This window comes from Mytilus edulis, chromosome 9 (genome assembly GCF_963676685.1).
Source record: "Mytilus edulis chromosome 9, xbMytEdul2.2, whole genome shotgun sequence".
Classification (NCBI taxonomy): domain Eukaryota; kingdom Metazoa; phylum Mollusca; class Bivalvia; order Mytilida; family Mytilidae; genus Mytilus; species Mytilus edulis.
In genome coordinates, this window is record NC_092352.1 from 56,340,201 (window position 1) to 56,397,974 (window position 57,774).

A 57,774-nucleotide genomic window follows, 5' to 3' on the forward strand; every position below is an offset into this window, starting at 1 on the left:
AAAAGAATAGATAAATGTATATGTTTTAGATCAAGGAATATTTGTTTTGTAATTTTAAGATGAAACTATTAATAATTGTTCATGGAACAGCCTTCTATTGAAGTGTTTGCAGTTGCCCAAAAATCTGCCATCTGCAAATAGCGATCATTTTGTTATAATCTATGTTAAAATAGCACATCGCTAATTGTGAATATCAGGGAGGAGAATGATTTTCCATAATAAAAGAAGGGGTATTTAAAGTAAGAAAAGAATATATGCGAGGTAATTGAGGTTAAAATATATTTTTTACGAAGTCAAACTTTTTTACTTTTTGTAATCATGTTTAAATGCAAACATTACTTTTCGACTAAATCGTAGGCAACATTGAAATAAGTAACCTTGTTTAGAAACACTTGGTTGTCTAAAGCGGGATGTAAACGAACTAAATAAAATGCGGCTGCTTCTTTTTTAGTTTAAAATCGTGTTATAGTAAGTCATATTAAATGTGTTTAGAAGTTTAATCGCTTTAATTATTTGAATGCTTTGAGTATTTTCTACATCAGCTTTAAAAATACAAATGCATGTCATTGTGTATGTAACACACTATAAGCTGTTGTTAAATAACAAAATGAAAAAGTAAAATACCCTTCCTGCTCTCATAAGATCATTCACTGTTTTAGGAGTGTTCGTTTTCATGGTATGGTGTGTTTTTTGGACTGTCGTTCGTCTCTTGGACTTTAATTTTATTTTGTTCATGGTTTTAATTAACTTTATTTGATTCATGGTTTCAGATGTTGATTGTCCCTTTGGTATTATTTTACTTTAAAGACATTAACTTGCATTAATGAAAATCGGCCATAAAATCACCTCAAAGTAAAGTGAAGAAGATTAACGCAATAAGACAAATATCCGCGAAAATAACTTAATTTGCTCACGGTGATATATATATAGAACTAAATCGTTATCGTGATACATTTAGCCACACTAATCTATAATTTTTAAACCTTTTACTACTTGAATAGTGACGAAATATATCAAAGGGACATCAAACTCATAAAAACGAACTGACAAAGCCGGGCAAAAAACGAACAAGACAAGCAGCAGTATACAAAACACAACATATAAAACTACAGATTGAGTAACACAAACCCCCAAAATTTTTGAGTGAACTCAGGGGCTTCCAAAGGGTAGGCAGATCATGTTCCACATGTGACACCCGTCTTAGTTTAAACATATTTATTTATAGTGGATTGGGAAACAAGCTTTTCAACTTAAATTAATCGCTTTCCACTTTGCAGGTGCGAGTGCTGCATTGTAGCGGCATTAGCCTGCTCTTTTTCGAAATCTACAAAGGTGTGTTTAACGTGCAAGAGATATGGCTCTCTCTTAACACGGGTCAGCCATTTATCGTCCTCTTCCAACGGACTTTCATCGTTTCCTCAAGACCATACTCACAAATGGTGTCAAGGAAGAGCCGAAAATTCAGTCCCTGAAATTTTCATCACGGAACGGCAATCGAACCAGGAACCTTTGTGTTAGTAGTCCGATGCATTAACCACTACACCACGGCTCTCTTTTACCCGTCTTGTGGCTCATGTATTTCCTAACTCGGTGCCAAGCCTTATTCGGTTGGTGACATTCACGGCAGAAATGACGGCAATTTGGTTACGTCGATGGAACTTATCAGTCGTCATCTGGCGAAACTGATATCTCATAATTGTCAACCAACTCGTAGTGGCGCCATGAAATTTTCAAAGAGATGATTTCAACTTTGACTTTGAACTCTGGTTTAAAACATGTTTAAACCACCATTTTTCTTTAAATGTCTTGTACCAAGTCAGGCATATGGCAGTTGGTATCGAATAATCTGTTTCTCTGTATGTTGGCGTTTGTTTTTGTAGCAGTTCTGTGTTTCTGTTATATCGTTGTGTTCCTCTTATAGTTGATGCGTTTTCCTAGTTTTTGCTTTGTGACCCGGATTTATTTCAGTTACTAGTAAATCGATTGATGACTATTGAATAGCGATATACTATAGTTGTCTTTATTTCAGAGGAGTTGAGGCTCAATGAAATTGTTCTCCTCCTTTAGTAGTATAGATATGCAGGCGTTGCTATAATGTTGTTACATAGAAATGAAAAGTTTGTAGTAGTAAGGTAGTAAGGGGTGTTTTTATGGGTTGTTTTATGCTCATCTCTTTTGTCGTAAAACTTGTTCTCAACCAACCCTCATCATCGATTTCAAGATACGTGATAGAGTAAACTATATCTGTTGAGTCTTTTATTTTCAATTTCAAATGAAAATACGAGTCCAACATTGTCACAAATTTTGCACTATTCAGTGAGATGACATCATCTATATAATGGAAAGTGAAGTTTCAAGATAATGATCGCATCTTTTCAGTCGTCATCAGAAACTCTTGCATGAAGTCATTCTCGTTTAAAAAATGAACTAGTCATTCAAGCTATTCAGGAAGTCTAGTTGTAACTAGAATCGTTGCGTATTAATGGTTATTTTTTCTTCAAAATTATTCTTATTTGATGAATTAATGCATGTAAACAATGAACAACGCAATTTAAGCAATCAAGTAGTCAAGTTTTATAATGTGTTTACTAGTTTTTGAAATTCTTTGAAATTTCAATTTTCATCAATTTATTTTCTATTTAGTTTGGTCTAAATTTTCAATTCACATTAAATAAATAAAAGGTCTTTTCACTACATCAATATTTATAATGAAGCTACAAATCAAACAATTAGAAAAGTCGAAATATGTTTATTTCAGTCTGGTAGTTACAATCTCTTAGTTTCACCCCCTTTATTTCAAGCAATAAGATGATTCGCGCACATATTGTTTTACTCTAAATTTTTCAGATTCTTAAGAATTTGTTTATTAAATCTTATATTGACCACATACAATGTTTAAATAGGAAGAAATGCTTAAAAGCTGTTTTTTCGCAGATGGCGGTATTTTGGGCAACTGTATGAGTTGTTATGATTTGCTGTTTGATTAGAAGTAAGCATAATTTTAGGAAATTTTATGATGTCAAAAACTTCTTTGATAGTAATTACAGGGTTTTACTCAGTTTTAATTGATTAGCATTTGCACCAGAAAGAAAAATTTGGGTTTTTACACATTTTGTTAACTTTTAATCGAATTTCAGGAAATATGTGTTCTCTGTCAAAAACACGCTTTAAATATTAAAAAATACATTTGAATAATGACTGTTAATCTCTCTGCTAAAAGTTTAAATTGTTTGCATGTGTGAATTTAGTATATAAAAGTCATATTATGTAATCAGGCTGAAATTTTAGAAAATATGCACTTATTCGTCCTTGGCCTTTGATCTTGATTTGACGGAAATTGCACCGTACGATTTTTTTACGACCGGGCAAAACAAATAGTACAGATGTGTAGCTTTCAAATGATATATAATTTAGCCGTGTGTTAGGTAGGTGCATTAAAAATTGAATTTTATGGTTAAAGTCACTCGCCTATTAATGGGGGAAAAGGAAAAGACGAAAAACTGCACACTGAAAACTTTACATAGAAAACTGAAGATTCGGAAACATGAACTCTACCAAAATAATATACGATTACAACATTTCAATAAATACCATTTGACGTGAATAAATGAGTATCTCTCGTACATGTATGAATGCGAATAATGTTCGTTGAACAAAAATCTGCCATCCGGTTCATGGTGGTGTAAATATTATAACTTCATGCGTGTTTTATAATTCAGAAAAGATCGTTGTGTTTTGATTTCAGTATTTCTTGGCAACAACGATAATTTTTCAAAAGTGTAGATGACTATTGACATACTCTCAACTTTCACTTGTTTATTGATGTGGACAACGATACTCTGATTTTGGACAAAAAAACTAACAAAAACAGATTACTTATTGTTATTCGTAGCTAACTAATTTACCTGGCTCGTCCTGAAAATACACAAAATATTTGTTACTGGGCGTTAATTAACCAAAATTCAATCAATTTACCTTGTTTAAGAAACTTGCAAATCGTATTACAGCAGAATGTATTGAGTGTGTGGGTAAAGGTAGAATTTTTGGTTAGCTTGCTTGTTAGCTGAACCGTGAAGTCATTAGTATGTTATAGTTATTGACCAAGCTAGTCAGTATATTGGATTGCATATGCACGGCTTGGGTGACCCTGATTAACCCGAACGACGTAGGAGTGCGGGTTAAACGGTCACACGAGCCCGTGCAGATTAAATCCAATATACCGATTTGATTGGCCGATGACTGTTTTAACACATGACGCCATCAATTTACTTGGACGTTTTAGAAATAGGCAAACAATATTCCGCATGCAGTCCACGGCTCCTAGGAAAATTTCTTGTAGAGTAAAGAAAGGGGGTAATGGGCATTTATGTAGTAAGAGATTGGCAAGTTTCAAATCTAATATGGTTTTTTTTTCATTTAGGCTTCTTCCTAAGTTGTTACATTATTTGCGATTAAATTGTACCTTTTTTCATTTCGATTCTGTTAAATTTATTCATATTTTTTTTTTTTGCAATCAGTGACGATTAACACTTCGACATATTGCACTTTCAAATCGGCGTTATTTAGTAAAGATCAATTGCTTTTCTTTCCTTAATGATATGCTTAGAAAAAGATGAACGGAGGAAGATGTTAGTACATAAATTTAGTTGTTAAATAAACAGAAACAACTATTCTCTTTTAACCAACAAACGCCCCCCCCCTACCCGGGCCGATCCTAAATTTAAATTCGATACCTAATTTGTCCCTTTATAGGAATAAATATGCCAAAAACTCGCAATGAATTTCATTGAGTCTTAAACTTATTCAAATCAGATTTCATTTATTTGAATATTCTTAAATACATGATTTCTGTTTTGGCAGAAACTACAATTAATCGTTAGTATCTGTTCTGATTTTAAAACACTGATTTAAGATTTACATTGTGTACACAAAATAAAATAAAATATTTTATGTGCAAGTTTAGATAAGTAAAAAGGAAAGAAGAAACCTTTTTTTTCATCAGGACCTCGTTTGCCAAGACGTCTAGGTAGTTCCTCTACTATAACCACTAGACAGTCAACACTGAGGAATAACTCCGCCCGTGCTGGGGTTTTCAACTCCAATATGATTTGATCAGGACTGCCAGATTTCCTATCAAAGGTGTGTGGTTTTCTCCGGGCACTCCGGCTCACTCTACCAATAAAAACTGGGCGCCACGAAATAGCCGAAATGTGGCGCTTAAAAATGACGTTTATAATAAAACACCAACAATCAATCCATCATCCTTTTTTCCTTATTTTGAAACTACGATGTTTGTACTAAGGGACGACATCAAAAGTTGAATGAAGGATAAAAAACTTAATTCATATAGTTTTTTTCACTGACCCCCCTACCCCCTCTCAACTTAATTTGGGAAAAATTGATTGACCAATTAGGATGTATGTAACATCAAAAGTTGCAGCAGTGTGACCCCCCCCCCCCCCCCCCCCGAAAAAAACTACTATTTGAATTAAGTTTTTTTATCATTCATTGATTTTTGATGTCGTCCCTAAGTATTTTATTTTTTTAAGGGGGGAGGGGTTGAAAAGGTTGTTCATCCTTGAATTGGACAACGGTTTTAGTCTCGCTACAATCGTTAATACTTTTTGATTTTATAGAAAACATGTAACACCCCTTTCAGAATCCAGGAAACCAGAAAACGCCCCTAAAGGTAAAAATAGATTTGAACTGTGCAGTATATTTGAGGTACATATGTAGTTAATGCACACCTTAGCTGTGCATTATTCAGATTATTGCACAGTAAGAACAAAGAGATTTTACCCATGTCATGTGTTAAGATAGATATACTACCCTCCATTCGGAGTAGTTTAGTCCTACAGACAGATAGATTGGTTTAATACTAGTATCTGTCGGATTAAAGAAGGGTAGTTTACCTAACCTAAAACTGATGACTTTACGGTTCAGCTAGCAATCACGCTAACCAAATATATTACCTGTACCTACACACTGTATGCATATTGCTGTCATGAACGTTGATTTTCTTTCTGACTCTAAAATCTTTTTTTTTTTTTTCATTTGAAAAATTTGTAATCGTTTATGAAGGTATTATAGCATTCCCAGTATAATTAGAAAATTCCAAATCTACATGATAGCTTATGCATTACACAATGATTAACAGACTCGTGTGTTTTTCTCCCATTTACCACAATAAATATGTGTATAGAAAGTAAATTAACATATTTCTAAAAAAGCAGCGCGATTCGTAAGATACTAAATTGAAGTATAGTAGAAAGAAAGACAACTGCAATTTGTCACTAGTGAAGCTAGCCATCGTTAATATTCATGAGCAATTTGTCTTGTGTATGAGTTTTATCATTGAGTAAATAGATCTCATGCATTTTATGTAGATTTTGATATTAGAGAACAATCATTTAACTTCAAGGGGGATATATTTATAATATTTTTTTCGCTGACATTTTTATTTAGTTTTTCAACGCTACCAAAGCAAATTATTTTTTTCATTTTTTGTCTCTTTAAGGTGTAGGGATAATCTATGTTCGAATATTTTGTTTTGTCATCTGTTTAACTGGAGTATATTTTTCATCAACTTGGGGATAAGAATATCTTTTAGGAAAAAACAATAACCTCCACATTGAATGGTCGTTCCCAAACGACAAATAATATGTCAATTATTTCCATAGGCACTTGTCTCAGAAAACACATTTCCTATATAAGGTATAATATAGGATTTTTTTATGAGACAAGTGCCTGTGGTTATATCTTAATTTTCTCTCGAAATGGGGGCTTTATTGCAATAACCTTGTCCAGAAATATGTTCAGAACTCTTTTCTTAATATAGCAACGGTTTCATATTTTAGTAAAGACTTGACAGTGATGACGTTTAACTTTTTTTGCACTTTCCGGAGCAACTGTCAAATACTTATTTCTTGTTTGTTGACTCTTTGAATTACGTATGTCTAAACAGCACCTCAACAGATGCATTCTTGTTTAATATATAACGTGTTTCGCGTAGAAGGGCCTCTTACTTTCTACACGATCCACTATCGTGTTTGACTTTTTATCATCTTACGTTCTACCTTCTGTATTATAACTGAATGGTGTAGAGGGGAAATGCTAGAATTGAATAGAAAGATTCCATGTTCATAAAGCCATAAATTTGCATTAAGACTAGGCAAATTGTCAGCAACAAGTCAGAATAGTTTCGACAGATTTCACTGTTTTAAAGATTGACAAAGAAATTAATGCTGATTTAAGAAGCCCACAAAAGATCCCGTTAATCAAACATTGGGTAATAACAACAGCCCCAACATAAAAATCGACCTGTTGTTTCAATATTTTGGAACAATGCGTCTCCTGTAATCTTGAACAAACGTTGCGCCTGTCTTTTCTTCACAGTACCTATATAGCCATATATAATAACATGACATTTTTGGAAGCAAAATTCCTGATTTTTTTTTCATGGCAGTCTTAATTTTTCGAACGGACTTCCGTTCACCTTGCTTTGCGGGTTTGCATTGCATTAGTTAATTGTTTACGAATTTCAAATCCTATGTTTTCTTCAATTTTCAACCAAATTCATTCAGCTTTCACAACTTCTGCCAAGCAACCTCAATACTTTGTCAATATTTTCTTTTCTCGAATACACTTCAGCTTGTTGGGTGTTTTTTTTTTTACAAATTATGTTATTTCGTATACTTTTTATTCGATTCAACAATCATCTGTTTCCGATTATTTCATTATTGTTTTGTCAAAATGAATCAAGTTTTCAAAATGCTTTTAAAAAATCGTGCCCAAGGGCTCTTATTTTTTTTGTTCTGAGTTTTTAAGATTTATTTCCTGGATTTCAGCATGCAGTCATCACTCTAAGTTGCTACTCATTTTGAATGCGCATAAAATATTTGCCACTGGATTTTTAAAAAACCTTAGCCAATAATGTTTCCTGTCTGTTTAAAAATCATTGGTTTTCTTTAGTCATACATTTTTTAAATGTTCTGTTCCTTTGGTTAATTTGGTGTATATAGAACTTTTTGTACAGCACCGTCAAACCAGTTGTATATAAAGTCAACTTTGGGACAAGAAACCTCGACCTTACAAGAATACGATTTAAGGTTTAAAATATACAAAGGCAATACTTCAACGAGATAAGAAAATGGTGACCAACAAGACAGGGTTTTGCTGAATAGATGTGACCTTTATAGGAGGTTTGACTCTTAATGCTAATTTTGTTATCAGCATTTCAAGATTCGAGAAGAATGACATATCTACATAATAACAGTAAACACACTTCTCTGTTGTTGACCGGCAGTGAAATCCTTGCAAAAGTCAGTTTTGCTGTGCAGGATGTATAAGTACACAGCCACGTCCAGTCAGAATGTGTGAGTTAAATCCGATGTCCGGTTTTGAGAGAGTGCTACTCTCTGAACAAGCTAAGCACCCATGCAACAACTCTCTTTTATGGTCCGTAGGTGGCCTGTTGCAAGGTAATATGTCTGTCCCTCTCCAATTTACCCTCATTTCCCAGTGGCAGTCCAAATTTTCCCGACTTCACGAACGAAATCTATTACAGGACCTACCTAATGTGTTTATTTTTTAATTTGTTCTCGTCTTGAAAATTCATGAAATATTTCTCACTGATCGTCAGGCAAACATCACTTAATTCATCAACAGCTTGGTTCCCATCTTAATGGCATATTGCCAACCTCTTTAATTCATATCGGAAATCATAACCAAAACATTATCGAAAGGCGATTCTAGTTATCGCTCTTTGTCCATGTCCGAATCATGCATGGTGTCGTTTCGTATGAACAAAGGTATTTCAAAAATGTACATGAATAAATTTGTTGATTTTCCGCTCTCAAGTAGCAAATACAAGAATTGTACATGCTGTTTTTTGCAAAGTTAAACATACAGAAAATTTTCAAATATCTTTAATGATGATAACTCAGTACAACATTTAGAGAACCCATAAGATAGCCAAGAAATTTAGGATAACCTATCGAATTTCTGCTGATTATTTCAGCAAAAATGTAAATTGATAATAATAAAGATATTCAGTCATGTGTCTATGTACAATTACTTCCGTCCACACACCCATTGGCGGATCCAGGGAAGAGGGTCCGGGGGTTGGAACCCCCCTTTTTTTGCCGATCAATGCATTTGAATGGGGACTTATAGTTGAAATCCCCCCTTTGTCCTGGGTTAGGAAACCCCCCCCCCCTTTTTTTAAATAGCTGGATCCGCCCCTTACACCAGTCTCTCCCCCAAAGCATCATTCCATAGTGTATCGCATATATCTAATATAAATGTTCCTGCATATACCAATATTAGGAAATCTCAAAAATATTATCAACTTGCACGTTGTCCGAATTCATAATAAAACTTCCTACGAATAAAAGCAAATGTTCGAGTTAGGTCAATACATACATTAATATATACCGCCCACATTTTTTTAATGACATTTTTATTTGAAAAATTACACTTTTTATGATCATTTGACATTATCGTTCTCCCATTTTTATATCAATTCTCAATACATCAATATTTATGTATACGCATAGTTGATAGATCGATTGTTGTTATAAATAATTGGGAATGAGAGGTGTAAGTCAATAAAACAGAAAACCACAGAAAAAAATACATGAGAAGGTTTATATACATGTATATTGTCTTCAATGATAAAGGGTCTGGATGGGAGTTTCTCTATTCTTCCTATTTTAGCATTTCTTTATTCTTTACTATTTTGTCTATTTTTGTCTATTCGTTATTTTATGGCCTATTTATTTTGATAGATACATGTTTTTTGTAGGTCCATTATTCTCTATTTTGTAAACCCCATCATGACCCCCAACTACAGGTGTCAATACAATATGTTACGGTTGTTACCCTAAAGTCCAGTGAAGGGTCTCGAATGAAGTTTCTCTATTCTTTATATATTTTAGCACCTCTGTGTTCATATGATTTATTTTTTGTCTATTTGTGTCTATTATCTTTTTTTGTGTATCCCTTATTTTTTGTCCATTTTTTGTACATATATAAACCCATCTAGATCCTCATATACAAGTTTCAATATACAATATGTCAAGGCGTTGTTTCCTTAAAGTCCAGTGACAAATATCTAAAACATGTCCTGGAAGAGAATACATTTTAAACCAATTGTATCAATGGGTACTTAGTCTATATTGTTTGACGACCAGGAATGATGATTGGAATTTAGGACTGCCGGTAGAATGGGGGGCGGGGGGGGGGGGGTCTTCGACAGGAGTAGAAATTTCACATAACAATAGGTCACCATCTTACCGACGAGTCATTGCAAAAAGTAAAATAACAAAAATATTGAACTCAAGGGCGTGAGTCTGTGTTTTCTTTTAAGATGGTGTTTCAGATTGAGAATCAATTTGAAATTGCATGAGTTTGGTATTTGATATATACGGCGCAACTGTTGTCGCTATACCCATTGTCGAATAAACTTGGTCCAATTTATTTGCGCGGGTCTCCCGCGGGTTAAGAAGGAAACAAAATATACCACTGTTATTGATTTACTAATTTGGTCAATGCAATGGGATAATTATTGTCAATGTAATGTCAAATTTTATTTAATTTAGTGGTGTTGTAAAGGTTGAGAGATGAAACGTGATAGGTTTAAACAATTATAAATGAAAATATGTTTAATACCTGTCATATAATAGGATGTAAATGAAAACAGTTGAAATTGTTTGCCCTGAAAAAATGAAAGTATGTGTCATATAACTAATAATTTTCAAATTTAATTTGTAAAATTTAATTTGAAGCTTTCCATTTGTGTGTTTTGAAACGATTGTTATTCAGTAAAGTGTTCATGTTTCCTTGTTTTTTACATTCCATCTAAGAAACAAATAAATTTGAAGGCGTTTGTTTATTTGTAAAGCGATGCAGCGGTAGCGATGCATGTTATTGTGTAATCAGATATGTAGATTACGGTCCGTTGCTTGAAAAGGGGGATATTTTCCGTAAACAACAAAGGTCATGAATGCAAAATTGAAAAACCTTCATACTGTTTCATAAACAAAACTACAAAAGAAGCAGATTTAAACTTTTAATCTTTAAATTTGTTTCAGTTAATTTCACTTTAACTTTTCATACGAGCGCTAGCCAGCGATTACAACTCGGCCTTCAGAGGTAGTTGAGATCAATGAAAGATTCTAGACATCTAAACAATGGTGTTAAGGGAAAGATTTAACTTTTGTGCAAGTATAATTTTATTACATTTTACTTAATTTACTATTTGCTCCTTTACCATTCGCCAATTCATTTAATTTGTAAAAGTAGTTGGATTTTAAATATATGAATGGTTGAGAGTGAACATTTCCCAATAAATAGATAGGCATTTTAATGTTAGAAACGGTTATTGTCTTTTTATTGATATTTCATTGTAAACCGTACTTGCCAAATTGTATAGATCAGTGACAATATTTGATCGGGATCTTTACATGTAAATATAATTTTTATTTGGTCATCTAGATATATAATAATATAAGGAAATTGACCATATCACTTATTTATCAGACAAATCATACTTGTACATAATGTATCTCAGTTTATCAATATGGGTAACAAGAGGGTATTTTTAATAAAAGAAGTTTCAAAATAATGCCAAATTGTATAGATCAGTTATATATTTGTTCGGGATTTTTACATGTAAATATAATTTTTATTCGGTCATCTATAATATAAGGAAATTGACCATTACTTTAATATCAGACAAATCATACATGTATCTCAGTTTATCAATATGGGTAACAAGAGGGTATTTTTAATAAAAGAAGTTTCAAAATAATGTCAATTGTATAGATCAGTTCTGTATTTGTTCGGGATTTTTACATGTAAATATAATTTTTATTCGGTCATCTATAATATAAGGAAATTGACCATTACTTTAATATCAGACAAATCATATCTTAGTGTTTCAAATTGGGGTACTAAGAGGGTCTTCATGATTAAAGAAGTTTTAAAATGATACCAAATTGTATAGATCAGTTATATACGAGTTCGGGATCTTTACGTTATATTTGGTCATCTATAATATAAGGAAATTGTCCAGTACTTAAATCTGTATTGAGACAAATCATATCCTAGTATTGAAGATTATCACGGTGGGGTAACAATAGGGTCTTCAAGATAAAAGATTTTTTACAGAAATGCTTTAAAATTAAAAATATATTTAAAATATAATTGAATTTGGTAAAGTGGCATGTGCTTGAATGATCAAAGCGTATACAAAATAATGATGAAAAAAAATCAATATCCGTCGTTGTAAATAATTTTCATAATTTTATCATTTTTTTCTACTGCAACCATATTTGAGCTACTTATTTTTAATCAAATTGGTTACTTTTCAAATCAACGAGATTTAATAGCTAAATAATCTTTAAACGTTTGATTGAATTTCTAGTTTTATGAAAATAAATAGGTGTTGTATATAGGTCGGTACGATTACAATAGCATACAATTGAAAACAGACTCCCCATTAAGTAAAGTAAAATTGTGGATTAAGGAATAACAATTAGTATATTATTTTCTATATAGTTACGGAATATATTCAGAGGAATTTTGTATGTGCGTAGAACAAAACAGTTCCGGTCTGTCATTTTCATATCTTTACACAATATCTGTTTGATAATACAACGGCGTCTTAAGGACCAACTGTGATTTTCTATTATTTTTATTCATAAAATTGGAACGAGACATTGTGTTTTTATCTGTGTTTTTAAAAAGGACGATTTGCAAACGATAATTGTTTTTGTTTACAAAATATATTCAGTGAAAGTGAATATAGCACGGAAGAATTGTTTAAAGGAAATTTAAAGAATGTCTTTGCACAATGTTTAAAAAACGACAAAATTTGAATTGTCCGTGCATATACGAAAACGTCTTTGTTCTTGCCTCAAACCAAAATGTGGAATTAATAGTTTGTTAAGTACGAGGAACAGTCGTATGTTTTAAGTAATCATAAGTATTTACAATGAGGTAAATGTATTAGACGCTTGTATAAAAAGTAAAACGGATTTAAAAACAATTCATTGACCCAAACGACAATATCAAATTTAACAATAGGTATTACGTTTATTAAATGACAGATACAAAGGTCCGCGCAATACACATGAAAGAATGTAGTTCAAAATCTCTCCTTAAAAAAAAGTAATGGATATTGAAAGAGGAAATTTCAACTGACACATCATGGTAAGACAACGTTTTTTTTATTTCTATTAAAATTTTTCAAATTTAATTTTAATTTCAATTTTAGAGGAAAATGGAAAATTGAATGATTCAATAATCTTCAAAAGGAATTTTAATGCCCTAAAGAGGTTAAATATTTTAGAAGATTAAGTACACACTTCATGCTAAGCTTTTAAAACCTTGAGATAAGTATAATACTTCTTTAAATATACAAAAACTTACGAGTTACATTTATTTTATATACATTGAATTGTGTAATCTCCAAAGAAGCCAAAATTAAAGTTTGCACCATGAAACTCTTTTTTGTCAAATGTTTGAGTTTTCTTTTTCGAAATTCTTTCTTATGCCCTTCCTTTTATTAAAATAGATCCATTTTGAGTTACGCCATTTCCATACGGTTTTCGGTATAATTGTTTCCCATAGTGTCAAGTTGGAAGATTTTTAAGATACTTTGGAGCTGTCTTATACGGTATGAGTTTTGCTCATTGTCGAATGCTGCATGTTAACCTATAGTTGATTAAAAGTCCATTCAATTTGGACTCTGGTAGAGAGTTGTCTTTATTGACAATCAGATCACAATTAATTTTATAATGAATAATATTATTATGATTGACTGAAGTAATTCTGAAAACGACATGTACGATTCCTTTTTTTTTCAAATCCTACACATACATGTACCTTGTAATGCACTTACGGCATTTCTTTCTTTCTGATTGCAGATCTTACTGTCAAATGTGGATTACCTGATATCAAAGAGCAATGTTCGAGAGAATGGAACCATATGACTGGAAACGAAGTCGTATTCCACGTGATCTCGAATACATGGGAGATGTTAGTGACACAGATTATGAGATTTACTCGCCGGTATCACTGTTTTTCGAAGAACGAGAGATTAGACGAACTGTCATATATCAGGGAAGAAAGCGGAAAGTTTTTGTAGATGATAACTGTGCAAGTGAACTTTCCACTGATCATCTAAGTCCGGGTGTTCTGAAAATATTTGGAGAAACAATTGTACCTGGAGTTGAATACAAAAGTGTTCTAGCTTCATTCAGATCTACTGCCCAAGAGCTTGTGAAACAAGCATTGGATAGATATGATGTACCTCAAGAAAAACATGTAGATTATTTCTTATGTGATGTTGTCGGACAAGTCAATTCTCAATCTGATGAAACCGATCATAGACACTGTTCAAAATGGCAGACAAAATGCTGCCGAATGTTATCGGATCACGATCGGCCATTGCTGTTGCAGAACTTTTGGCGGCCAGCAGACGGACTGAGCAGACGATATGAACTGCGACGTAAAACTGACTTCTCAAATTGTATTGAAGGCGATGACACATCAGGATTAAATGAAAATGCTAGGAAAATTTCAATATCAAAGCTCAGACCGGGTGCGATACCATACGAACCACACCATCATAGAAGAGACAAATTTTCGGATGATTTAAATCTAAATGCGAATATTAGGTCTCAAAGCTGGGTGGCTAAAAAATATGAGTGCAATAAAGTCATTAACAGTTTAGATTTAGATATCAACCTCGCATCAAATGGCTTAAAATCTCCACAGTTGCAGCAGAGACAAAAGTTACTCGAGCTACCGCCATCATCTGTAAATCAAAGACCGTTCCTTCTCACGATACGTGGTTTCGATGTTAAGAAAGATCCCCTATGTCATACTATTTGTTCCAAAAATGTTCTCATATGCAATAACAAAACGTCCACATCAGATTCTCAAAGAATAGTTTTGCATGCTCCAGATATAAAACCCCGACATTGCTACCTCCATTTAAAACGGATATCCAATCCATCTGAACGCCAATCTTATAACTATACTGTTGAAGTTCAAGGAACTCCGACATCAACTGTTTTAATTAATGGCTACCCTGTTACTAATCGGACTACATTGCATGCAGGGGACATTTTGTCTCTTGGACAATATTACATCTTTCTTTTTAAAGACTTCTCTCTTGGACACGATATACCTCTTCAGTTACCATGGTTAGGAACCGAGGATGTGTTTGACGAGTCTTCCAGACAATATAGTAGCTCTTTTTCTAATTCACAAAGGGATTTCACTTCCGGTCTGCCTAAAAATGTTGTTCCGACATTACCTCTTTCACAAGAGGATAATGTGTCAATTTCAACAATGGAATCGACCGGTGAAAGATTTAGATTTGCATATTCTAGAGAAAAAGAAGAGGACCTTATGAAAGCAATCTGTGCAATAGTTAAACAAGACTCTTTGGGATTTCCGTTGGCTCCTGCATACCTTTACAGTATGTGTATTGAATACTCTTGTAAACGATTTGATCTGCATCACATTCGGAACCTTCTTCTTCGGATATTAGGAATTGTTCGAGAAAGTGTTGGGGTGAGTATTATTTACGAACCTAATATCCCCCTTTTTTCACTATGTTTTAAATACAATTGTTCCACCTTTCACAATGTTTCATATACAATGTGTAGGACAAATATGCATTTGCATAGCAAAATAAAGATCATATTGACAATTTTGTCACCTTTTGACACGTGTGACATATATTTTGACAGGAGAATGTAAAGGTAGTTTACATTAATATACATATAATAGCATTTACATATCGTGCAAAACATCAGATAACTTACCCTGTTATTTAACTAAATGAAACAAATTTTTCACCATCCGTCGAAATATCATCTTTTGACATTTATGATAAAATAATCCTCTTTTTATATTGATTGAATTAGGTTTGATACACGTCCAGTGGCAAATATTTGATACCATTCGGTACGATATGTTATATTTGCAGTCTATCCTACATTTTGTACGCATTTGGGATGCAAGGTTTGAAATTGGATTAATACTTGAAAAAGAGAATGTGATTGATTGAAACAGATTTCAGTCACTGCACGAGTCGGCGATGTGGGTTTTTTTTTCTATTTAAAAACGATTGTGTAACTGTATTGGGTAAATAATTATGTTAAAAAAATCTCAATATCTAATATTTTCGTATGTCCAAATGGGATACACCATTTCTGTATTATCTGATTGTTTAAGCTATTTTCTATATTCTTCATTTTTGGTTATTATTCTCTATACATTTACTTTATATCTTAGCACCCAATTAGTATCTATTCTTTAAATTCTAGCTCACAATTGTTCCATATTCGTATGTTTAAGCACCAATTAGTCTCTATTCTTTTGTGCTTATTATTTCTATTTTACTACATTTTGACCAATATTCCCTATTCTCAAAACCGTCCAGAATCTCAGACTCATTATTGATTTCCTAACCATTTATAGTGTACACAGTTGTCCTAATCTTAGAACATTATAGACAATTGATGCGAGATACATCTTTTATATTTGTTATGCCCCCACCGCAGTATCTGATGAGCCCCTATGGGCCCATTCTCTTTTCTTTCAAATAAATACTTTAGTCCCCCATTTCCTATATAAGAAAATGCATGTACTAAGACAGTTGTTATCCATTCGTTTGATGTGTTTTAGCTTTTTTATTTTGCCTTTTGAATAGGAACTTTCCATTTTGAATTAGCTCCGAGTTCGATATTTTCGATATAGATTTTACTTTTTAGATACAGTTGAATTCATACTGCTTGAAATAAATCACTTTTCAATTTCAAACCTTGGGCCTTAGATTCTCAATAGATATTTGTTTGTACAATTATCGTGTGTATCACAACTTTAAGTCTGGTTAAGATATTTAATAGTTATGAATGAATGAGTTGACAATATTTAATTTGAACATTTTTACACTTTTAAATCATCAAATTGTGACCTTGTTTGAATTATATTTCATTCATCCCGAGAAAATGATACATGTACATTTTTATCAATACTGTGAAAATTGTTCAATGATAAATATGTTGGTATACAATATAATACTATTAAGGAAGTTCGCACATTAAATAGTCAGGGCGAAATATAGGTAACGTGACCACCAACAAAGATATCAAATCGAGGCATATTATTTTCATGTACTTGAGCCTATTTTGACCTAATTTGACGCATTGTTTTAATTTAATAAAAACACTCTAAAACTTGGCGGGGGTTCCGTGGACAGCCGATATCCGTTTAAGACTGTCAATACGAAAACAAGGTTACAAGTATCACTTGAAATATTTTTTGTTAAACGACATTTGTGTGAAAAAGAAAATACAACACCGAAATATAATTCTCTGGTAGTAGTCAAGTGTCCACAAAAAGTGTTCTATAAACCTATATAAAAGCAAAGGTTTTTGGTGAAAACCAGGCCACGTTGACCTCGTTTAACACATTGTTTTAAAGCAAGACTTTAAGTAATATCAAATAAAATCTGACAGTGACGAGAGATTTAAAATAGATATTAAAATATGAAGAATGTCAAGCACTTTGCGAAAGTACTTCTGACAAAAGTTAAAAGATAAACAAATTTGTTAAACGATTTACTACCTATTTAAATTGAAAAACTAAAACATCGTTTTCATTCCTGATAACTGTGTTTATACGCCGATTAAATTTCATCTGATTAAAAATTTTAAAGTAGTATTACTGTTGTCCATATAAATATCATGCACCGAGTTTATACAGAGTTATTATCATTTATATCTAACTTGGTAAGGGTCATTTGAAAAATTGTATGAATTTTCTACATACTTTTATATCCAAAATAAGTCATGATATATAATTGCGCATGAGTTTCCTTTGAAGGCTTCTGACCCCAAGCATTTATATTAATTTTTGTAAGCGGAGTTTGAAGGAGCAATCATTTTCGGTCAATTGAATAAAGTCATTATCATAAATAATTATTCTTAACACTAAAACAGATTGTGGCATTGTCCGTCTTTAGCCAGATCTATATGGCAAAACAAACTAAAGGTTTGATCCATTTTTCAATCCGCCTATCTGTTCTATCTGTAGAAAAATAACTGGTTTGATTCCCGGAAGGGTCAAACCAGACTTCAACATTGGTTTTTGGTGCCTTTTTGCTTAGCAGACAACATTTCGTTTGCTTTTATAGCAAAGTACGATCTGTTAGAGTATACTTGGTGTTTACGGGTATGATTTGGCGGATACTGACGGTGTTCCGGGGGTTGAAATTCATATCGCATGACCTTGTAGTGAATAAGGTTTGATTAGAGATTAGACGTTTATTACGTATTCACCATCACCATTATTTTTTCTTTAATATTCCATAAGATACCATCAGCAAAGTTAGAACAAAGAAGTTAGCGACAAAACAAAATCAATTTTCTTACAATTTTTTATTTCAACATATTTGGCGAGGTAAAGTAAATCAAAACGTTAAGGGCATACGATACAGTTTTGATCTCGTATTTACGTTTTGATAAAAAATTTCATATAGACTATTTTTTACCTGATTAATTCAAATATGTTAAAATATACTTCCATGAAGTCGAAATTTTGTAAATTTGCTCAAAATTCGGATTTGTGGCCGTATTTTTCCTTTCGAAAGAAAGACATAACTTTTTTGTTTTAAAAGATAAACACAAATTGTTTTTGTTAGATGATTTGTAATATCTGTATTCTATAAGTATCCTTAAAATTTATACATTTTTTTATTCAGAAATAACTCATATTTATCAAATGTTCATGAATGTAGAAAAAACATCATTTTTTGCTGTATATCTATCAAATTTAAAAAAAAATTTGGTACCAAAAGGTTCCAAAAAAAACGGTGAATCCGGAATCAAAGGCCTTTGAACTCCAAGTTTTAACCAGAGGGAAGAATTGTTTTTTTGTAAATTATTTTACTAAAAATCAGTATAAAAATAAAAATGTGAGGTATAATTGCCAATGAGACAACTCTCCACAACGGACTAAATGACACAGAGATAAACAATTACATTTTTTTAGTTAACCCCGTACAGCCTTCAACAATTAAAAGAGCCCATACCGTATAGTCAGCTATATAAAAGGCCCCGCTTTTGTTTCATTTTATGTATTCCTAACCCAAAAATAATAAACAGATAGACATTAGAACATATAAACATTTCCCACACTGATAAGATCCAATCATACTTACATTTAAAATTTATAAGTAAAATTGCTTGGGAAGAAAATAAATAATGAAAGGTTTAAACATTAATTTGCATTGTCATAAGATAGTGACTTTATGTCTCTAGTGAACATGCTTTAAATTGAAAGTTAAATCACTACCTATATCATTGAGAAGGAATATATAATACTTAATTTGTTTACACTTTAATTTAAGTAATTCTATAATGGAGTACTTACTTTACTTTATTTACATATCAATTTATTTACAGGAGATATCAAAATCGTTGTCAGAACAGAAGTTTAATTGGTATGTATACCCAAAATAACAAATGCTATAAATACACTTGGAATTGAATTTTGAAAATGTGCAATTACCTTCTTTATCTCACACTAACAGTCACAAAATGTAATGAACGAATGAAGCTTATTCCTTAGCCACTGATCAAACTTGAACCACTTAAAGTTCATGCATCTATAACATTTACATATAGATATAGATGAACCCTTAAAGGATGTCTACTTGGTATTTTCAATGAAGGCATTGGTCAACAGAGATGTTAAGTTTCCATCATTATATAAAAATGAAAATAAATTTTCCCTTAATATCGTTCCAACACCCGAACAGAAAATTATGTTAAACATGTTGAAAACGCATGCATGAATCTTGCGTGGTTTGGGAAAACACCAAATAGTAAATTATTAATGACGACGATAAATAAATCAAAAAGTGGAAATGCAGGGGTTTTCAAAAAATGGAGATTCAAGCTGGTAAGAATCAAGGATTGAATAGGTCTGTCGACATTAAATGCAATTCATCCTGTAAATAGTACAGATTCCTCTGAAAATTTAATTTCTTTTAAAAATTTAACATTACATACAATGTATTGTAGCAAAGAAGGAAAAAGGTCCGATTCTGTTTTGTTTTGTTGGGTCTGAAATTTAAACTGCGTCGTACATTAACCCACCCGTTTCTTATATTTGTCGTTCCTTAGTTCACAGATTTGTACGCTATAGTTTCGTATGACATTATTTTTGACATTAGTAAAATCGTTATTTGAAATACAATAGTTTTGAATGACATTATTTTTGACCCCATAACCATTTTACGTACATTATTTTTGTCTTTTAACATATGAATAAATACGCTGTGAAAATTGAAAAAATCTTATTTGAAATAAAATATATTAGAATGACATATGCAAGCACTTATTTACGTACATTTTGGGGGTATTTTTACATATCAGTGATAATTGCGTCTTGAAGATTTAAAAAAAAAAAAAAAATGTTGGTACATTTGCATCTGCAAAAAAAATAGTTCGTTTTAATATAAAAACACCTTTAAAACACAATAATTTACATGTTCCAAACCCATAAAATAGGAAGCTATAATCAAATAAAAGTTAAAGTCATAGCAACCTCCATTTATTTTATAATAATAAAATTGAGAATGGAAATGGGGAATGTGCCAAAGAGACAACAATCCAACCAAAGATCGGAAAACAGCCGAATGCGACCAATGGGTCTTCATTAGTTTTACAGCAAGAACATTCTATATTAGATAATTACATGTACATGTATATCACTTCCGGATCTTTTCTATGTTAATGTTTAAAAAAAAACATCTAGTACTTGTTCTTTATTGTAGTGGACTAGTCAGAAACAAAAGGAATTCATCTGTGACAGAGGACTTTTTAAAATATGCGGTTAGATGGATGTCAAATTGTGTTCAATTGATTCTGTTTCTCAGGAAGCATAACTTTAAACTTCCATTTGTTGGACGGAAATTGTCCGACGATGACCCACAATCAGCATTCAGAAATCTAGCAACAGGTCTTGAAGAGATTGTTGTGTTCTGCTTCCAACAGGCGATCTATGCAATAACCAAGGTAAGCATTGTGACAATATAATATTTTGAGCAAAGGGGCGAATATCAAGCAGCCCCATCAGTTGTCGTCACATTGAAATATTTTTCATTAGACATACACCATTTTTAAGAGGGATCAAAAATGATTATTTTTTATGAAAAGTAAACTAAGAGACACATTGTAATGCACAACCTATATGAGTTTCTTGTAGATGTGGTTATTTTGTGATCGGTAAACGTTATAATAGACGGACGTGTCAAACCGTATTTGTAGCAAATCTAAGGCCAACTTAAAAAAATATGACAGTTAAAATAAGAGTCCATAACTCTTGAATCACAGATCAAACAAAAATCATATTGTCAAAATTGTAAGAGAGCTTACTGATACCAATTCCTAAAACAGCGACAACAGTAAAATTGAAGTCCCACCGAATAGAAATATTGTTGTTCATGACGTTTGATCGTTACAAAATATGTCCTACGGATGTTTTTTGTTTGTGAACCAAGTTTTTATAACGCAAATCTCTGATAACCTTTCCCTTTCACCTATGCTTACTCGTGGATCTTAATTGGAACAGTATTTCTTAATCTAAATCTCTGCTTAATGTTTTATCAGAACAAGTGTTTGTATTTAGTATATTCTCTTTTTTTTTTCTTGAAAGATCAATTTTTCGATTTATGATTTATGAGTTACTCCTTTGGTATTTTTCGCCTCTCTCTTACTTTAGACACCTATTTTCATTTTCATCGGCGGAAATGATGCTACATTGTTGTTACAGGCAGTGCATTGTTTTTTGTATTGGCATAGAAATGACGATCAGTTCTTTATGTTTTTTTTAATTCAGACAAAATCCCATAAAGGAAGACATCCATTTCACCACTTGTTTGCCGGAACCTTCATGTGCATCATTAACTACATACACCCAAACTCTATCGCCAACAGCCAAATGTACCATTCCAAACGCTGTACCAGAGTCATATTTATTCGTTGCAACGCCTTTTGAATAACCTAGCGCGAATTGAACACTATCCGAATTCTTTGTTATCGCGAATTCAATTCTGGCATCGGGATACACTAAAAGTTTTGCAAAAAATGCATACAGTCCTGCTCGAGGACAAGTAAATATTCCTGTTGGCCCGTGATATGCGTTGTGTGTGTTAATAAGTACTGATTTGAAATGGATCACTTGATTATTTCCAAGGTTTGAAATAGGATCCATCATCTCGGCAGAAAATGCTACTGCACCATCATCTAAAATATTACATACATCTATATATTACAAAACGTCAAATAAAAATAAGAATAATTACAAAATGTATAATTACTCGGGTTTCATATTCCTGTACCAAGTCAGGAATATGACAGTTGTTATCCATTCGTTTGATGGGTTTGGACTTTTGATTTTGACATTTGATTAGGGACTTTCCGTTTTGAATTTTCCTCGGAGTTCAGTATTTTTGTGATTTTACTTTTTTCGGAGACTTTCCGATCTCGCACTCTTTCCTGTGCATGTACATTTGTAGCTTGTTATCACACGAACATAACATGCGTTTTTCGTATATAGCATCTTATCTTTCGCTCTCACTGCATATGGAATTTACTGACCCCATATATATCGTATGAGGTCACTAGCACACTATGTAACTAATAATACTAAGTTGTTGGTAAAATGTATTGAATAAAGATACTGAAGCATACAGTATTTCTTGTCAATTGTTTGTGAAGCAAGGGTTGTATGAAAAAAACTATTTATTGATTTGCACATATTTTGTCAGTTTAAAGAATATTTCCATAATTAAGAATAGTTTTTTTTAATTTAGTCATGTAAGTAACTGTTTAAAATTTTGATCCCATCATCAGAAAATAGAAAGTGTAATTGAACGTAAAAATAAATGTGTGATTTTCATTAAATGATATGCACGAGGGTCTGGATGGGGTTCAAAGAATAGAAAATAAGTGACCAAAAAATAAAGAATATATGAAAAATAGGTCAACAAAAGAATAAGAATAAAGATCAAAATTTATAAAGAAAGAGGAAAATGACTTAAGGGGGTTCGCGGGTCTAAATCATTTATATAGGATTTCTCTATATTTTTCTATAAATGAACTTTATCTTATAGTTAATAGAAAAATAAAATAAAAAAGTGGGGTCACCGTTCATTTGCGCCCACAATCTGCCTTCGAAAGAAGCATATATTTTTGTAAAGGTGTTTTTTTTCTGTTGAAGTAATAGGAGAAATAAAGTTAATATCGAAATAAAAAAAAGAAATGTATTACAGAAATCGCTAAAATTTTACAATAATTTAGTTTAAGTACAGCTTATATGGAAATTATATTAAAAAAGATAGGTCACCGATGAGTTGAAAAAGATATTTCAATTTTAGAGCCAAAAATGGCATTTTTCCACCAAAGGGAGATAATTTGGAACTTTTTCAATGATGTATACATTTTAAAAGTCATCTGGGGCCAACACGAATTGATTGTTTTGAATGAATTTTGTACCATAAGATAAAGTAACAACTACAAAAGGAAATAAATAAAATTTGTAATGAAAAACAAATGTTTGATTTTTTTCTGAAATTTTTATACCCTCGAGCCTCCTTAAATGCAGAATTGATGGAAACTTTATTCCAAACATCGCATATAGTATTACCATAAAAATTTGAGACTTTACCATAACGTTATGTGCACTTGTAATTCATTATAAAATTATATATAAGATGTGCAACCACCTTCCGGATCTGTTTGCATGTCGGCGCCATGAGCCCAACGTTTCTTTTATTCTGGTGTAATGCTGGTGTTAGAATGCAGGATTAAAAGCGGAATATTTACTATTGTTTATGTCATTTGGACCCATGTAGAGAGTTGCAATCATACCACATCTTCTTATTTTTATAAGAAATGTGACGAAAAAAAATAGCATTTAGTTTCAAAAATATTTATCCAAGCGTTATCTGCCATTTACTGTACTTAAAACATTTACTCACGTGACTAAAAGAACTCGTGGCTATAAGTTATAAATAGATTTGATCTTGGTGTTCTTAAATCAGACAACGAACTTTCTGTACTGTAGTTACATGTACCTAGATATTTCAGTATTGTTTTATTTTTGCTGAAGGTGTGTTTTGTGTATGGCCATTGTGTTAGGTTTTGTTTGGGTTTTTTTTATCGGTAGCCGTCTCATTCAATTTTGGTTGCAGCACATGAACTCTTGGCGGTGTCATTAAAACAGGTTTAATTTATTTTGTTAAGTCCAAATGTATATTCGTCCTTCTATGTCTGACTGATTCGAGATATTAAATTCAAAGAGTGAGTTACACTTTCTGCATGTTAAAATACAAAAGCAATTCCAGATCCGCCTGTCAATTGCATACTACAGAACACAAGGAATCGGAGTTAGTAAACTGGCCTTCCAACATCAAAAAACTTATAAGATCGAAACGCCTGTCTGAAAAGACTCAAAATATTTGAACAATCCTAAGAATATTGTAAACTGTACGGAAACCGTTCTTGGCATACTTTGGTTGGTTTGTGACAGTTAAAGTGATAGTCCATAATCTGGACTCATAGATCAGACAGAAAACATATTAGCAAAATTGTAAGGGAGCTTACTGTTACCAATTCCTAATACAGCAACATTATTAAAAAGGAGTAGGTTCAGTAAGACCCCTTTTTGGCCCAAAAATATAGCAGTTTTACAAAATTGTTTAAATGTAAGCTTTCAGTTATTTTTTGGAAGGTATAATGCCTCTGCTACATAAATATGGGCTGTTTTGGGCATTACAATGCACTTTTATCGGGTACTTGCATCATTAAGTCATGCTAAATTACTGAAATCTTCACAATTTCAGCATTTTAGTTAAATTTTAGACGGTTTCCGTCTTAAATGAAAGTGGCCGCATTCCTGTTCATTCTTGATATTGAAATGTTAGTTGTGTTTAATAATAATACATAACATATATAAAGGTCGAGGATGAACACGGTTGAGGCCACTTTCATTTTTGTCAAGAACCATATGAAAAGTGACAGTGTTTGGCATATTTGATAGATTTTTCATAATAAAGCTTGAAGTGGAGCGTTTTTAATGAGTGAATCAGTTAAAATCTTTCACAAAAAATTGAATCAATTGAAATAGACATTTAAGTGTTTAAAAAGTGTCCAAAATCTTTCGTCAGATAAACTTGAAATTTGAGGCCAAAACCGGCCCTTAACAGACCTAATCCTTTCCGCCGAACAGAAATACTGTTGTTCATGACTTGTTTAATCGTTACAAAAATTACGTAAATCTACTACGGATGTTTTCTGTTTGTGATTCAAGTTTTTTATGTCACAATTCACTGGTAGCCTTTCCCGATCACTGGCCTAAGCTAACTCAGGGTTCCTGATTGGCACAGTGTTTCTCCATCTACTTCTCTGTTTGATGTTTTATTAGAAGAAATGTTCGGGTTTAGTACTAGCACTAGTTTGGCTTTATAAATATTTTGCTATGAGCGTCACTGATGAGTTTTATGTAGACGGAACGCGCGTCTGGCGTACTAAATTATAATCCTGGTACTTTTGATAACTATTAGTATATTCTCTTTTCTTTTTTCTTCAGTGATCAATCTTTCGATTTATGATTTATTTGGTATTTTTCGCCTCTATATTATTTCAGACACCTAATACTTTTATTTTCATAGGCGAAAATTATGCTACTTTGTTGTTACAGGCAGTGCACTGTTTTTTTAATGGCATAACTATGACATAAATATGGCAAAACCAAAAGTCTATCAGTCCTATTTTTATTAATTCAGACTAAATCCCATAAAGGAAGACATCAATTTGAACACTTGGTTGCCGTCACCTTCGTGTGCACCCTTAATTACATATACCCAAACTTTATCACCAACAGCCAAATTGATTATTCCAAACTCTGAACCAGAGTCATATTTATTCGGAGCAACGCCTTTTGAATAACCTTCTGCGAATTGAACACTATCGGAATTCTTTGCTAAGGCGAAATCAATTCTGACATCGGGATACACTAAAAGTTTTGCAAAAAATGCATACAGTCCTGCCTGCGGACAAGTAAATATTCCTGTTGGCCCATGAAATGAATTTTGGGTGTTAATAACTACTGATTTGAATTGAATCACTTGATTATCTCCAAGGCCAGAAATAGAATCCATCACCTGGGCAGAAAATGCTACTACATCACCTAAAATAATACATATAGCAATATATGACGAAATGTTTAGTTTTTTAAAGTTACTGGACTTTTTTTTAAGATAAATACAATAAATATGAAAACAACACGCTTATCAAAACTGTGAGTCAAAATTTATGCATTGTCACAAACGATTTATGACTAAATTATTTGATATCGCGGATGAATTGAAAATCGGCAATCCGATCAAAAAAGGGCAAATAAGTATCTGGGTATGTAATAATGCAATTTAATCCAAAACGTATACTTGTAACGGCACAATTACATCATTTGGTTCAACGCATGCATAACACTTTTTTACAGAAGAAAAAAATAGTCAATTCGCGACACATGAGTTTCTCCAACAGAAAGAAGATAAATTGAATAAATAATTTTGACAATGTTTACACGGGGTTTCGTATAATGTGAAATTATTATTCAAAAGGGCATTTTATCTTTAATCGACATGCATACTGTTTGGAGATACTTGAATAGTAGATCCACCATAATTTGAAAAACATGTGTTATGTGCACATTTTTGCCGAAATTAGGTTACCGTATCTCAGTGTTGAACTTAATAAGTTCAACCCAACTGAACAGGGTTGTCTGCCTATAAACTTCAGATATTTCTTTCCGTTTTTTACCTGATGCTGAACCAGGGTCTATAGACCGGATCTTCCTCCCAGAATAGATTCCATGACCGAGGGATTTCATCCTTTTCTCAAATGGTCCTTGTTCGGCAACACTGCTTTTATTCATAATATTCTCACTATTTGAAGCGTCCACAAATTCATCCTTTGAATTCCGGTTTCTTTGAAATTGTTCTACGGAGTTAACTCTTCTTTCTAGTTCTTCATTCTTTGAAATAAGATAATTGACGGTTTCCTTATGAGTCTGTTCCATTTTTTTTATTTTATCTTTAAGGGTGTTCATTTCTGAAACCAAGATACGCACACTTTGTTCGAGAGTTAATTCTGCATCTGTTAAAACACTTTCAACAAATGGGTTTGAATTAATCCCACCAACAGCAACAATGAGCAAAAATAATTGCAAACGCAACATCCCTGTCCTAATTTGAGTTCCTCGATGCCTTTAAGAAAGATTGCGGAAGGTAATCTTTAAAAAAAAAAGTGACCCAAAGATAACCTCGATATCCTAAAAGAAAGACATATTTTGTAGACATTACGTAATTTGGCATATTTTAGTAAAGTTAAGATCTGTTAAAACTAGATATTATCTACAAGGTCAGATTATTTAATGTTGTCGTTGTTTTAAAAGTGTGCTTAGCGTCTTGAAGCATTCATTTAATTTAACATAAGACTACCTTGTAGAGTACACATACATGTATCAACGTTACATATACATACATCTCAAATAGATTAAACGAACTCAATCCTGTCTATAAATTATAAATGATTTAATCTCGGTGATCTTTCATCAGACAACGAACTTTTCGTTCTGTCGTTGGTTATTTAGTATTGTTCATATGCCAGAACTAATCTTGAAGTCTGGTTGCCATATTACTCTCGCATGTATTGCATTTTTTATATGTAAATAGTGGTTCTTTGGTAAAGATTAGTTAGGCAAAAATATCACTTTCATTGAAATAGGAAACTTTCAATTACAAATCTTTGAGCTTTGACATCAAATTTTATGATTTTAAAGTACTATATATATCTAGTACATTCTACACAAATAAACACTATTGAATGTATGTTGAGATCTATTTTAATGTTGGCCTTGTTATTTCTGTGTAAAGTAAGAAAGTTTAAGTTATCAACTGTTTTTTTATTTTTTGTTTTTAGTTTTAAACATATTTATTTACAGTGGATTGGAAAACAAGTTAGTCCTTTCCATTTTGCGGGTGCGGCTGCTGCCTTGGCCTGTAGCAGTATCACCCTGCTCTTTTTCGAAATCTACAAACAAGGGTGTCTTTTACGTGCAACAAATATTTTGCTCTCTCTTAACACGGATCAGCCATTTATCGTCCCCTTCCAACGAACTATCATTGTTTCTCAAGACCATACTCGCAAATGGTGTCAAGGGAGAGCCGAAAATTTTCTCCCCGGAACTTGGATCGAACCAGGAACATTTGTGTTAGTAATCCGATGCGCTAACCACTATACCATTATTATTCTAATTATGGTTTACTAAATATGGTTTGTTTTGGTCGATGCCTTTCTCAATTGTTTTTGGTTGCTTTGCATCTCTCGTTGTAGTTAGTGCATACCTAGCTTCAGTATATTTTTGAAATCATTTTAAACAAGTGACCGATCATCAAAATTGATGAAACATATCTGAAATATTTAAAATCACTTTTAAATCACCAACAATGAGATATTTCATTGTTAAAAGCAAAATCATCTTAAGTTACACTTGATCTAATCATTACTCATTTAAATTGTTATGAAAAATTCCTTGGAGCATAATTTTTAAATTAAAAATAAATTTTTGAAACCATTAAAAAATCGTTATTTTTCTATAATTTGACGTGAATGATTTTCCACTTATAGTGTATGTTCAATTCAAAACCAATCCAACCTATATTTAATGATAATAAATTGAAATTATACTAAATTGTTATAGTAAATCGTTTCATCGAACTCAACTTCATACACTGACGTTATTGATTCTTTGTTATTGTATTGAATTATGCTTTAGTAGTGGATACGGACAATATATTTTATCGTAAGATCTTTACAGAATCATTTCAAATAGTGCAAAACATTATTTTAAATTACGCTCCCTTTGAATTCAATCACATTTAATTTTAAGTATATCTACACTTACTATGTTGAAAAATAATTGATTTCGTATTGTGTCCATCAGAATAAAAATAATTATAAAAGTAATTATATAAGTAATTGTATAATTTACTTGGGGGTTCCTTAATATCTAATTGAAATCTATTTAATTAGAAACCTAGCTGAAATACTCAGTTGAATATAAATACATGTATACCACTTCTTCAATCAGGGACAGTCTGTACTCAGTACAGTTAGTATAAACTGTACCTGCTTCAATAAAGCATTTTTTCTTTGATTGTGATATCCCAGATGAAGGTTTTTGAAATTCTCAGTACATGTACTTAGAAAGTGAAGTGTATTAAATGCATTAACTGATTTATTTTTTGGTTAAAGTCCTCGTCCTGAAATTATGTTATATCAGCCACTGGACTATAAAAACAAGCAATTTGTTCTAGTTCGACGCATGTGCATAACAAAAAATGATACTAAACTCTTCAATGTGCGTAGGCCTACTTCAAAACTAAAAAAGACACACAGAGCATTCGTTTTTAAAATATCAAAAATATAATTTCCCATAGATTTTTTTATGATTGCTATACTTGCTTTGTTCTAAACGTGCATTTTTTATATGTTTTATTTGTAATCATGCAGTATCAATGGAAAGCTTAATAAAGCTACACATTCTGAGTACTAATATTTGTCTATATATATAAACCTTTTGAATTTTGATCTTTTGATGCACAATCTAAAATCTAATACAGTAACTTCAGTTGTGTAGTTATGTCATACAAAAAAGTAAAAATTACGAAAATTCCGAGGGAAATTCAAAACGGAAAGTTCCTTATCAAATGGCAAAATCAAAAGCTCAAACACATCAAACGAATGTATACATGTCACAACTGTCATATTCCTCAATTGGACAGGTATTTTCTTATGTAGAAAATGGTGGATCAAACCTGGCTTTATAGCTAGCTAAACCTCTCACTCGTATGCCATTGTTACATTGTTACGTTTTTCATTTCCTATTTCCTTCATATTGTATTTCAACACTTCAACTTCATTTCAGGCTCTCTATGGATTACTTGGAAGTGTTCTGGATAAAAATCCGTTTACAGAGAGTGATACCATGAGCAAGAGTAATGGAATGTCGAAAATAACAAGTGTATTCGATGCTGTGCTTCGCCTGACAAACTCTCAACAACTGCATCATGACGTACTGAAACAAATATTCATGTATCTCTTCTTTTTCTGTAGTACCTCAATATTCAACAAATTGTTTGCAGAGGGTAAGAATCAGTATAATGTATTATCTTTGAAAGGAGGAGTAGAAAGGGGTGTTTTCCCGAATTTCCCGAATTCCAGGAAAGTAAACACTGAATCCCGAATTCCCTTCAAAAACTAAAGCCCAAATTCTTCCGACACTCTTTCAAAGGTTTCAACGTGATTACACTTATACTTTTTTTTTAAATGTTTTAGTTAAATTCATACTACCATGCACTTTTATACTATTACAGATTAAAATAAAGACGATAAAAAATTCATCTCATATCCAATCACAAGCAATCCACAAACCTATATACCATGACCATTTCCGGTCAAAATGGGCACCAACAGAGATTCCGGTAAAAATTCAACGTGATCAGAAAAAATGTTAGACGTCGTAAAAATAGAGAGATTATGATAAGACGTCAATAGTTCAAGTCTCAAAATATCTCTATTAAATGTCACAGACCGATTTCTAAAAAGCGTTAAGGTCTATTGAATGATGAACATCAATCTAAAGGAATTTGATTGCGTGACTCCCTGAAATTGTGGATAAAATACACACCTACTCTCTTTAAGGTTGTATAATACTGCATTAACAAGATAAAGTCATAAAGACAAACCCTTATATTATAGATCATTCCTGTTTTGATTTCAAACAATATTTCATGAGTAGTGTCAATAAAATGTTTAAGTTAACAATTTATTTCAAATTTAATAATGATTTACTGTATTTTGAACAACAATATTTAATGTTATAGCATGACGAATCAAAAAACACTCTCAAAATTACACGGTCTGTGCAAGCCAAGATTTCCTATGCATGAAACATGTGAAAGTAACAGCACTTTTGAGTTATCGAGAAACTGTATGTGTGTTTTATGTGTAAATGACCAAGGATTTACATATATTTATAGGACACATCAATAGCGCTTTTTGACTAACTTATACTATAAAATCAATACGAGCAAGTAAAACTTACAACTGAGAATGTTGTCATACACTGAAGATGAGCTGAAACAGTTTGATTGAGTAAGTTGAGGTTGGAGCTGACATTTCAGCAACTGTCAGTAGTCCCTTGTTAATTTATGTATCATTGATGACTCATTTTGATTAGTTTCTTTCGTTGTGCTATTTTGACATCGGACTCTGACATCATTTCAACTGAGATTTACTGTGCGTATTGCTGTTTGTTTGTTTATTCTACGTTAGGGGTAAAGGGGAGGATTGAGATTTTACGAAACATGTTTAACCCCACCGCATGTTTGCACCTGTCACAAGTGAGGAGCATCTGACCTTTGCTAGTCTAGTATGTTTTTAAATTTTAGTTTAATAATTGTTTTGGAATATGTTGTGACGTTTATTTTCACTCAACTATTACAAATTACATTTAGGGGCCTCTGGGTGCGGGAATTTCTTACTGTGTTGAAGACCCGTTGGTGGCGTTCGACAGTGTTCTGCTCTTTGGTCGGATTGTTTTCTCTTTGACGCATTCCCATTACATTTCTCAATTATTATAAAAATACAGCGGTAAAATAATATTGCATACAAGGGTTTTTTTAATTTGGAGTATTCCTAATTTTTGTATTTTTGATATATTTCTTTTAATTTTTACATACAACGCAAGAAGTAAAAAAAATATCGATTAAATTCTGCAATCGATGTCTGTTTTGAAGGATATACCCATGAAGCCACTTCACGACTAAGAGAAGGTGTTTATTTAGATGCCCCATACTATTTGTCGATCCGCTTTGTGCACGATTAAGACATTTTGCTTCAAAAATACCAGTGAATGTTAAAAAACTTAAAGCATTAATGACTTTTCGGTTATAAAAAAATATACGGATTGTTGTCTTTTGACTTTATTCTAACTCATTGCTGAAGATGAGGCTGAGTTAATTATGTGTTTATTGCAGATTCAGGACCTCTTTACTACAACTGGACTGCAGGTGTAAGAATAAGAACTAACCTTGGTCAGATTGAAGATTGGGCTCAACGAAATGGCTTTGAAGAAGAATTCGCTCAAGTCTCGGAAAAACTTCTCACTGCTGCAGAATTTCTTTCTACCTCCAAATCTTTATTACTAAAAGTAAGTAATATATGATCATGAAGCAGTCGTATAACACAACACTCATTGTGATTTTTTATATACTAAAACCTGTTCATTGAAACTCTTTTATTTTAATGATAGATTTTTCGATCGGACGTCACATGTCACTAGGGTTTATTGGCACTACTGCATGCTGCAATAATTTCAAACAGTCCATTTAATGCATCATATTGACATGAAAAAAACAAAAAGATAATCGTGTAGGAATTGGACGTTCTTGTCAACATTTAACGACAAAGAGTTAACTAACTTTGTTGCATTCTGGAAAAAAAATAGAATAATTGATGCTCATCAATTGGTGTAACGTTGTGTTTGGGGTTTTTTTGGCGTACAAACAATGAATTAACACAAACAGTCAGATTCTGACACGGCGAATTTACTTCGCAGGATATCCTGTTTCGCATCAGATGAGCCATACTTTAAGATATGAAGTTAAACTGCTACAACAAATTTATGGAAAATATACTGTACACAACAAAACCAACAAAGTTTTTTCAGTATAAGATATAAATTACCACTTCGATGGCGGAGTAATTGGAACTTTATCAAAACAGACGCATATGTTTTGATTGAATTGTTCATATTAGTGATTCGCTTAACATCAAATTGAACATAGTTCATGCTATAGATTTACATTATTATGTCAATCCGTAAGATCTGAGATAGGGCTGACTAAAATCATTAAGAGGCTGACGATTTTGACCACTACAGAAAAGTAGTTGCTCATTTAAAGAAAAGTGTTCACAAAAAACATCAAAAAGGCAAAATGAGAGCGTGTCAGTCTACCACCATATAAAACGTTGGTTGAATTTACTGTGTCGTAGTTCTCCTCTTGTATTTGATGTGATTCCCTCAGTTTTAGTTTGTAACCCGGATTTGTTTTTTTTCTCAATCGATTTATGAATTTCGAACAGCGGTATACTACTGTTGCCTTTATTGATGACATACGTTCTCATACTAGGATATTAAAAGATTTGCCGAATTGATACTTTTCAGTTTGACTGGATGAAACTAAAGACAAATTTTCAACCATTAAACGAGGCACAACTTTATCATCTGGTTTGTGGGTATGATAATGGAGACAAATCGCCGCCTTCGTCATGGTTGCCGTCACCCGAAGATAAACATCAGGCAAACATGAAAGGTATTAGGAATTTCGTTCATTATCCTTTAAATAAGGAATCATTGAGTGTTAGTGTATTATCAAGCTAATAAAACCTGTCAATCATATATATAAATAATCAAAATTTTGAAACAACTTCACTTCAACGACCAAGGAAAATTGTTAGCATACAAATGAATTTAAATCACAAATCAATGAACATCCGATTACAATCAGACAAACAAGAAGTTCATACAGAATACTAGTAGTGTTATCCTATACTTGTATACATTTATTTTGACCAAAGGAAACATTTTACTATTTCATTTACTAAAGAGTTATCCGATTTTATAAGACGATGAATGTATTGTCTACATTTTGTACGAAATCAGATTTTAGAAATTTCTATTGTTTCAAAAGGTTTCAAGCGCTAATAAAGGATTTAAAGTTCAAGGTTGCTTCTCGTCTGAATCTGTACCTGGCTTTTTTAAAGCAACATAAGAAATTGAATTTAAATCACAAATTTATGAGAATCCTATTACAATCTCTTTTGATAGAAGATATACCATTGGAAATGACAGCACATCCGCCATTTTTGATTCCACAAGACAATGGTTGTATTGATCTGATACACCCTCCTGACGAACAGGCCTTCTGGAAGATGTTTAAAGAACTCCATCCAGTATATGGAGTAACTGAAGGTACAGTGTTTCCGTTGTTTTCCCCTTATAGTTGATGTGCTTTCCCCCGGCTTTTGTTTGTAACCCGGACTTGTTTTCGCTTAATCGATTTATGACTACTGAACAGCAATATACTACTGTTGCCTTTATTTACTCTTGGTTTAAATAGGAATAATATTACGTCATATTGGAAGATAACAGACTGGTGTCTCATGAACATCCTTCGATGTTGTTTGCTTGATTTGTTATATTTTTTTATTTCAAATTCAAGGGACCAAAAACGTGGCCTAATCCTGCCTTCTTCTTCAGATATTTATCAGGTATTCATGATATTGACAGGCCACCATACTTTTTCAATATACTAGTAATTGCTGAGCTGTGTTCCTTTTTTGCTGTAAAAAATAAAAAATAAAAAAAATAATGAACTCCGAGGAAAATTCAAAACGAAAAGTCCCTAATCAAATAGCAATATCAAAAACTCAAACACAAACACATCACACAAATGAACAACTGTCATATTCCTGACTTGGCACAGGCATTTTCTTATGTAGAAAATAGCGTACTGAACCTGGTTTTATAGCTGGCTAAACCTCTCACTTATATGACATTCGTATAAAATTCCATTATATTGACAACGATGTGTGAACAAAACAAACAGACATAAAAGGTAAAAATGTCAAAAATAGGGTAACAGCAGTCAACGTTGTTAAACACTATAGAAACAAACATATCTAGATTTATAAATAAACATTTACCATGACACAATTACACAATGACGGGATGTATAAGTTTAGAGCCACGTCACATGCAAGAAACACAAAAAGGCACACGGACAAAACACAATAGCAAACCTTTATTCTGCTTTCTGTCAATACTAGGGCTTACCCTGACTACTTGCTTGAAATATAAAGCTTATAAGGAGATTCGGTAATTGTCATAGAAATATGTTTGATAGATATTGAGTTCAAAATTGAAAGTAACAACATGCAAACTGATTTATTTTATTTATTCAGATGACAGTGATAGCGGATTCAGTCCTTCTAATACTCCAAGATTTTCCAGTAATTTTCCCAAAGCTGAACTTCAAAATTCATTCTTCAATACTCCTGATGGCAATCGTAGTGATACAGAAGTGTATTCAAGTGACATAAGTACAGGTGCCAAAAAACAATTCTACAAACTTTCATATGAAAGTGATACTAATTCAACGCCAAAGACTTCCACGCCATCTTCGCCAAAACATCCCCCATCGTCAAAACGACAAGAGTCTATCAATAGAAGACTTGATCTGTTAATTACAAACAATAATTTAAATGTTCCTGAAAATTTTCAAAATGGAATAACCCCAATTGAAGACGCTGCGCCACCCCTGCCACCAAGAAGTTACAAATTTCCTTCATCACCAACATCACCACATCAATTGACCAATGGGAGTCTGTCACTAAGTGCTAACAGTATCAGCCTTAAGAAACAGTTATCACATGAGCTTGAAGATGAGGATCCCTTAGGGAGGGAAAATCTTGCTCAAGTCAATCGCCAGATCTACGAATCACTTGGACAAATGAGTCCGACAAGTAAGTTTAAACTATAAGTTACAAGATTCAAAGATATATACATTTTTGTAGTATGATGTTTAATTTGAATTATTTTAGCGATGCTGGTATATTCGTGGGTTATATTTTCATTTTAATTCGAAAACCCTGAGAACTATTTAGGTTAAGTTGAATTATGTTGTATATTAGCTTTCATCCATTATATAAAAAAGAAGATGTGGTATGATTGCCAATGAGACAACTATCCACAAAAGACCAAAATGATACAGACATTGACAACTATAGGTCACCGTACGGCCTTCAACAATGAGCAAAGCCCATACCGCATAGTCATTGTATATTCTCTAAAAATAACATGATTTACTTTTCAGAATATTGACTGTCTATACTGTGGATTTATTATTATTCTTTGGATACCAATTTTTGTGGATTTCGTAGGTAAAGGTGAACCACGAAACTTAATGTTTAACGAATGACAAATTTCCTGTAGGCTTGTACGCAAATTTCGTCAAAACCACGAAATTAAATATTCACGAACAAGTAAGTTTTTATTGATTCACAAAAATTGGTACACACGAAAATAAGTGAATCCACAGTATATAATATATTTTTTCACAGATAGCAGACCTCCATTGGTTCCAGTTTTGGGAACTACAGTGAAGTCTGCAAATAATCCGGTTTTCTCTGTTGGGATTACAAAGGGTGACAAGGGCCTTGGACTTGGCCTGATAGACGGCCTGGTGAGTTGTCTGTTGAATACATTCTGTCCTTTCGTTAAGTGAATCTTAGATGGAGTTAATCACTTGTCCCATTTGGTTTTGTAGCTCCTCAAATATTCAAGTAACTACATAGCATTGACTCTCAAATGTTTTGAATTGAGCATCAGTTCCAAAATCAATTACACTATTTTACTTCTACTACATGCTCGTTTACATTCTTTTTATCATGGTTTTCCCTCGCACTTGCGCTGTGCGGTTGCCGAAGTTCTTCAAGAGGTCTTGTTGTTAGATCACTGCATACGGAAACACTTTCGTCGAATAGGATTATGTGAAAACTGATATAGCGGTACATTCCTGAAGATTTTATGTGATAAAGGATTTTCTAAATAAAAAAAAGTCCATGTACACTTATCTTAAACGAATATAAATATATTCAACTTTGATTTTTTTTTAAATGGAGTTTCATATTACTATGTTAAATACTACTGTCTCTTAAAACGTGTGTCAAGTATGAAGCATATTCACTCAAAGATTTATACCAAAAAGTACTTGCATCCTTTGAAAACGTAATACAATGATTTATTATCTGGTTCATATATTTGCATGATGGCAAACCTAACAATGTGTATAAAGTTAGGATAATTCACTCCATTATTAATTTATTTTTGAGTTCGGTACCAGTATCACATTTGTTGATTTATTCTACGTAATTGCGTGGTATATGTAACGTCTCAAAAGAAAATCACCCAACAAAAATGAACTCCGAAGAAAATTAAAACGAAAAGTCCTTAATCAAATGGCAAAATCAAAAGATAAAACACATCAAACATTTTGTATGGATAACAAACTGTCATGTTCTTGACTTGGGACATGTATTTTCTTCTTTCTAACATGCTTACAAATTTATTTTCTAATGAATGTCAATCCCTTGTAGTATACGCCTCTAAGACTGGCCGGTATATACATTCGAAAAGTGTTGCCAGGAAGTCCGGCAGCAGACATTGGTAGACTACAAGTTGGCGATCGTCTGCTTTGTGTCAATGGTAAAAGTATAGTTGGTGCTGATTATCAAAGGTTCGTTCACTATAGCTACTTTATATTCTTTGAGTTGTCATTTACTGGTTTCTTTCTGATAAATCATGCAGGTATTAAATAGCACTTTCACTCTTTCTGTGTGTTATTTTTATATTTTTAAATAAATTAATTTTGTAACACGTCTTCTGATTTGATGGAATATTTTGGCTATCACCTTTTAGTAATATTTTTAACGTTTTTTTCACAAATTAATCCTTTAAAATGGAACTCAGGATCAAATTATAAAAATCGACTGTACTATTTTTCTGTCTATTCGAAATGACCTTAAATAAAATGTGCAGCACACTTTTTAACAAAACGCTATGCGAGTTATTCAAATTGTTCCACATTTTCTATGCTTCTTTCTTCATAGACAGAAAAGATATTACAGTCATCCCTTGAATGAATCTCTATCAAATAAGTAGTTGGATAACTCTACTTGAAAAATGTAAGTCCCAATAGGTGTCACTAGCACTTTATGTTGTATTTACGCTTTTACGCCGTTATGACATGATTTGTTAGGTTTCTTTGTCCGTTTAAGTATGTAGTTTATTTGTATTACCCGCATCAATCTGGTGTGTAGTTTTAACGAAATGTAGAAGAGAACTTGTCTCGAACCGGTTCTGGTTGCATCTGTAACATGCACAGAGGTGTGAGTTTATGTTCCGCGTTGAACGATTGATTGTGGCTGTGAGAAAAAGAATACCAAAAAAGTACTGTTTCAAAGCTTTGGGATTTTTCTAAATCTTTTACATATTTTGTGTCATAAGTTATATGTAAGATGCATAATGTAGATTGTAATTGCATCAGACAGGAATTTCTACATTGTGTTCAAATTACACTTAGTTCGTTTGTTAAACATAACATTTATAACTGCATATAACCACTGCAGAAGAATCCTTTCACAAATAATTTAAACATTTGCTCATTTGACTTGTATGACACACTCGTATTACTCGACAAAATATTCATTAGGTGCTAACCATTGTAACAGTTCTTGTTTTATTTCCAGTGCTATGAAATTAATACGCGCGGCTGGAGAGCAGTTGACGTTATTAGTAGCCAAAGGAAATGAGTCCATCGCCACAAAGATTTCATCATCAAGTTGCTAAAAACATGATCATTTCAAAGTGTGCACATAATATTTGGTGTATAATAATTAACTATATTATCTTCAATTCATAAATGTTTATAAATATTGTTCGTTTTGACGTTCAGGTATTCAATTTTATAAATCTTGTATGGCGATGAAAGAATGTGAGATTCACAATTAATATTTGACATTTCGAAAACATGAAATTCATTTCTAACCATCTACCAAAGAATAAAATGTCGATATGTTTTGTTTTTTTACAAGTTCATCATTAGAACAAATCTACGCATTGTGGATTCTAAAATATGTATCGTATGTGAAGACTCCTCATAAAGCATTATCAAAATATATTATATACTATCTATTATTTATACTTTTTGTGAATAAAATTTTGATATGTGATTAATACATACTAATGTTTCTACTGTTTTACGTAAATTTGAAACATATGAAATGTGTGACTTATTAAGCAAATTTCCAGGCAGTCCAAACATTGATCTGCATACTAGTACACTATTGTAGTAAAGGAAAATAATTCCTCAGCGGATTCGATCAATGTTCATAGTTTGAGTATGAAGGTGAAATTCAAGCGAAACTGCTTCGTACTTCGTACTTTATTTGGCCTATTTAACCTTTTTTGGATTCGGATGTCACTGATGAGTCTTTTGTAGACGAAACGCGCTTCTTGCGTAAATACATAATGTAATCCTGGTATCTATGATGAGGTTATTTCCATTCAAACTGCATGAGTGGCTTGATTGTCTTTCGTAATGAACACCCGAAATAAATTACAGTTTCGAACACCACAAATCTGAATTGTTCAAAGGATAACATTGAAAAGTGCCCACTCACAAAGTACATGTGTACTTAGTTTCAAGTAAAAAAAACCTGCCTGAAACTAAAAATTAAATAAAACATCAATCAAACCTTTGCCCAATCACAGGTCCATGTTCAGTGAACCATGAAATCAGAATCAAAACATGTATATGGTATTTACATCACACAATTCGAATTCCCTACATGCGTATCAATTTTTAAGTTGATATGAGCTCAAACCAATTAAAGTAAAAACCGATATAAAAAAGACGGACTGACCAAAGGAATGAGAAACGGACTGACCAGCGGAAAACATGCCGACGGACTGGGAAAATATGTTCCTGACCGTAGGTTTATGAAGATAATTTAGACTACGCAGCAACATTATAAAATTCGACAGAAAATATTTGCAGTGATTATTCGAAGAAATGATGATACACTGTAATGTGAAGTATTAGCAAGGAATGAATCAGATAGACGATATGCACTGATTTGTGATTTGCCGGAAGCGTTAGTGCATGTGATATTGTAAGTCTAGTAGGGTATTTTTAATTCTAGTTCATTGATATGTTTCGGAGTTAAGTGTCACGTCCATTTACACTGAACCAGTACACATTTTTGTTTAGGGGCAAGCTGCAGCCTGCCTCCGAGTGCGGTATTTTTTCGTTGTGTTAAGGACCCATTATAGTCCTTGGTATGTTGTCTGCTCTTTGGTCATGTTGTTATCTCTTTGACACATTCCCAATGTCTATTCTCAATTTTATTCATCACTTTGAGATAGAAAATAGAATAAATCAATCATGAAAAAAAGATGCTTTAATAACGACGCAATTTATTTACATTTGTGGATGACCGAATTAACTCGAACCTTAGTGATTTAGCACTTGCTTCAACCAACAACTGGAATCTCTCCGGATCCGGACCTAAAATGAGATATAGTCTAAATTCGAGTATGCTCGTTTAATGCTAAAATTAAATGAGAAGCTATGAGTAGCTGTCAAAGTTCAAGCATGATATGCAAAACTTAGGTCTTTAATCGATAAACAGAGTGAGACAAAACCAAAATCTCTTTCTCTTTTATAAACACACACTTACTGGATACGAAATGCGCGCGTGCATAAATATAAGCTTATGATATGTTTAATATTTCTTTATCTTTCAATCTATTGGGAAGAAAGCAGAAATTATCAATTTTAGAAACTTTTTTCCTATTGGCAATAAAAGTAAAATCACAAAAATACTGAACTTCGAGGAAAATGTAAAACGGAAAGTCCCTAATCAAATGGTAAAAGCACGAACACATCACATTCAAACATAAGGATAATAACTGTCATATTCCTATTCCTATGTGGAAAACACCGGTGAATTATACGTCATCTCTAGTAGACTATCATTAAGGTAAACCATTCAGACCAATAACTTGTCTGAAAAAAAACATATTTTGTACACTTTACGCCATATCAGCACATTTATATATTCATTGCTGACCCATGAACTAAATAAGTCAAACGTGCACATCAATATTCTCAAACTATACTTTCAGGAGGAGCATATAAGAGAATAAAATGCAAATAGGAATGTATAATTCTTATGTCGCATTGAACATATTACACCGGGATTCTATGAAACCCCGATAGTATTTGCAGTTGATTAAAATATTCAAACGATAGTGTATTATGGAAAGAGATAATTGCACATTGAGCTTCTACTGCGTGGTATTAAGACGCTACTAGTGAGATAAGAAATCATGTATTACAGCGTAATTAGAGAATGCCTTTTTTGTAATTGTAAAGTGTGCAAGGCGTTTAACACATATTTTTCCACATTTTTATCAGTCAAAGATTTTGTACCATTCAAATAATAAAAATATGCATTTTATTCTGAATAAAGGGGCGAAGGATACCAGAGGGACATTCAAACTCATAAATCAAAAATAAACTGACAACGCCATGTAAAAACAAATTAACAAACACACAACAGTACACAAAAAAAAACAACATAGAAAAATAAAGTCTTAGCAACAGGAACCCCAACAAAAATTGGGTGCTCCAAATGGGAAAGCAGATCTTGCCCACCATGTAAATGTGTGGGTTTGCTTTATAGTTATTAAAGTTATCTCGTCATACATCTTACTCATTATTTGTCTCACAAACGAACTGGTGAAGTGTAATGCAGTTGTCGTCTGCCCATTTTCCACGGAAAGGACCATACAATACTACACAGTTTGCTGAAGTATGAGAATTAGGTTCGCCCGGTTGAAAATTATTGACTTTTATCGGTTCTTGTCCGGTTGAGTATATCCATCGGTCTTCATCGATTATATCTGATATGCCAATCCAAAATGATCCTCCTTGAAAATTGGAAATATATATTTTGAGATTTTCAATGTGTTCAGTAATATAGATACAATGAAAAAGCGTTCCTTCTTGAAAAAGAAACCATGAGCCCGTGTCCAAAAATTTTACATTAATGTGCTGATACGATGTACGATACAATGTGTTTACCTTTGCAAAATTATGTTTTCAACAGCAAATCACATAACTAATTGGGAAAATACATAGATTACGTGTTTTTATGTACTAATTGAAAAACGACGAGTTTCTGGTTCTATTATTACATCAACAATGAAGATAAAAACATAACAAATATTTTGTTAGCATAAATAAAATACATTCACTTAAATATTTTAAACAATAAAATCGTAGAAATGTTGACGTTGTCAGATGGTGTTGAAGACATATTTACTGATTAACTGAGAATTCATAGTTAAAAGAACATATATTAACATGACACATTTACTATGTAGTTTCTTATACGATATTATTAATTTCACTCATGTAGACATATGAAGCAGCTATGCAGGATATTTGGGATACTTATTATAGTTTTTAATGTTAAACGTAACTAAAACCTACCAACTTTCTGACTTTGGCTTATTATATAATTAGATTCGTCTGATGTCATCGGTTCAGCAAGTTTTGAATCAAATACACGACAAACTGACTGCAAAGTAAAAACGTGCATTACAAAATGACAGAATATTGAGTGCAATCAGTCTGCTAGATCAAGACACTTTTTTCAATAGGTCGACATCAATTCAGTTGTTTAAACTGAATTTTACATCTTCTTTCTTAATAGTTTGGACGGTCAAATGCATAAATCAGATAGGCCAGAACAGTATCATCAAATAAATCTAAAATAGGCAAGAACAGTACTACCAACTACCAAGGAAATTTTAAAAGGGTATACCATTACTATTAAAGACATTTTATATAGGCCAGAACAATATCACCAAAAGAATTTAAAGTAGGCAAGAACAGTATAACCAAATACCAAAGAAATTTTAAAAGGGAAGAACTGTACTACCAAAGAAATCTAAAAAGACAAAAACAGTACTATCAATGAAATCTAAAATATGCAAAAACAGTACTATCAAAGAAATCTAAAATTAGATGAACAGTATTATCAAAGAAATCGAAAATAGGAAAGAACAGTTATACCAAAGAAATATAAAAGTAGAGGAGAACAGTACTATCAGAAAAATCTGAAATAGACAGGAACAGTCCTATTAGAGATATCTAAAAAGGGAAGAACAGTACTATTAAAGAAATTTAAAAAGGGAAGTTAAGAACAGTACTATGAATGAATTTTAAAAAAAAGAAAGGCAAGAACAGTACTACCGAAACCATCTAAAAAGGCAAGAATAATACTTTCAAAATCATTTAAATAGACAGGAACAGTACTATGAAAGAAATCTAACATTGGCAAGAACAGTACTGTGAAAAGAATCATACAAAGGTGAGAACAGTACTATCGCATAAATCTAAAATGGGCAAGAATAGGGCTACATGTTTCAAAGAAATCTAAAATAGGCAGGAATATTTTTATCAAAGATATATCAAATAGGCAAAAACAGTTCTAACAAAGAAATATGAAAAAGACAAGAACAGTACTTCAAAGGAAATATAATAAAGACAAGGATAGTGCTACTCACCATTGCCTCACTCCATGGTTCAACTTGATGACTGAAGAAGTAGCATTTTTTTCCAAATTGTGTCCATCCATTTTTGCAGCCTAAAGAGGAATGATAACAAAGCAAGGATGAGATAATAATTTAAAATTCGCGAATATAGATTATAATTTGTTCTTATGTTGTACTGTTATGCCACTGTTAGGTGGAGTGTTTGGTGCCAGTAAACTAGAGTAATTCCTCCAGATTCTGTATATATGTGCCTGTCCGAAGTCATTAGTGGTTGCCGTTAGTTTCTGTATATCATATTTGTTTTTCGTTCATAGATTTGTACATAAATAATCCGTTAGCTTTAATCTGAATTGTTTTACAATAGTCATTTCGGGACCTTTCATAGCTAATTTTGCAGCATGGTTTATGCTCAATGTATGCCTAATGATGACCTACAGATGATGTAAACTTCTACGTCCTTTTGTCTTTGGTGGAGAGCTACCTCATTGGAAACCATATCAAATCTTCTTATTTAGATAAAATACTATATGACCTAGTTTAAATGTAAGACTGTGAGATAGCTTTGTCTTGCTTTTGCGACAAAAGTCGAAGGCTCAACAAAAATTGGGAAAAATAATAAAATACTCCTAAATACTATCTTACGATTGTAAACAAACTTCTGTCCAAGTTTGGAACAAAACGGGATAGTTTAACAAAGATATAAAATTTCAAAAACGTTAGCCAGAGTGAATATTAGTGGACGACAACGCCGACGACGGAATGTACGATCGATATGTCTCGCTTTTGCGACAAAAGTGGCAGGCTCGACAAAAAGGGATATGCTATGTAGTGTTTCCCCCAAGCATGTTAAGGGCATACGATACAGTTTTGAACCCATATTGAAAGTTTGCTGACAATTTGCATATAGGCTTTTTTTTTTGCCTGATTAAATCAAATATGTCATAAAAAAAATATACTTTCATGTGCTACTTTTTGAGTAAAATGAGGTCGAAATTTTATGTATTTGCTCAAAATTCGGATTTGTTGGCGTATTTTTCCTTTCGGCAGAAATACATTATTTTTTTGTTTTAAAAAATAAACACAAGCTGATTTTTGTAAAATTATTTGTTAATTATGTTTTATATAAATGCAGATTAAATTTGTGCAATTTGTTTTTTTTCAAATAGCTCATATTTATCAAATGTTCACGAATGTAGAAAATCATTTTTTTCTGAAAATTTGCACACATTATCGTCTTACGTAATCAAACCAAATAGCATTTTAAAAATAAGGGATCCATGATCTCGTTTTCAAGTTAAATAAGTTTGAATGATCAGTCGAAAACTGAATCTTTACCCGTAAAGTCATAGTTTGACGTCGCGAAAATAACAATTTACGTAAGCAACGTCCTTACCTTTCCTGTAACTGTATCGTATGCCCTGAAGCATGGATAGACGCCATGCCATTTTTAAATGACGCCATGTCCTTTTTCACTTCTTTAGATGACGTCATTGTCTCGAAAATGCCCTAAAAAGAAGCCTTTAAAATAAAAATAAAAATTCCATGCCTATCGGTAATTCCGGGAAATATTAATATTAATCAGATATAGAAGGAATGGAACTATATTGATATGGAACACGATGTTGATGGCATTGCTGAGAACGTAGTAAGGGACGACATCAAAAGTTCAATGAAAGATACAAAACTTTATTCACACAAAGTTTTTTCACTGACCCCCCCCCCCACCCCCCCCCCCCCCCCCCATCCAATCCAACCCCCAACCCCAACCACCACAACTCTTAACTTTATTTGGTTGACCAATATGGATATAGGTAAAAATCAATGTCGAATAAACGAAACTTGCAGCAGTTTAACCCCCCCCCCCCCGCAAACTATTTGATTTTTTGATTTAATGTTTTTTTTATCCTACATTTCTCTTTTGATGTCGTCCCCAAGATCGCCGTATGAACGTAGTATAATCATGGTAAGGACGTGCTATAATCGCAATAGAAGCGTGGTAAGATCGTGTTGCAATCGGATAACTCGTGGTATGATCTTAGTGAGAACGTGAAGAGCGTAGAAAGATCTTGAGAAGCGTAGTGATGTCGCAGAATAAGCGCGGTGAGAACTTGGTATGATCGTTACGGGATCGATGTAGAAGCGTAATGAGGACGTAGTAGCATCGTGAAAGCAACGGAAAATTACATTTTCATGCCGCTCATACCGCGACCTCACTACGATGTGAATTTATTTTAGATCTCGGTGAGCGTGGTCCGATCGTGGTCTAGTGGGACTGGGGCTTAACTGAAAACACCTTGTGAACAATCGAAATATGTTGATAATGTAACATGTCAAAAATTACCTTAGATATTTTTGAGTTATCTCTCTATGTATAGAGTTCAGTAAATGAAGTGAAATTTGGAAATTAAATAAAATTCGGGGGAAACAGAAAAGAAAATTATTTATATTAGCATTTATATATTTTATCAATCATATTTATGATACAGTTGGATTATTTTGTCCAAAAATTATTTAAAGGTATTTCAAAATATGATTTACTTCATTCTAGTAATTAGTGTACAGGTAAAAACAGTTCACTACATTGTATGTTTTTTACTATTAATAAATAACTGATCGACAGGTGCAGTTGTGTTTCAGTTTTGTGAACAAGACTTTTTGAAGATTGAAGGTAGATCTATGTGTATTTCCTACTAGAGGATGATATTTGGCAGTGAAATCGTCTGTCATTTCCTTATTTAGGGTATGTATATTGAATTGTAACTATGTGCCCTTGGTTGATATTATAATTATGTTTAGTTAATTTTTTATATTTCTTATTGAAACATTATTGATTATCCATGAACAAATGTTGATTACTTTGAAGACTTTCTCTTGTTTCATACTTTGATTTGAGAAAAGTTTAGAATTTCAAAAAAGGAGATCATCATGTTCTTGTAGTTTTTATAAAGCTTTGTATAGATAAATGTTTCTGATGCATTTAATTGATATTTGCAAAAGCAATCTTTATTCCAAGTTAAAATTAATCGAATCTATGATCCGCATTACAATAGATGTATGATGTTTTGTGTTTTTCTATTTTTTCACAAATATTGATCTATTTAGCGTTGCCAATTAGTGTGATTATTTTTTATATTTGCATAATGTGAATATATAATTATACAATGAATTCATGAATTCATGAACCTTATTTTTGCTTCCATAAGCCAGTTTTGTCGTTTACGGAGGTTACAATAAGGAAGCGGATACTGTTACCTGTTACTTAAAAAATCTGTTATTGTTATATAATGAAAACAGTCCTTGTTTTTTTATTAAAAAAAAAAACAACTACTTAATCCAATTAATGAAAAAAAAAACATTTAATGCACTTATGTTTCACACCAAATTTGAAATTTTATGATATATAGAAGCACGAGAATAACCTTTACAAGTAAAATGAACAGAGAAACATTGAGTCCAATTGAGCGACCTTCTTTTAATTGGCGTCCAATGATATTATACTTCATTTCAACTTTTCAAATCAGGCTTCAAGATAACATTTTTTAAAGCTTTGGATTGGTCTTTGAAAAATCATAATTTTCAGACAAACTGAAGAATGACTTTTACCGATTTTACGTGAACTTAATGCAGATATGAATCATACGCCCCCATATGTGTATCTCATAAATAAGTTATTATGTCGTGTTGTATGCAAAATCATAACAATATCTTATTGTGACTTAATTGTACAACAACTCACAACTGATAGAAGAGACAAAACATAGAACCACCACGAAATCAATAAGGTTCATTTCAAGTTGTATGTCAAGTAATGAGATAGTAGCTTTACTGAAATGTTGTCAACTACTTCACACATATATATTAATTCAATATATGACATTATCATCTAGATTTCTTATCTTAATACTATACATTTTCTGTGACTTTTATATTTATAAGAGTAAGAAATTAGGGTATTTCATTGTCTACTTCGAAGCAATCCTAAGGGATGGATGAAAAACCTAATAAATATGTAGACTACAAAAAGGAGAACATGGATGAACTAGTGTTCAATATCATCAATTAGGGATTCAGAGAAGTCTATTTACAACATAAAAAAACACAAACAATTAGATGAAAAGATATGATAAAATGAGGCACCTTTTACTATTTAACATATTTCACTCAATCATATTATTTTTTTCTTTTTAGTAAAATTGAAAATAACACTTTATTAATTTTATTCATTCATTTTTTTTAATTTATCAATGAACAGCTTAAAAAAGATTCTGAAATTTATCATGCCAGTACCTATGCACCAACTATTGAGCAGATGATAACCTATGGACTTTTATTCATTAGCAGCGGTATCGACCCAGTTCAGTAAATGGTATTCGTCCGTTGTTTTATTCTAGATTAAACATCGTCAGTAACTCTCAAAATCAAATATCTGCAAGCCAAGGTTAATGAAATCAATAAATGCGGAGAGATATATGATCAAAAGGGAATTAGTAGTAAATGTGTGAAAAGGAATATTGCGTTTTCTGTAAAGTTTTCTTTAAAAGCCATTTTAAAGTGTTTGTAGTTACGTGTTGAACCTCCATAATTCAGTGAATGATTAAATCTGCTTTTGCTATGAATTCATCTATGATTCAGTAATGTATCCTTGAGTATAAATATTGCAGTTCTTGATAGTGAGTTCAAATGTTCCTGCCCATAGATATACCCATACATTACCTTCCTCTGCTTTAAGGGAGTTCGAACAAGCATCTGACGGCACTGATTATTTTGGTACATTACCGAATTATGTTATGCTCTATTGTTATGTATTCATCGCATTCTGGTACCCTTTGCAACTAACTGTTATTGTTAAAGGTGTCTAATTGTGTGACCCAAAAGGGACAAACCTGTTCCTTTGCATGAATTTGATCAGTTTTCATTGAACTAACATTAACCTGTAATTCAGTGGTTGTCGTTTGTTTTTATGTTACATATTTGTTTTTCGTTCATTTTTTTATATAAATAAGGTCGTTAGTTTTCTCGTTTGAATTGATTTACATTGTCTTATCGGGGTCTTTTATAGCTGACTATGTGGTATGGGCTTTGCTCATTGTTAAAAGCCGTACGGTGACTTATAATTGTTAATGTCTGTGTCATTTTGCTCTCTTGTGAACAGTTGTCTCATTGGCAATCATACCACATCTTCCTTTTATATTAAGTCTAAGATGCATATTTGTTCTTTTTTTGTTTTTTTTTTTTGTTTTTGTTATTTGCTTTGAACTAACTGTCAAACACTGCGAGTACTCTTAGATATGTACGAAGTGTCTTTTTGGTGTTAATATGTACAAGTATCCGGTCACCTCATCTCTGTGTTTTCGTTTTATGCATTTCTATTTGTATCCATCTGATCATTTAAGCCTTTTCCAACTGATTTATATAGTTCATTCTTGTGTTGTACTGTTACACTACTGTCACAGGTAAGGGGGTTTCCCGCTTACATGTTTAACCCCGCCACATTATGTATGTATGTGCCTCTCCCAAGTCAGGAGCCTGTATTTTAGTTGGTGTCGTTTGTTCGGTTTTTAGTAATTTTATGTGTACATTAATCATGTTGATAGGTCGTTAGTTTTTCTCGTTTGATTTTTTTACATTTGTGATTTCGGGGCCTTTCATAGATGACTATGTAGTATGTTTTTTGCTTATTGTTGTAGGCCTTACGGTGACTATAACTGTTAATTTCTGTGTCTTGAATATTTGTGGAGCGGAAGTATACCTGCCCCGCAAAACAAATCAGTTCATCAGTAACTGTTCATCAAATTAACAACATTTTCTGTATGTTTTAAAATTGCACAATATACAATATGTGAGTCATAAATTTGTCTACCATTACCCTAGGCGCCACCTTGATTGTACGGTATGAACTACGTGTACTAGCAACTACTAAATACTGTAAGTTAGATTTAAAATTGATAAAGGAAATGGGGAATGTGTCAAAGCGACAATAACCCGACCAGAGAGCAGACAACAGCCGCAGGCCACCAATGGGTCTTCAATGTAGCGAGAAACTCCCGCACCCGTAGGCGTCTTTCAGCTTGCCCCTTAATAAATATGTATACTAGTACAGTGATAATGGACGTGATACTAAACTCCGAATTATACACAAGAAACTAAAATTAAAAATCCTACAAGACTAACAAAGGCGTGCATGTTTGTTTGCTACTACAAACTATAGTATAGATTTATAATTTATATATAGTCCTCGTCATTACATCGAAACATTCATTATTTGCGTTATTTGAGGTGACAAACAGTATGACAAATAATAATATCCTTATATATATTCTTTATTCTTTATCACTTCATTATTGTATAAACATCACGCCGCAACCCTATAAAGAGAAAACAAAAGAAAAGATACCATTATCATTTAGTCATTCAATATTCCATTGAAAATTAGTGTGTTTTCTCTTGAGCATACTGCATACATCATATTTATATGGGGACGAAGTCCCCAATAACGGTAGAAAAATCAATAAAAAAAAATAAAAAAAAAAAAATCTACTAATGAACTCAAAATCGTTAACTTTTTTTTCAGACTTTTTTTAAATCCTCGCATCTGCGCAGAAATCTACTTCCTTTTCCGGTTTAAATAATATGCTAACATAATCGTACACTGTGTTTTGGTGTGTTTCTCATCCGTTATCATTCTATTTAAGAAATCTTCTATGCAACCTGTATTGAGATCAAATGTCCCCCCTCCCCCCAAAAAAAAATTATATCTTGTTTATTTTTGACTGGTTCTTTGTTTTAACTAAAACTTGAAAAGTGCTATTTTTTTATTTTTTTTTTTTTTCATTATTGAATTTTATGCAGTAATCTTACATGTTATCTGCCTCACAAATGAACTTGTATCTAGCTAGACAATTCTCGTCTGCCCAGTACCCGTAGAAGGCAGCCCACAAAGCGACACAATTTGCGGCCGTCCCAGCATTGGGTTCACCAGGTTGAAAGTTGTTGACTTTTATCGGAATCTGTCCTGTTGAGTATATCCATTTTCCCTCTTGAATTATATCCGATATGCCTATCCAGAAAATGCCACCTGTGAAGTAAATGTTAATTCCACAAAATATATATACTTATTATATATATTGCCAACAAATAAAATAGTACTTTCAAATCAGAAAGTCCTTTATATAATGGAAAAATAAAAAGCTCAAACATATCAAACGAAAAGAACAAAACTGACATATTCCTGACAGTACATGCATTTGTTTGGTATCTTGTTTGAGGGGTTTTTTAAATGTCTTTTCCTTCATTAACAGTTTGGTTGTTGAGACAATAAGTAAATCATCATTTATCAACGTTTGTATACAAGTTCACATCAATTAGTTTGTTCTGATAGCAACTGAGCCAATAAAATGTATCTTTCAAAATTGATGAGTCGTTAAGCATGACCCGTGAAAGTTAATATTTAGTTCTCTCTGTTGTCTCGTTAGTACTTTTATTTGTCTGTTTGTCTTTTTCTTTGTTAGCCATGGCTTTGTCTATTTTTTTATTTATTAGCTTGACTATCCCTCTGGTATCTTTCGCCCCTCTCTTAGTAGGTTGATGGAAATCATTTTTGCTTTATTTTCAAACCTTTCTTATAGAAAAGAGGAGAAATTTCACCGAATGTTTCTTGTCATTATCATAAAAACGGGTACAACATGTGGAATACGATATGTTTACCCTTCTGATGAACCTTGGATCAATCCAATTTTAAGGTTGGGTTTAAAATCAAAGTCTATGCTTCTTATCTTGTTTTAAGGACTACCCAACGTCATGCAAAGTTGTACGGAAAAAAAGTAAAACATATTTGTTTTTTCGTTATATGGCCATAAAATCATCTTTTGTGTAATTTTTTTTGTTTCTTTATTTTGCTTTGTTATCGTCTGATTTAAATTTCCAATTCTATTAAATAAAGGCAACAGTAGTATACCGCTGTTCAAAAATCGTAAATCTATTGACAAAAAACAAAATCGGGGAAACAAACTAAATCTGAGGGAAACGCATTAAATAAAAGAGGAGAACAACGACACAACATTCAAATGTAACACACATAGCAACGGACTAAGCATAAGACTAAATCCGATGAGAATAACCAATATAACATCAAAACCAAATACATGAATTTGGGATAGAAAAGTACCGTGACACGTCTTATAGTAACGTGAATTCACACTCAAATATAGGAGAAAACAAACGACACAACAGAAAAACAACGTAAAAATGTTACACACACAGAAACGAACTATGATATAATAATGGCCATTTTCCTGACTTGGTACAGGAAATTTTTAATGAAAAAAATGGTGGGTTGAACCTGGTTTTGTGGCATGCCAAACCTCGCACTTTAATGGCATTGTTAAATATAACATTAAAATGACAACATGATAATACAGGACTTCAATACAAATAAATAGGAGAACGTATTAGGCAAAGAAAAACATGAATAATAGCTAATAGACATCAAGTTTAAAATTCAATACGTCAAAACCGCGCCTCGTCCACACAAGACTTACCAGTGACGCCCAGATATAAAAGTTCGAAAGCTAAAAAAAGGGTACAAAGTTGTACTATTAAAACATACCCATAATCTGACTGTGACTAATCAGGAAATGAGATGTGTTGGTATTCATAGGTTCAGCTAGCTTAGAATTAAATCCACCACAAACTGTCTTTAAAATAGAACATATCAAACTTACTGATGTATAACTCGAGTTTTACAGATAGAACAAAAATACAAAAGCTTGAGAACTACCTGTGTACAAATTAAAGAAATTCAAAAGTTCATATGGAATAAGAAAAGCTTATTGTTAGAAAAGTTCATGCTCATTCTGAACAATAACAACTTCATTGTCCTTACTTTTGTAATAGCCATGATCTTTTCTGTGATTATATTGGGTTGTTTTAAGATAATTTAATTAAATGAACAAAGAACAGAAGTCAGCTGTTCGTGTTGTTTATTCTTTAGTTTTCTATGTTGTGTCATGTGTGCTGCTTTTTGTTTGTCTTTTTCATTTTTAGCCATGGCGTTGTCAGTTTGTTTAAGATTTATGAGTTTGACTGTCCCTTTGGTATCTTGCGTCCCTCTGTTACCTGTGTTGTCCTTGTAATTGGGTCTTGCGTTGGTTATTATTACTAATTTAGTTAATATTTGTTCTATTTACGATCTGCAACTTGTGTTTTGAACACGAGATTTGAAATCACGATGAATAATAATTGAACAAAAAAAAATATAATTGAAATTCTTTGAACAGCTAACAATTCTGCAATACACTAACCGATGCTTCAATCCATGATTCCACCTGCCGACTGAACAAATAGCATTTGTTTTCAAATTGTGTCCATCCATTCATGCAACCTAGAGAAGAAGGTAAGAAAAAACAATCAAAAGTTTTAATGAAACCGTTATAGTAGTAATATTGTTTTGGGTGATTCATAAAAAAAAACACACAATCAATTAATATAGATCCGCAACCGTATCTACAAGGACTCACTTTAGTTTCATTCATTCATTGTTATGTTCTTATCAGTGATTCAAAGTAAAAAACAATCACATTTCCATTTATAAATGAAAACCAAAAGAACACAATTGAATCATTAAAATCGTCTATGGTCAATTCTTATATGAGTTAGTTCAAATCGTACCAAACTCAGCGGAAATTTCAAACAGAAAGTCCCTAATCGAATGTTGAAACATGCATTTTCATTGGAAGAAAATTAATCTGGTTTATAGCTAGTTAAATATATCACTCGTAGGAAGGCCGCATAAAATTTTCGTCATGTTGCTCATTGTTAGTACGAAGTCAATGATAAGCATCATTTTACAATGTCACATTCATTTAAAAAATGAGTGGGAAGGCAGTTAAAACATATCTGTTGCAATCCGATATTCCTGAACAATCAACAAAAAGGTATGCAAAATACTCCGTTTTAAAATTGACTTTGGTTGCCATAATAACATAATTTTCATACATACCTGACAATAATGTATGCCGATTTTACGTGCATTTAATATAAATGTAAATGTACGTTACATTACAATAATTCAATAATATTTCAGAAAACAAATCCTATACAGCTAATATGCTATGTTGTATAAAATAGTTTATTTCAATATTCTGCGACTGCAACTTAATTGTAGAGTTACTCACAACTGATAGAAGAGACACAACATAGAACCACCACTAAATCAATCACGTTCATCTCAAGTTGTATGTTAAGAACTAAGATACTAGGTTAAATAAAGGTTGTTAATTACGTCATAAATATGCTCATTCAATATAGTTTGTTATCATCTAGATGTCTTATCTTTATACCTATAGATTCTCTGTGACTTTTGTAAACATGAAAGTCAGAACTTAGAATATTTTCTACTTAAGAAACGGTCCAAAGTGTTCTTAAAAACATTAAATGTTTGTTTATACAGCTGCTTCAGATTAAATCTTGCTGTATTAAAAAACAATAATGAGGTCAAACATGCAGTCGTATGAAAAACAATTGTGTTCTGTTTTCTCAAGTATGACAGGGTTGATAACACTATTTTGTATTCAAGATTATCAAATTATTTTACTTCATAACTTCAGCCATTTATTTACTTAAAACTTCGTCTATTCTTTTTGTATAATACATCAAAGTCCTCATTGACTGTTGAATTTAGATCTAAATACTACTATAGTCGCCGTCAGCTGAAATTCGTAGCGGTAATCGGTAAAAATAATCTAAACTATCAATTGCGTTCACTCGAGATATAGTTTTTCACATTCCATTCATATTTGCAAAAAGAAAAACCACTACTGACCTACCTTTTAAGTGATTGCACTGTGATAATTGCACTGGCCTAATGAACAAAATTCATGTGACCGTGACGTCATCAACATTTTTTGCAGGGTTTACTCTGGTTTAAAATCGAATTTAGAATTAAACTATAAGACACAACTAGAATTTTTTTCTGTCTATTCAAAAAAACATAAAAAAATGTGGTGCACACTTTTAAATAACCCGCTACGCGGATTATTCTGTGTGCACCACATTTATTATGTTATTTCTTCATAGACATAAAAAAAAAATACAGTCATTCCTTATAAAAACATTGAATGTCGAATACACATGTGGTGGAGACGACATAATCAATAGAGGAAACATGCATTACAAGCCATATTTGTCTGATTTCATCCAGTTGTTTTCTTCTTTTAGTTGATGAGCTTCCCTCGGTTTCAGTTTGCGACCCATATTTGCGTTTTCCCAATCGATTTATGACTTTTGAACACCGGTAAACAGCGGTATACAACTGTTGCCTTTATACTATTGTTGTCTTTATTTTTCCTCTTTTTATTCTGTTGTTTTCATTTTCTAAAGCACTGATCCTGAGTCGATACCTCTGCTGATGGATTATCAGTCCTCTAATACAGGGTATCGGTAGCTCAGTTATCAGTACTTCGGTACTGACATGATTTAAAGCAAAGTTTATAAAATTGCCCGTTTATAAATTTTGAAATTAAAAAATAATAAGGTGTCTCCTCTCCCAGGATGTTGGCGTAAGATTGATTGGTTATTTTTTTTTGTCCTCTTTGTTTTATAGAACGTCAACATTTTTGGTCCTTATACATCCTTTGGCTTTCAAATATTCTGCTTTGCGCGTTCCTGATGAAGCTAAATCCATAGAAGTGGTTCGGCCACATTTAATTTGTAACGAGTTATTTTCATTGTTGTTGTTTTTTTTTATTATTTATTTAAAGAGCTGATCATAAATGATGATACGAAAAGAAATGGATAAATAGAGAACCAATATATATGTACGAAAGTGCGGATACCAGTGAAGTTTTTGTTATCCCATCTGTAAAAAGAATCGTTATACGAACTTTAGATTGGTATTCTCGTGTATGTAACAATGTTTTAGATTTTAACGGGAAAAATTTATGTATTACTGAAAAATTATTACACCAGGGTTTTCGATATCACTAACTAGTCAAAACATTTACTAAATTTTATCATCGGTATAAGGACATCATTCGTAAATATAGCTCAACATGCGGACTTCTTATACGTTCAGGTATTTCACATCCAATTTTTTATGGAAATATTCTTTATAAAGCACAAAAATGTCAGTATTTACCTCAGAAACTAACAAAACCTTTAAATAGACTTATTAAGAAGGGATATAGTTAAGATACTGTTGTCAGGTCATTAAAGATTGCATATGTTGGCGTTAATATTGATTCACTTATAAGGTCTTTGCATCGGAACTAAACACATTTATTCAAAAAACAGTTATTGGCATGACACGGGTTATGTTCTTCTCATACATGTTATGATGGTATGATACTTAACCACTAACGGGAAGGATTGTGCCTGATATTCATATGATGAAATCATAATCAGTTTAATTGAAGTCTGGAGCTGGCATGTCAGTTAAATACTATTTTGTTTATTTTCTTTGGTTACATCTTCTGACATCAGACTCGGACTTCTCTTGAACTGAATTTTAAATGTGCGTATTGTTATGCGTTTACTTTTCTACATTGGCTAGAGGTATAGGTAGAGGGTTGAGATTTCATCAACATGTTTAACACCGCCGCATTTTTGCGCCTGTTCCAAGTTAGGAGTCTCTGGCCTTTGTTAGTCTTGTATTATTTTAATTTTAGTTTCTTGTGTACAATTTGGAAATAAGTATGGCGTTCATTATCACTCAACTAGTATATATTTGTTTAGGGGCCAGCTGAGGGACGACTCCGGATGCGGGAATTTCTCGCTACATTGAAGACCTGTTGGTGTCCTTCCGCTGTTGTTTTTCTATGGTCGGGTTGTTGTCTCTTTGACACATTCCCCATTTTCATTCTCAATTTTATTAAACTATATATTGTTATTAGTAATGATTGTTTTGATGTTTAGGTATCCAGTATAAAGACGCAAGATTTTCAAGAAATTAATTCATAGAAAACCACATCTTCGCTAGCTAAGTGTTACAATCTAATCCTCTCCTCTCCAGTCTTGGCGGATTAAGCTAGAATTCTGGACACAAGGTAGTGATATATATTGGTCGCAGTCGTAACTGGCTGCATCCAATCAAAACGCGCCTTTAGGATGAACACGTGTAAATGTAGAAAATGTAAACAAACAATTGTCACGTGCTGATAGAGCAACATGTCTTTTTCCCCAAAACATAAGACGATTTTTAGTGACAATTTTAAAGTTCCTAATCATAATCAACAAATTGAAGATCCTGGTTATGTTTCTTTTGCAAATATTGGAATGCTAATGTATATTTTCGTTTTCTGTTTCACGAAGTTTTGTAACCTCTAGACGCTACCGTTTTAACACCTCCACACTGAAAAACGTTCAGGTGCTACCATTGATCAAGCATAATGTATTCGGAACGGGCGTGCATTTGATCAACCGATAGATTGTGCAACATTGTTATTATGTGGGAACTCAACAAATATCCCCGCGACACTTACCAAAGATGAAAATCCTGGAAAATCATAGGTCCGTTCTATGTTCCTTTAGAAATTCAACCAAAGATGATGAAACTGGATCTTCCATCACTGTATTAATACCTAAACTACATAAGTGTCCTTACAAACAACGGCATATTACTGGGTCTAACAAGTGTTCCACGAAACTTCTTTGAAAATTATTAACATCAATTTCATCAGCAATGTAAGCCGGGCTCCAAAGTTATTGTGGAACTGCCTATTATAAAGGCGATGTGAATCAGATGTGGATACTAAATAATTCCGATTTGAAAGATATTTTAGAGTGCATACAATCTAAGACTCTGTAATATTGCAAAAGCATTACAACATTTGGTATTCTACTCTTTACACAGGTATGCCCCATTCCAAAATAAAAGGCAAATTGAAAGAATTGGTTCATAAAAAAAGAAAACCCAACGTAGATACAAGTACCTTGTCCTAGGGGGAATAAATCCTACTTTAAATAAGAATCATTCTGATTCAAACTAAAAAAATCTGAAACTGACAATATCAAGATGCTTTATTTGTTACGTTTGGAGGACATATTCTTTCAACAAACTATCGGCCTTCTAATGGGAACAAATTGTGTCTCTCTTCTTACCGACGTGTTCCTTTATTCTTACGAGGCTCACTTTATACAGGAACGTCTTAAGAAGAAACAAAAGAAGTTAGCAATATCCTTCAACTTTAATTTCCGCTACTTTGTATATAAATGATGTTCTCTCACTAAATTTAGTGACTGTTGAACGCATCTATCCCATTAAACTAGAGATCAGGATACAACAGATACAGTTAAATATGTCTCAAATCTTGACTAACATCTAACTGACATTGAGGGTCGGTTAAAAACAAAACTTTCCGACAAAAGAGATGG

General features: G+C 32.5%; 4 protein-coding genes across 4 annotated transcripts; 1 reads left to right on the plus strand and 3 right to left on the minus strand.

Annotated features, from left to right (window-relative positions):
- The first annotated feature begins 12,728 nt into the window (after nucleotides 1–12,728).
- Nucleotides 12,729–39,021, plus strand: LOC139489799 (ras-associating and dilute domain-containing protein-like). Its single transcript, XM_071276645.1, has 12 exons — nucleotides 12,729–13,215; nucleotides 13,932–15,588; nucleotides 19,488–19,525; nucleotides 20,864–21,104; nucleotides 30,082–30,301; nucleotides 32,195–32,367; nucleotides 33,385–33,532; nucleotides 34,048–34,191; nucleotides 35,184–35,744; nucleotides 36,342–36,463; nucleotides 37,377–37,516; nucleotides 38,529–39,021. Exons 2-12 carry the CDS (start codon nucleotides 13,972–13,974, stop codon nucleotides 38,626–38,628), a joined length of 3,504 nt encoding a protein of 1,167 aa, XP_071132746.1. The 5' UTR covers nucleotides 12,729–13,215; nucleotides 13,932–13,971; the 3' UTR covers nucleotides 38,629–39,021.
- Nucleotides 25,844–27,368, minus strand: LOC139489800 (uncharacterized). Its single transcript, XM_071276647.1, has 2 exons — nucleotides 26,913–27,368; nucleotides 25,844–26,280 (listed from the first exon to the last, which is right to left on the minus strand). Exons 1-2 carry the CDS (start codon nucleotides 27,328–27,330, stop codon nucleotides 25,868–25,870), a joined length of 831 nt encoding a protein of 276 aa, XP_071132748.1. The 5' UTR covers nucleotides 27,331–27,368; the 3' UTR covers nucleotides 25,844–25,867.
- A 1,219-nt stretch (nucleotides 39,022–40,240) lies between the features above and the next one.
- On the minus strand, nucleotides 40,241–47,237 carry LOC139489801 (CD209 antigen-like protein C). The gene is made up of 5 exons (XM_071276648.1): nucleotides 47,144–47,237; nucleotides 43,420–43,499; nucleotides 42,341–42,428; nucleotides 41,559–41,775; nucleotides 40,241–40,348 (listed from the first exon to the last, which is right to left on the minus strand). The coding sequence occupies exons 1-5, from the start codon at nucleotides 47,193–47,195 to the stop codon at nucleotides 40,315–40,317; spliced, it is 471 nt and encodes a 156-aa protein (XP_071132749.1). The 5' UTR covers nucleotides 47,196–47,237; the 3' UTR covers nucleotides 40,241–40,314.
- Nucleotides 47,238–49,711: 2,474 nt separating this feature from the next.
- LOC139489803 (tetranectin-like protein) lies at nucleotides 49,712–53,689 on the minus strand. Its single transcript, XM_071276650.1, has 5 exons — nucleotides 53,580–53,689; nucleotides 52,707–52,786; nucleotides 52,013–52,100; nucleotides 50,266–50,482; nucleotides 49,712–49,772 (listed from the first exon to the last, which is right to left on the minus strand). Exons 1-5 carry the CDS (start codon nucleotides 53,629–53,631, stop codon nucleotides 49,760–49,762), a joined length of 450 nt encoding a protein of 149 aa, XP_071132751.1. The 5' UTR covers nucleotides 53,632–53,689; the 3' UTR covers nucleotides 49,712–49,759.
- Between the last annotated feature and the right edge of the window lie 4,085 nt (nucleotides 53,690–57,774).

Coding starts and splice junctions, on each gene's coding strand:
- LOC139489799 (XM_071276645.1), top strand. CDS start 13,972: ATGTTCGAGAGAATGGAACCATATGACTGGAAACGAAGTCGTATTCCA. Junction 15,589..19,487: donor TTGTTCGAGAAAGTGTTGGG/GTGAGTATTATT, acceptor ATTTATTTACAG/GAGATATCAAAATCGTTGTC. Junction 34,192..35,183: donor AGTATATGGAGTAACTGAAG/GTACAGTGTTTC, acceptor TTATTTATTCAG/ATGACAGTGATAGCGGATTC.
- LOC139489800 (XM_071276647.1), bottom strand. CDS start 27,330: ATGTTGCGTTTGCAATTATTTTTGCTCATTGTTGCTGTTGGTGGGATT. Junction 26,281..26,912: donor AGACCCTGGTTCAGCATCAG/GTAAAAAACGGA, acceptor GTATTATTTTAG/GTGATGTAGTAGCATTTTCT.
- LOC139489801 (XM_071276648.1), bottom strand. CDS start 47,195: ATGAACCTTATTGATTTCGTGGTGGTTCTATGTTTTGTCTCTTCTATC. Junction 43,500..47,143: donor TTTTGTCTCTTCTATCAGTT/GTGAGTTGTTGT, acceptor ATTCCTCTTTAG/GCTGCAAAAATGGATGGACA. Junction 40,349..41,558: donor GTTTGTGAGACAAATAATGA/GTAAGATGTATG, acceptor ATCTCATTTTAG/GTCCGGATCCGGAGAGATTC.
- LOC139489803 (XM_071276650.1), bottom strand. CDS start 53,631: ATGAACGTGATTGATTTAGTGGTGGTTCTATGTTGTGTCTCTTCTATC. Junction 52,101..52,706: donor AATCATGGATTGAAGCATCG/GTTAGTGTATTG, acceptor TCTATTTTAAAG/ACAGTTTGTGGTGGATTTAA. Junction 50,483..52,012: donor TAGTCACAGTCAGATTATGG/GTATGTTTTAAT, acceptor TTTACTTCACAG/GTGGCATTTTCTGGATAGGC.